At 38.8% G+C, this 69546-nt stretch overlaps 2 protein-coding genes across 2 annotated transcripts; both read left to right on the forward strand.

The window, feature by feature from the left end:
* Positions 1-238: 238 nt before the first annotated feature.
* On the forward strand, positions 239-30945 carry LOC106082613 (estradiol 17-beta-dehydrogenase 11). The gene is made up of 7 exons (XM_013245233.2): positions 239-843; positions 14069-14224; positions 21796-21972; positions 22162-22234; positions 22554-22731; positions 26788-26913; positions 30448-30945. The coding sequence occupies exons 1-7, from the start codon at positions 547-549 to the stop codon at positions 30533-30535; spliced, it is 1095 nt and encodes a 364-aa protein (XP_013100687.2). The 5' UTR covers positions 239-546; the 3' UTR covers positions 30536-30945.
* Positions 30946-35622: 4677 nt separating this feature from the next.
* LOC106082588 (peritrophin-44) lies at positions 35623-42107 on the forward strand. Its single transcript, XM_059362625.1, has 2 exons — positions 35623-36232; positions 41834-42107. The coding sequence occupies exons 1-2, from the start codon at positions 35627-35629 to the stop codon at positions 42083-42085; spliced, it is 858 nt and encodes a 285-aa protein (XP_059218608.1). The 5' UTR covers positions 35623-35626; the 3' UTR covers positions 42086-42107.
* The last annotated feature ends 27439 nt before the right edge of the window (positions 42108-69546 follow it).

A 69546-nucleotide genomic window follows, 5' to 3' on the forward strand; every position in this document is an offset into this window, starting at 1 on the left:
CAAATATTGGCTAGACGAGTTTTGTTGTTGTTGCCACTCATCATCTTTAACATCGTCGTCAAGTGTTCGAGTATCGAGTAATACGCCCGCGATGCGGTACCCAATGACGTATGAGTGTGTTTTTATGTTTCTGCTGTAAGTTTTGAGTTGAAAAAAAAAACATACCTCGCAAACACACACAACAATAGCCACAACAAATGAAAACTTGAAAATATTCGATGTCACGACGATGAAAACCACAACGAGTTGAGACGATGAGAGACACAGACGATGTTACCACGATCAATAGCAGAGAAACGGTGAAATAAACAACAAACGCGTTTAAAGCGTCGTTAAGAGTGGAAGTGCGGTGAAAAATAGCGCTTAAGTCAAGTTGGTAAAACAAAAACATACAAAACAACCAAAAAACAAGAGTAGCGCGCGCGTTTTTGGCCAGTGCATAGTGAATTTGAAAAAAAAACAAGATAAAAAAAGTGTTTTTTTCTTATATCAAATAAAGAAATTTTTTTGTGTTTACTTTAAAATTTATTGAGTATTAAAGCAAAAATGGTAGATCACTCTGTTACCATTATGACCCGTTCCAACACGGATGTGCCTGGTGCAACGAGCACCACAGCCACAGTGACTCCACCCGTACGCAGCAGCACTACCACCACCACGGTGACCACATCATCTTCGCCTCGTCAAAATGATGAGGTTACCCGAGGCATTTACAATCTGAAAATGGTGCTTTTCCTGTTGCTGCTGCCATTGATTCTATTTGCGGTCTTTCTGAAGCACCTTTTGGATTATCTGTTCGGTTTGGGCTCCAAGGAGAAAGATGTCAGGGGCAAAGTGGCAGTGGTAAGTGGAGATGACAGCAATATTTCACTTCAATAATAGGCCTTTGGTGGTCAAACCTAGATTCGAATATTTTTTGTTTAATTAAGCGATGACAATATCAACTAAATATGGCATCCCCTTGCTCACTTGGCCCCCGTTGTGGTTGTTTATGACACCCATGCCAACCGCCTACACTATACACTCAAATGCACAAATCACACTTAAAATCACCTCAAAAGGAGTAGGCCGTTAAATAAGAAAACATGATTTGCTCTTTTGGGCCTCATATACCCAAAACAAGCATCTCGCAAAGAAATCTTGGCTTAAAGAATGTTTTGTTTTCTTCTTCTTCCGCGCTCTCTCTCTCTCCTCCTTTGTTATCAATAACGTCATCGTTGATCACTAACAAGTTTTCTGTGGTGTCTGCCTTAAAATATCCACCACACACACAGTGGTGTTTTCAAAAATAGCACAGTTTGCTATTGAGTTGTTACTGAGTAACTCAAGAGTTGTGAATCATTTGCTTTGTTTTGACTTTATCGAATGAGTCGAGTAGTTTAATTAAAATTCTATCCATGCTGATTAAAATTCATACGTGAAAGCATCTCAGCTTTGTTTAGCGATTAATTATTGGAAAATGCAAATAATACTTTTTTCTATTAATGTTATGCATTTGGGTTTATTTGGTGAGGCATTTTTATTGGAGAATGTTTTAAAAATGGATTTTGAAACAAATATTTGATCTAGATATGAAATTTCGATATCAACACTGAAAGTTTGCATATTTTGCAATAATTTATTGGTAGAAAAGGCCCCCGTCCCGCACAACAGCATATAGCATTATGGTATGGTATGATCACTAGAGTAAACATCCAATGCAAGACATGTGGTTTAAGTAGGTGTAGGTGTATAAGGCAAGAGTTGCATTTCTTGCCTATTCAAAAAAGTTTGGATTCCAAAAGTTAATTTTGGTCATAAAATTATTTTATTTTGTTGCTGAAAATGCGTCCATAAAAAATCAAAACTCTAAAAACCCTTTAAAAAGTTTAGGCAGTATGTGGTGTGCAAAATGCATTGGACAAGTTACAGTGATCGCGATTTTGGCCTTACCAGGGGCTTCTTTAGACTTCTTAGCCACTTAAAGACTACCTGCTTCCACATTGAAAAAAAAAAATGGATAAGATGGATTAAACAAATACTTAGCAACAAATTACTGCTGACCCATATTTACAAGACTTCCTGCTGTTACAGCAAACCTATCTGCTGTTTTTACCAACAAATTTTTAAAATCAAATTTTGGTTAATTATACCCACCACCGAAGGATGGGGGTATATTTATTTTGCCATTCCGTTTGCATCACATCGAAATATCCATTTCCGACCCTATAATGTATATATATTCTTGATCAGCGTAAACATCTAAGACGATATAGACATGTCTGTCCGTCTGTCTGTTGAAATCACTCTACTGACTTTAGAAATAGAGACATTGAGCTGAAACTTTGCACAGATTATTTTTTTGTTCATAAGCAGTTTAAGTTCGAAGATGGGATATATCGGAATATATCTAGATAAAGCCCCCATATAGACCGATCTGCCGATTTAGGGTCTTAGGCCCATAAAAGCCACATTTATTATCCGATTTTACTGAAATTTGGGACAGTGCGTTGTGTTATGCCCTTCGATCTCCTTTAATTTGGCCCAGATTGGTCCAGATTTGGATATAGATGTCATATAGACCGATCCTCCGATTTAGGGTTTTAGGCTCATAAAAGCCACACTTATTTTCCGATTTTGCTGAAATTTAAGACAGTGAGTTGTGTTAAGCCCTTCGACATCCTTCCTCAATTTTGCCCAGATCGGTCCAGATTTGCATATAGCTGCCATATAGACCGATCCTCCGATTTAGGGTGTTAGGCCCATAAAAGGCGCATTTATTATCCGCTTTTGCTGAAATTTGGGATAGAGAGTTGTGTTAGGCCCCTCGACATCTCTCTTCAATTTGGCCCTTATCGGTTTGGATTTAGATATAGCTGTCACATAGACCGATCTCTCGATTAAGGTTTTGGGGCCATAAAAGGCGCATTTATTGTCCTTTCTGCAATATGGTCCATAAAAGGCGCATTTATTGTCCGATATAGCCGAAATTTGCGACAGTGAGTAGTGTTAGGCTCTTCGAAATTTTTCCGCAACTTGGACCATATTGGTTCAGATTTGAATATAGCTGCCATATAAACCGATCTCTCGATTAAGGTCTTGGGCCCCTAAAAGACGCACTTATTTTCCAATTTTGACGATATTTGAAACAAAGAGGTATGTTAGGCCCACCGACATCCTTGTTCAATTTTGTCCAGATCGTTTCAGATTTAGATATAGCTGACCTTTAGACCGATCTCTGGACTTAAGGTTTTGGGCCCCTAAAAGAAGCATTTATTGTCCAATTTCGCCGAAATTTGGGATAGTGAGTTGTGTTAGGGTCTTCGACATCCTTCTTCAATTTGACCCAGATCGGTTCAGATTTGGGTATAGCTGCCGTATAGACCCATCTCTCGATTTAAAGTCGTGGCCCCATAAAAGGCGCATTTATAAACCGATTTCACTGAAATTTGACACAGTGACTTATGTTGGGCTTTTCGACATCCGTGTCGTATATAGTTCAGATCGGTTTATTTTTCGATATAGCTACTTAAAATACCAATATTTTGTTATACACAATTGAACAATGACTTGCACTTATTAGTATTTGGTCCAAGTAGGAACATATTTCGATAAAGCCGCTATGGGACATAAGGTATGGATTTTTCATCAGATTTTGACGAATGGTGGTTTACATATATACCTGAGGTGGTGGGTATCCAAAGTTCGGCCCGGCCGAACTTAATGCCTCTTTACATGTTCTTTTTCTGATGTGGACAAAGGCTGTTTTGCTTCCCTTTATGTACACTGTGCAAGGTAAACTAAAACTTCAACTTCAGGTTCTTCTAGCAAGATTGGAAAAAAAAGATTGAGGCAATCGCTTTATTAGCGTGTAGCATCCGATTTTAATTAGGTTATATGGCAATCCGTCGGCACCTGCTGCCCTATAATATTTTAGCTGGTTTAATGTATTTATAAATAATTATATTTAAAATGCAGCCAAAATGGCTAAATAAGGATTTTTGCTTGGCAGAGCGTAAATAATTCAAATCGTTAGCCAAATGGGGTAACCAGGTTTCATCAAACAAATCTGCCAATTTGTTTAAAAAACTGCTATTTTTCACACCAAACTGTTTCCTTGTCTCCCCTGAATGTTTATCTTGGTATAACATTTCAAATATTTACCCAAATCTTCATACGCTGCGATATGATCCGATCATATCTTATACATATGCATGTATGTGCATATACATATGTATGTAGATATGTTTTGTTATTGTTTTACTTAATTTGTTGAGATATTCCAAACCAAACTTAAATACGGATATCATTGTAAATATGTATGTACGGACAAAGTTCTATTGCGTGATCTTAAAGCGATGTAGTGTGGAGAAACCTCGCTTAGGCAAAGTTTGCAGTTTCAAGGCTTCATTCATGTTGGGTGTGGTTTGAATGTAAAAATTCCCCCACCCCATTTATGGAATTCTCATTATTTTCGGTTTATTTTGTTTGTCGCTTAATCTTAAACAAATATTATATCGTATTTTGCCTCAAGACGAAGTGTTTGTTTGCTCTGAAAAAAAAAAACAAAATATTTGTTTAACATTTCTCTGCCAAGAGTTTGCTACTCTGTATGTTCGCACGAGTCATTGAAGTGAAAAATTTCAATTTTTGTTTGCCCCTTCATTAGCATCTAATGGCCTAACAACTATGAAGACATTTATTTTCACCCTCGTGATTTTTTGTTTTAGTTTTTTTGTTTTGATATTCTTAATTTGTCTCATTTAATTGTCTTTTTTTTTGTTATTTTCTATCATGTTATCTATTTTTTCTAATCTTTTATTGTAATTTATTTAAAAAAAATGGAAAAAAACAAGAGGCTGTTAAAATCGCAAGCTTTTATTTTTTCATGCTTAACTGATTTTCTTTGCCAAGCTTCATTAAAATTGAAAATTCGCATAGACGGCAAGATGTTGAGGTTTTTTTTTTGAGTCTTGTAGGGCGGTCAGTCTGGGAAGTGTGGGTAAATTTTCAAAATTATGAAAATCGGGCGATATAAATAGGGACGCTACAAATGAAGAACGATAGGGATCGCTCTTTTGACATTTCTCTTCAGTTAGGTTTGCCATGTCATGATGGAAAGATACAAGAGCCAACAATCAGTCGAAATTATTAAAATTTACTAGCGAAATTCGGAGTCAGTGGCCTCAACGTTACGAGCGCTACGATGAGGCTCATTTCTGACCGAATGGCTTCGTCAATAAGCAAAATAAGAGTTACTGGTCATACACGTACTCCATGAGTCATCATTGCATCCCGCAAAAATTACGGTTTGGTGCGGTTTATGGGCCGGCGGCGTCATTGGGCCGTACTTCTTCCTTGATGATTGAGACCGGCACGGCACTGTATATGGGAATCTCTACCGTTACTGATAACAGTTTATTTTGACCCCAATTGGATTATATGGAGTTGGAGGACACGTGGTTTCAACAGGACGGCATCACAATCATTTTTTTTGAAATCAAGTTTCGAGAACGTGATATCTCACGAAATGGTTCAGTCGATTGGCCGCCTTGGTAGTGGGAATTGACGTCGTTAGACTATTTCCTGTGGGGCCATGTCCAGTTTATGGTATATGCCAACAAGCCACCACGATTGATGAACTTCGTACGAATATCGAACGTGAAATTGCAGCAGTATAGGCCGATTTATGCTTGATATTCGTCGAAAATTGGATTCACTGTCTGGACTTTTGCAAACGTGCTCGTGGTGGCCATGCAAAAGAAATGAGTTCCATACATAATTGCATCGAAAGTACTTTCGCAAGATTAAAGAATTTCATTGATATTCAAAACCGTTTTTGTTATATTAAAACAAGTAAAAGCGTGCTAAGTTCGGCCGGGCCGAATCTTATATACCCTCCACCATGGAGCGCATTTGTCAGTTCTTTTCCCGGCATCTCTTCTTAGGCAAAAAATGAGAATTGCGATCTCTAGAGGCCCAAGAAGTCAAGACCCAAGATCGGTTTATATGGCAGCTACTTCAGGTTATGGACCGATTTGACCCATACTTGGCACAGTTGTTGGATATCATAAAAAAACACGTGGTGCAAAATTTCATTCTAATCGGATAAGAATTGCTCACTCTAGAGCCTCAAGAAGTCAAGACCCAAGATCGGTTTATATGGCAGCTATACCAGATTATTAACCGAATTGAACCATACTTAGCACAGTCATTAGAAGTGATACTAAAACACTATGTGCAAAATTTCAGCCTAGTCGGATAAGAATTGCGCACTCTAGAGGCTCAAGAAGTCAAGACCCAAGATCGGTTTATATGGCAGCTATATCAGGTTATGGACCGATTTGAACCATACTTGGCACAGTTGTTGGATATCGTAACAAAACACGTCGTGCAAAATTTCATTCCAATCGGATAAGAATTGCGCACTCTAGAGGCTCAAGAAGTCAAGACCCAAGATCGGTTTATATGGCAGCTGTATCAGGTTATGGACCGATTTGAACCATACTTGCCACAGTTATTGGATATCACAGCAAAACACGTCGTGCAAAATTTCATTCAAATCGGATAAGAATTGCGCACTCTAGAGGCTCAAGAAGTCAAGACCCAAGATCGGTTTATATGGCAGCTATATCAAAACATGGACCGATATGGCCCATTTACAATACCAACCGACCTACACTAATAAGAAGTATTTGTGCAAAATTTCAAGCGGCTAGCTTTACTCCTTCGGAAGTTAGCGTGCTTTCGACAGACAGACGGACGGACGGACGGACGGACGGACGGACGGACGGACAGACGGACGGACATGGCTAGATCGACATAAAATTTCACGACGATCAAGAATATATATACTTTATGGGGTCTCAGACGAATATTTCGAGTAGTTACAAACAGAATGACGAAATTAGTATACCCCCCATCTTATGGTGGAGGGTATAAAAAAAAACTTTTGTAGCTCTCTTAGCCGAAATTCACCAGTAATGATAAAATCCTCAAGGTCTCAAAGCCATCTGGGTTGCAAAATTTACATGGACATGGCTAAATCTTATTAGCCAATCGGATCGGATAATATTTGCGCCCTCTGGAGGCTCAAAAATCAAGATCCCAGATCGGTTTATATGACAGCTATATCAGGTTATGAACCGATTTGGCACAGTTGTTGAAAGTCACATCGAAACAAGTCATGCAAAATTTCAGCCAAAACGGGTAGGAATTGCGCCCTCTTGAGGCTCAAGAAGTCAAGACCCCAGATCGGTTTATACATAGCTACATAAAATTTGAACCGATATGGCCCATTTACAATCCCAACCAACCTACACTATTAAGAAGTATTTGTGCAAAATTTCAAGCGGCCAGCTTTAGTCCTTCGAAATTTACCGTGGTTTCGCCAAACAGACGGACGGAGTAGTAAAAAGTCTGGGCCGAACTTTGGATACCCGCCACCTCGGGTATATATGTAAACCACTTTTCGTCATAATCCGGTGAAAAATGCATAATTTATGCCCCCATAGCAGCTATATCGAAATATGGTCCAACTTGGACCAAATTCGGCATGGACATTGAATGGTGTAATAAGTACAAGGTCATAGTTCAATTTTGTAGAACATAATATTGGATATAGCTACCATCCAATATAGACCGATCTGAAGCATATACGATGTCGATAAGCCTAACATAAGTCACTGTGTCAAATTTGAGCGAAATCGAGAGATGGGTCTATATGGCATCTATACCCAAATCTGAACCGTTCTGGGTCAAATTGAAGAATGATGTCGAAGACCCTAACATAACTCACTGTTCAAAATGTCGACAACATCGGACAATAAATGAGCCTTTTATGGGCCCAAAACCTTAAATCAAGAGATCGGTCTATATGACAGCTATAACCAAATCTGAACCGATCTGGGCCAAATTGAAGAAGAATGTCGGTGGGTCTAACATAACTCTTTGTTTCAAATATCGGCGAAATCGGAAAACAAGTGCCTCTTTTAGGGGCCCAAGACTTTACAAACGGAATGACTAGATTAGTATACCCCCATTCTACGGTGGTGGGTATAACAATGTCAAATATTTTAAATAATTTATTCAATTTACCTCTCAGTAACAAATGTTGCCACTATTTGATCATTACCACACTTCCATGACTCAGGTTAAGAGTTTTTCAATAACTTACATAACCGATTTTCACGGGTATTATTTTTTTTTTAATCTTTGTATTACAAAAGGAAATGGGCTTCCCAAGACTGGTGATTTTTATTTCAGTCTTATAATAAATTCAAGTTCAATATGCATTAAGAAATAAGGGTGCAATAACTGATAAAGGATAGAATACAAAATACATGTCCAACATGTATGTTGTTGTTGTTATAACAGTGTGTTGCGTTGTTCTAACTTTCGACAGCATGGTTCAGTTGAATAACCAGATCCAGGAACTCTGCGGCACTCTTTTGTTAAGAAATTTTTATAGTAAAAATTTCGTCAAGAAATTTTTAATAGTAAAAATTTCGTCAAGGAAATTTCTTGACGAAATTTTTAATAGTAAAAATTTCGTCAAGAAATTTTTATAGTAAAAATTTCGTCAAGAAATTTTTAATAGTAAAAATTTCGTCAAGAAATTTTTATAGTAAAAATTCCGTCAAGAAATTTTTATAGTAAAAATTCCGTCAAGAAATTTTTAATAGTAAAAATTTCGTCAAGAAATTTTTAATAGTAAAAATTTCGTCAAGAAATTTTTATAGTAAAAATTTCGTCAAGAAATTTTTAATAGTAAAAATTTCGTCAAGAAATTTTTATAGTAAAAATTTCGTCAAGAAATTTTTAATAGTAAAAATTTCGTCAAGAAATTTTTATAGTAAAAATTTCCTCAAGAAATTTTTATAGTAAAAATTTCCTCAAGAAATTTTTATAGTAAAAATTTCCTCAAGAAATTTTTATAGTAAAAATTTCGTCAAGAAATTTTTATAGTAAAATTTTCCTCAAGAAATTTTTATAGTAAAAATTTGCTCAAGAAATTTTTATAGTAAAAATTTCGTCAAGAAATTTTTATAGTAAAAATTTCCTCAAGAAATTTTTATAGTAAAAATTTCCTCAAGAAATTTTTATAGTAAAAATTTCCTCAAGAAATTTTTATAGTAAAAATTTCCTCAAGAAATTTTTATAGTAAAAATTTCCTCAAGAAATTTTTATAGTAAAAATTTCCTCAAGAAATTTTTATAGTAAAAATTTCCTCAAGAAATGTTTATAGTAAAAATCAAAAATTTCTTCCTCAAGAAGAAAATTTTTATTGTATAACTTCCTCAAATTCCTTTAAGAAATTTCCTCAATCGCTCGAAATGTTTTTGAACTCTTGCCTGTAAAAACGATGTTAGACAGTTTTGTTGCATTTGGGGAAATAGCAAACATAGTCGTTGCATCTCTTTCCACATGCTTGTAATCACTTGAATGAAAAGATTGACTTGGAATTGTTAATTCTCTGTTAATGTCCAATAAATGTTGTAATTAATTTATAATGGCGCAGTGGGTCAGCGTTTCGCTGATGCATGATTCAAAGGGAGAATAATTTTCGAATAAAAACTTAGAAGCGCCACAGATGACGGTGATCTCGCCGCTGGCTTGGTTCGTTGACTGCCTGAATGTTTAGTTGGCTGGCTCGCTTTCACTTGCTGCGGCCCATGCCCAATGAAATTATGACGAGACGATGGGGTTACTAATGTCGTTAACATTTAATTAAGATTTTTGTTATTGTTTAATAGTTTAACAAATGAATGAGGCTGTAGGGTCAGTCAATAAGGCAGCCACTTAGGCAGTCAGTCAGTTAGTCTCTTGCAAGAGAGGGAGTTTCCATTGGGAATGCATTGGCGTTCATTCATAGCCTGATAGAAAAAGCTTTTCGATAGACTGTCAGTTGTAGCCAATGGTCATGTAGGGGAGACAGGGGAACTTGAATTGATTGGGAAGTAAGCGTTTTTTTTTTGTTTCTAGTGACTCTTTCCGTTTGGAATGTTGGCAGACGTGTTGTTGTACTAACCTGTTGATGTCGATGCTGTGATGTAATCCCTGAGCCTGTACAGAAGCGCAGATATTCACATCGTTATGCGAAAAGTAATTTTGAGTTTTTGGCACTTAGATTTTTTTCGCTGTTGTTGCCATTATTTATTAGATATTTATTTAAATTTTTGTTGTTTCACTTGCTGTTGTTGCTGCTAATGTGTGTGTGTGAATGAATTATGAAATGAATGAATGAATGACAGGTGTGCGGTATGTTAACGAAATAATAATAAGGTAAAACTCAAGAGAATTTCTGTCAATTATTTAGAAATTGGTAGATATCCCTGTAAATGGGGACTAATAATAAGAAAAGAGCTACATACGTAAACTCCTGCCTACCTTAAATATTAATGAAGTAAAAGGGCCTTAAGTTCGGCTGGGTCGATCCTTGGATACCCACCACCTCGGTATATATGTAAACCACCTTTTGTCATAATCCGGTGAAAAATGCATAATTTATGCCCCCATAGCAGCTTTATCGAAATATGGTCCCATTTGGACCAAATTCGACACGGATATTGAGTGGTGTTATAAGTACAAGTCATTGTTCAATTTTGTAGAGCAAAAATTTGGTCTTTTTGGTAGCTATATCCATATAGTCCGATCTGAAGCATATACAACACGGATTTCGAAAAGCCTAACATAAGTCACTGTGTTAAGTTTCAGCGAAATCGGATTATAAATGAGCCTTTTGTGCGGCCAAGACTTCAAATCGAGAGATGGGTCTATATGGCAGCTATATCCAAATCTGAACCGATCTAGGCCAAATTGAAGAGGCTGTTGAAGGGTGTAACACAACTCACTGTCCCAAATTTCGGTGAAATCGGGCAATAATTGTGCCTTTAATGGTGCCAAAACCTTATATCGAGAGATAGGTCTATATGGCAGCTATATCCAAATCTAGACCGATCTGGGCCAAATTAAAGAAGGTTCTCGAAGGCCTTAACAGAACTCCCTGTCCCAAGTTTCGGCGACATCGGACAATAAATGCGCCTTTTATGTTCTCAAAACCTTAAATAGAGATATCGGTTTATATGGCAGCTATATAGAAATCTAGACCGATTTGGGGCAAGTTTCAGAAAAATGTCGAAGAGCCTAACACAACTCACTGTCCCAAATTTCGGCGATATCGGACAGTAAATGCCCCTTTTATGGACCAAAAATCTTAAATCTAGAGATCGGTTTATATGGCAGCTATATCCAAATTTAGACTGATCTGGGCCAAATTAAAAAGGTTCAGTAAATGCCCCTTTTATGAACCAAAAATCTTAAATCGAGAGATCGGTCTATATGGCAGCTATATTCAAATCTAGACCGATCTGGGTCAAATTAAAAAAGGTTCTCGAAGGCCTTAACAGAACTCCCTCTCCCAAATTTCGGTGAAATCGGACAATGAGTGCGCCTTTTATGGGCCAAAAACCTTAAATCGAGAGATGGGTCTATATGGCAGCTATATCCAAATGTAGACCGATCTGTGCCATATTGTAGAAAGATATCGAGGGGCCTAACATAACCCACTGTCCCATATTTCGGCGACATCGGACAATAAATGCGCCTTTTATGGGCCCAAAACCTTAAATCGAGAGATCGGTCTATATGGCAGCTATATTCAAGTCTAGACCGATCTGGGTCAAATTAAAACAGGTTCTCGAAGGCCTTAACAGAACTCCCTGTCCCAAATTTCGGCGATTTCGGACAATAAATACGCCTTTTATGAACCAAAAACCTTAAATCGAGAGATCGGTCTTTATGGCAGCTATATCCAAATCTGGACCGATCTGTGTCATATTGCAGAAAGATGTCGAGGAACCTAACACAACTGACTGTCCCAAATTTCGGTGAAATCGGACAATAAATTCGCCTTTTATGGGCCCAAAAACTTAAATCGAGAGATCGGTCTATATGGCAGCTATATCCAAATGTAGACCGATCTGTGCCATATTGCAGAAAGATCTCGAGGGGCCTATCTTACCTCACTGTCCCAAATTTCGGCGACATCGGACAATAAATGCGCCTTTTATGGGCCAAAAACCTTAAATCGAGAGATCGGTCTATATGCCAGCCAAATTGAAGAAGGATGTCGATAGCCTTAACAGAACTCCCTGTCCCAAATTTCAGCGACATCGGACAATAAATGCGCCTTTTATGGAGTAAAAATCTTAAATCGAGAGATCGGTCTTTATGGCAGCTATATCCAAATCTGGACCGATCTATGTAATATTGCAGAAAGATGTCGAGGAACCTAACACATCTGACTGTCCCAAATTTTAGCAAAATCGGACAATATATGTGGCTTTTATGGGCTAAGACCCTAAATCGGCGGATCGGTCTATATGGCAGCTATATCCAAATCTGGACCAATCTGGGCCAAATGAAAGAAAGATTTCGAAGGGCTTAACACAACTCACTGTCTTGAATTTCAGCAAAATCGGATAAGAAATGTGGCTTTTATGGGCCTAAGACCCTAAATCGGCGGATCGGTCTATATGGGGGCCATATAAAGATATAGTCCGATATAGCCCACCTTCGAACTTAACCTGCTTATGGACAAAAAAAGAATCTGTGCAAAGTTTCAGCTCAAAATCACTATTTTTAGTGATATCACCATAGCGCAGAGGTTACCATATTCGTCTATGAACGCCTGGGTTCGAATCCTGGCGAGACCATCAAAAAAAAATTTCAGTAGTGGTTTTTTCCTCCTAATGCTGGCAACATTTGTGAGGTACTATGCCATGAAAAACTTCTCTCCAAAGAGGTGTCGCACTGTGGCACGCCGTTCGGACTCGGCTATTACAAAGAGGCCCCTTATCATTGAGCTTAAAATTTGAATCGGACTGCACTCATTGATATGTGAGAAGTTTGCCCCTGTTCCTTAGTGGAATGTTAATGGGCGAAATTTGCAATTTGCAATCGCTATTTTTAAAGACTGTATCGTGATTTCAATTGACAGACGGACGGACATGGCTAGGTCGTCTTAGATTTTTACGCTGATCAAGAATATATATACTTTATAGGGTCGGAAATGGATATTTGGATGTGTTGCAAACGGAATGACAAAATTAATTTATCCCCATCCTGCGGTGGTGGGTAAAAAAAATGTAATCATATCTTGTCATTAGGTAGTTTAGGTAAGCGCGACAGTCCTTTTTGGACTCACTGAGACAATTTAAAATCAATTGTGATACAACAGGGGTGACAGACCAAGGCCGAGCTTGCAAAATGCAAAATTTTGTAAATTTTGCCCATGAACATTCCACTAAGGAACAGGGGCAAACGAGGCCGAGCTTGCTTACATACAAAAGCTTGAATAGGATCGCCACTTCCACATGAAAATGTGGTTACAGTAACAACACGAAGGCCTCTGATAATCGAATCCACGACCGCCTCACTGGTAATCCGAGCATGGTACCAACTCGGCTACCGGGGCGCCTGTCATTAGGTAGGTCTCTTTAAACTGCTGAGAAAAGCCTGTCATTAGGTAAGTCCCTTAAAAAAAAGAGACTACCCATAGTTATCTGCTGAGCAAAGCCTCATTTGGCTGATTATCTGAATCTCTCTGTATCTCTATTGATGTTCATCATTTGAGTGCTCAACAAGAGAGCCCTACAAAATATCTTGTCTTCGTTTGTCTCATTTAGAGCTACTGTTCAACTGTTGTTTTTATACGAGGGGCACATGTTTTCCAGAGAGGCACATGCTGAACTGCAATTGTTTTCAAATTTGTGACAAATTGAATGACAAAAGCATAGCCCAAGCGAGCATTTGCATAAATTTAGCTTTAAGCGTGTGAAAGGGGTCAGCACGAGGTCGCTTTGTATGTAGCCTTTATTTTATAAACAATGGGGAAGTTTTTGTTTTGTTAAAAACAAAAAAACATAAAATAATAAAAATTATGATTATGCAACCTTTAGGAGAAATGTGGAGATTTCAAAGGGGGAACAACAAATTAAAATATTAACTCATGCTATCAATCTTGTGATTGACCAAGTTGTTTTAACTTTTTTATGTTTGAAGCATTCATGAACTCTTTTTTTTGCAGGTAACTGGTGGTGGCAGTGGTTTGGGACGAGAAATTGCTCTGGAGCTGGCGCGGAAGGGTTGCAAAGTAGCTGTTGTCGATGCCAACTCCAAAGGATGCTACGAAACTGTGGATATGATATCCAAAATCCCTTCAAGTATTGTCAAAGCTTATAAGGTAGGTAAACATTAAAAACAATAATCACAAAACAAAACAATCATCATAAATAAACGAAACACGAGTTAAAACTAGTTTATTAGGGCGGGCTGAAAAAATCTTACATAAAATTCAATTTGTATTGTTTGCTGGTTTGTTCCATATAGATTCAAAAACGGCTGAACCGATTACCTTCCCTAATTTTTTTCAGGTTGTGATTGGTTGGTCTGGAAGGAAACATAGGCTATATACTTTTTTGATATCGGGAGGGGAGCGGACCCTCCCCCTTACTCCAAAAGTACTTCCCAAAAATAAAAGTGGACCGATCGGGACAATATGGGATTCAAATGAAAGTTACCCCAGAGTAGATTACAAATTTCATAACAAAAGTTGGGTTCTTGTACCTGAGGGGCCGCCCCAGCCCCAAAACCCGTAAAAATTGGTTTATTTGACGATCATGACAATATGGGTCTCAAATGAAAGGTACTCAAGAGTAGAGCACGAATTTCATAATAAAAGTCGGGTTCATGTACCTGGAGGGCTGCTCCAGCCCCAAAAACCCGTTAAAATAGGTTTATTTGACGATCATGACAATATGGGTCTCAAATGAAAGGTATTCGGGAGTAGATTACGAATATGGTCAGGAAGTAGGAATAGGCTTTATAATTTGTTGATAACGGAAGGGGGTGTTTTTGGGGTAACGGTGGAGGCTCCCGTTACCCCAAAAACACCACCCAAAATCAAAAGTGGACCGATAAAGACAATATGGTAATCAAATGAAAAATTATCGGGAGTATATAACATATCTGGCATACAAATTAATGTCGAAGTATAGGGAGTCTCCCCACCTCCACAAAAAGACCCAAAATGGGCACATTAGCCAATCACGGATATATGGGACTCGGTTTGTTTGTTCCGTATAGACTGAAAAACTGCAAAACCGATTTTCTCGAAATATTGTGTAGGTTGGTCTGCAAGGAAACATAGGTTATATAATTTTTCGGTATCGGAAGGGGACGGACCCTCCCCCTTATGCCAAAAACACAATCCAAAATCAAAAGTGGACCGATCGCTACAATATAGGTATCAAATGAAAGGTATTGGAGAGTAGAATACGAATATGGCATTAAAATTTGAGTATAAGTACCCATCGGGCCGCCCCAAACCCCAAAATTCCCCCAAACAGACATATTGGACTTTCATTTCAATATGGGGCTCAAATGAAAGGTATTTGGGGGTAGATTTCGAATCTGGCATACAAAATCAGATCGAAGTATTGGGAGTCACGACACCCCTCAAAAACGCCTATAGACCCATTATGACTATGTGATACTTGGCTGAACCGATTTTCTTAAATTTTTCATAGATTGTGTAAGTATGTCTGGGAGGAAACATAGGCAATATAATTTTTAGATATCGGTAGGAGGCTGACCCTCCCGCCACCCTTATCCGAAAGTGGTCCGATAGGCACACTAAGGGTATCAAATGAAAGGTATTGGAGACCAGAAAACGAATATGGTATTAAAATTGGGGCCAAGTACCCAGCCGGCCCCCCAACCCCAAAACTCCTCTAAACAGATATATTCGAAGTTCATGTCAAGATGGGACTCAAATGAAAAGTATTAGGCAGTAGATTACAAATATGGCATAAAACATTAGGTCCAAGTAATGGGAGATCGCCCAGGCACAAAACCCCCAAATGGGCATATTAGCCGACCGTGGCTATATGGGACTCAAATGAAAGGTATTTGGGAGTAGATTACGAATATGACATTAATATTTGCATTCAAGTCTAGATGGCGCTTTTCATCCTAAAGATATATCAAATGCGTTATTTGACCTATTATGACAATATGGGACTCAAATGAAAGGTATTTGAGAATAGAAAACGAATTTGATATCCAATTGGGAGCCAAGTGTTTTGGGGTGCCGCTTAAAGTGAACTTCGTTTCCGATGGGAATAAAGAAGGAATTTGATAACTGTTTTCAGTGCCGCCCAGCCCTAAAACACCCTCCAAACGGTTCATATTTACCATGGCCATGGCAATATGGGGCTCAAATTAAAGGAATTGGGAAGTGCAACACGAATTTGATATCCATATTTGTCATAGGCTATAATGGCACGAATTCGATATCCGCATTCAGGGCGCAGTGTCCCCACCCAAAAAAAAAAAAAATATAAGAGAATTAAAGAAGGCGCAGCGGAGCGGGACCGGTTCGGCGAATCTAAAAAAAAAACAAGTAAGAAGGCGTTAAGTTCGGCCGGGCCGAACTTTGGATACCCACCACCTCGGGTATATATGTGAACCACATTTCGTCAAAATCCAGTGAAAAATGCATACCTTATGCCCCATAGCAGCTCTATAGATATCATCCGATTTAGACCAAATGCTTATAAGTACAAGTCATTGTTCAACCGAGAGATCGGTTTATATGGCAGCTATATCCAAATCTGGGCCGATCTGAGCCAAATTGAAGACAAATATCGAAGGGCCCAACACAAGTCATTGTCCCAAATTTCGGCGACATCGGACAATAAATGCGCTTTTTATGGGCCAAAAACCTTAAATCGAGAGATCGGTCTATATGGCAGCTATATCCAAATCTGAACCGATCAGGGCCAAATAGAAGAAAGATGTCGAAGGGCCTAAGGCAAATCACTGTCCCAAATTTCAGCAAAATCGGATAATAAATGTGGCTTATATGGGCCTAAGACCCTAAATCGGAGGATCGGTCTATATGGCAGCTATATCCAAATTTGGACCGATCTGGGCCAAATTGAAGAAGGATGTCGAAGGGCTCAACGCAACTCACTGTCTCAAATTTCAGCAAAATCGGATAATAAATGTGGCTTTTATGGGCCTAAGACCATAAATCGGAGGATCGGTCTATATGGCAGCTATATCCAAATCTGAACCGATCTAGGCCAAATTGACAAATGATGTCGAAGTGCCTAACACAACTCACTGTCCCGAATTTCAGCGGAATCAGAAAAAAAATTTGGCTTTTATGGCCCTTAGACCCTAAATCGGAGGGTCGGTCTATATGGCAGCTATATCCAAATCTGAACCGATCTGGGCTAAATTGACGAAGGTTGTCGAAGGGTCCAACGCAACTCACTGTGCCAAATTTCAGCAAAATCGGATAATAAATGTGGCTTTTATGGGCCTAAGACCCTAAATCGGCGGATCGGTCTATATGGCAGCTATATCCAAATTTAAACCGATCTGGGCCAAATTGACGAAGGTTGTCAAAGGGTCCAACGCAACTCACTGTGCCAAATTTCAGCAAAATCGGATAATAAATGTGGCTTTTATGGGCCTTAGACCCTAAATTGGCGGATCGGTATATATGGCAGCTATATCCAAATTTGGACCGATCTGGGCCAAATTGACGAAGGATGTCGAAGGGTCCAACGCAACTCACTGTCCGAAATTTCAGCAAAATCGGTTAATAAATGTGGCTTTTATGGGCCTAAGACCCTAAATCGGCGGATCGGTCTATATGGGGGCTATATCAAGATATAGTCCGATATAGCCCATCTTCGAACTTAACCTGCTTATGGATAAAAAAAGAATCTGTGCAAAATTTCAGCTCAATATCTCAATTTTTAAAGACTGTAGCGTGATTTCAACAGACAGACGAACAGACGGACAGACGGACGGACATGTCTAGATCGTCTTAGATTTTTACGCTGATCAAGAATATATATACTTTATAGGGTCGGAAATGGATATTTCGATGTGTTGCAAACGGAATGACAAAATGAATATACCCCCATCCTTCGGTGGTGGGTATAATATATAAAACAAGTAAAAGCGTGCTAAGTTCGGCCGGGCCGAATCTTATATACCCTCCACCATGGATCGCATTTGTCGAGTTCTTTTCCCGGCATCTCTTCTTAGGCAAAAAAGGATATAAGAAAAGAGTTGCTCTGCTATTAAAACGATATCTAGATATGGTCCGGTTCGGACCACAATTAAATTATATGTTGGAGACCTGTGTAAAATGTCATCCAATTCGTATAAGAATTGCGCCCATTGGGGCTCACGAAGTAAAATAGAGAGAACGATTAATATGGGATCTGTATAGGGCTATAGACCGATTCAGACCATAATAAACACGTTTGTTGATGGTCATGAGAGGATCCGTCGTACAAAATTTCAGGCAAATTGGATAATAATAGTCAAGAACCCAGATCGGTTTATATGACAGCTATATCAGGTTATGAACCGATTTGAACCTTATTTGACACAGTTGTTGAAAGTAAAAATAAAATACGTCATGCAAAATTTCAACCAAATCGGATAGGAATTGCGCCCTCTAAAAGCCCAAGAAGTCAAATCCCCAGATCGGTTTATATGACAGCTATATCAGGTTATGAACCGATTTCAACCATACTTGGCACAGTTGTTGGATATCATAACGAAATACTTCGTGCAAAAATTCATTCAAATCGGATAAGAATTGTGCCCTCTAGAGGCTCAAGAAGTCAAGACCCATGATCGGTTTATATGGCAGCTATATCAGGTTATAAACCGATTTAAACCATACTTGGCACAGTTGTTGGGTATCATAACAAAACACGTCGTGCGAAATTTCATTCCAATCGGATAAGAATTGCGCCCTCTAGAGGCTCAAGAAGTCAAGACCCAAGATCGGTTTATATGGCAGCTATATCAGGTTATGGACCGATTTGAACCATACTTGGCACTGTTGTTGTATATCATAACAAAACACGTCGTGCAAAATTTCATTTCAATCGGATAAGAATTGCGCACTCTAGAGGCTCAAGAAGTCAAGACCCAAGATCGGTTTATATGGCAGCTATATCAGGTTATGGACCGATTTGAACCATACTTAGCACAGTTGTTGGATATCGTAACAAAACACGTCGTGCAAAATTTCATTCTGATCGGATAAGAATTGCGCACGCTAGAGGCTCAAGAAGTCAAGACCCAAGATCGGTTTATATGGCAGCTATATCAAGTTATGGACCGATTTGAACTATACTTGGCACAGTTGTTGGATATCATAGCAAAACACGTCGTGCAAAATTTCATTCCAATCGGATAAGAATTGCGCACTCTAGAGGCTCAAGAAGTCAAGACCCAAGATCGGTTTATATGGCAGCTATATCAAAACATGGACCGATATGGCCCGTTTACAATACCAACCGACCTACACCAATAAGAAGTATTTGTGCAAAATTACAAGCGGCTAGCTTTACTCCTTCGGAAGTTAGCGTGCTTTCGACAGACAGACGGACGGACGGACGGACGGACGGACAGACGGACGGACGGACGGACAGACGGACGGACATGGCTAGATCGACATAAAATTTCACGACGATCAATAATATATATACTTTATGGGGTCTCAGACGAATATTTCGAGTAATTACAAACAGAATGACGAAATTAGTATACCCCCCATCTTATGGTGGAGGGTATAAAAATAGTAACGCACTAATTTGAGATAAAAATACTAAAAATACCAGGGGCAATGAAATTAGTGTACATTTTATTTTTAAATTTCTGTTTTAAATCTTTAGCATAATTTTTTATACCCTCCACCATAGGATGGGGGTATACTAATTTCGTCATTTTGTTTGTAACACCTCGAAATATGCGTCTAAGACCCCAAAAAGTATTCTTGATCGTCGTGACATTTTAAGTCGAACTAGCCATGTCTGTCCGTCCGTCCGTCTGTCTGTCGAAATCACGCAAACTTTTGAAGGAGTAGAGCTGGCCGCTTGAAATTTTGCACTTCTTATTAGTGTAGGTCGGTTGAGATTGCAAATGGGCCAAATCGGTCCGAGTTTTGATATAGCTGCCATACAAACCGATCTTGGGTCTTGACTTCTTGAGCGTCTAGAGGGCACAATTCTCGTCCGATTTTACTGAAATTGCGCACATAGTGTTTTGGTATCACTTCCAAACTGTGCGAGGTATGGTTCTAATCGGTCGATGTTTTGATATAGCTGGGGTCTTGACTTCTTGAGCCTCTAGAGGGCACAATTCTCGTCCGATTTTACTGGAATTGCGCACATAGTGTTTTGGTATCACTTCCAAACTGTGCGAGGTATGGTTCTAATCGTTCAATGTTTTGATATAGATGCCATACAAACCGATCTTGGGTCTTGACTTCTTGAGCCTCTAGAGGGCGTAATTCTCATCCGATTTGAATGAAATTGCGCACATAGTGTTTTAATATCACTTCCAACAACTGTGATAAGTATGGTTTACATCGGTCTATAACCCGATATAGCTGCCATATAAACCGATCTTGGGTCTTAACTTCTTGAGCCTCTAGTGGGCGCAATTCTCGTCCGATTTGACTAAAATTTTGCATGAGGTGTTTTGGTATCATTTCCAAACACTGTGCTAAGTATGGTTTACATCGGTCTATAAACTGATATAGCTGCCATATGAACCGATTTTGGATCTTGACTTCTTAAGCCTCTAGAGGGCGCAATTCTCATCCGATTTGGCACAAATTTTGTACAACGGCTCCTACCACGGACTTCAACATACGTGTGCAATATGGTCAGAATCGATCTATAGCTTGATACAGCTCCCATATAAACCGATCTCCCGATTTCGCTTCTTGATGATCCTAATCGGTCCATGTTTTGATATAGCTGCCATACAAACCGATCTTGGGTCTTGAATTCTTGAGCCTCTAGAGGGCGCAATTCTCGTCCGATTTGAATGAAATTGCGCACATAGTGTTTTAATATCCCTTCCAACAACTGTGCTAAGTATGGTTTATATCGGTCTATAACCTGATATAGCTGCCATACAAACCGATCTTGGGTCTTGAATTCTTGAGCCTCTAGAGAGCGCAATTCTCGTATGATTTGAATGAAATTGCGCACATAGTGTTTTAATATCCCTTCCAACAACTGTGCTAAGTATGGTTCACATCGGTCTATAACCTGATATAGCTGCCATATGAAGCGATTTTGGGTCTTGACTTCTTTAGCCTCTAGAGGGCGCAATTCTCGTCCGATTTGACTAAAATTTTGCATGAGGTGTTTTGGTATCACTTCCAACAACTGTGCGAAGTATGGTCCTAATCGGTCCATAACCTGATATAGCTGCCATATAAACCGCCTCTAGAGAGCGCAATTCTCATCCGATTTGGCACAAATTTTGTACAACGGCTCCTCCCATAGCCTTCAACATACGTGTGCAATATGGTCAGAATCGATCTATAGCTTGATACAGCTCCCATATAAACCGATCTCCCGATTTCGCTTCTTGAGCCCCGAATCGGACTATAACTTGATATAGCTGCTCCTCCGTCCTCAATTGATTATACTTTGTTTGCCTAAAAACAGATACTGCGCAAAGAAACCGACAGATGCGACCATGGTGGAGGGTATATAAGATTCGGCCCGGCCGAACTTAGCACGCTCTTACTTGTTTAATTTTTTTAATTGCCACTCTCAAATGTCGTTTTTATACAATTCCAAATATTTTTCATACCTTAAAACTCATCCCAACCCATGCATCCCCCTTATACCTCATTATAGATGTCGCTAATTGGTTTTTGTCTTGTTTTCATTTCCCACCGCCTACCCTTAGACTGATGTTTCATCGCACCGTGAACTGCAATTAATGGCCGTTAAAATTGAAAAAGAATTGGGACCTGTGGACATTCTAGTTAACAATGCCTCATTGATGCCAATGACATCGACACCTCAATTGAAAAGTGACGAGATCGAAAAAATCATCACCGTTAATTTGGGCTCTTACATTATGGTACGTGATTTTTATGATATTTTTGTGCTCCACACAATTTGCGGCATATTGAAATGCGTGCGCGCCACCCAAGCGCAAGCAGGGTGGGGGTTTGGAGAACAGCCCAAAGGATGTCATTCCATATAATGAGATATTCCTTTTCGTTTTTCTGTTTCATATTTAATTGATGGCCATCTTCGACGAATGTAGACAACCAAGGAATTTCTACCAAAAATGGTTCAGCGCCAATCTGGTCATGTTGTTGCTGTGGCAGCACTGTCTGGTAAGTAAAAAGTTCAAATAAGTTACTGTTTTGGTAAGGCTGAAATAAATGGGAGGAGAACATCTTCAGGTAGACCGCACTGTATGCATTTGAAATTTTTAAATAACCAAAAAATCCTCAGAAATGATTCATCTTGTATTGAATCAATAAAATTGAAGGGGATTTTTTTTGAAACAAGCTGAAGAATGACTAAGTCTTTATGTTTTTTTCCAGTTTAAAAATCTCCTCTCAACTTTGAAGTTGCTTCATTAAAGCCATCCCTTTTTAAATATTTGTTTTTATTTAAACTTTACTGATTTTTTACATTTTTCCCCTACAGGTCTGGTGCCCTTACCCGGTGCTGGCATTTATACAGCCACAAAATATGGCATTATTGGATTTATGGAAGCTTTAAGATGTGAATTACGTGAATCGAATTGTGATTTTATACGGACCACGGTGGCCAATACGTATTTCATGAAAACCAGTGGTGATTTACATTTACTCAGCGATGCAGGGTAAGTCAGCAACGAAAACTCACAACTCAACAAACTGACCAACTTACGTAGTAAATGATTGACTCTATGGTTGCGTTCGAAACCGGGAATTTATGCCACAAGTACATACATATATGTACATACTATATGTGCATGGAGACCAAAAGATTTTGCTGGTCGCCAGGATAGGGCAGCATATATTATTTATTATGCTGAATCATAACCATGTTTTGTGAATAGGATGACCAGATTCATATTTTTGTTATTGTGATTCAACAACGACATTGGCATTATAGGTGATTTAGATCAGTCAGAATCGAGGAAGCTTGTCAAGACTGGCCGCTAACCAGTCGATAATAAATACAAGTCACTGTTCAATTCTGGTTCAAAGTTTGTCTTTTTGGCAGCTATATCCAAATATTAACCGATTTGAACCATCCTTGTCATATGGATGTCAAATATCAACGAAATCGGTTAATAAATACGCCTTTTATGGGGAGAAGACCTTAAATCGACAGATTGGTCTATATGACAGCTGTAACCAAATCAGGACCCATCAGAGCCGTCTTCAAGAAGAATATCGAGGGACCTAACACAACTCACTCTCCCAAATTTCAGCGAAATGGGACAATAAATGCGGCTTTTATGGGCCCAAGACCTTAAATTGAGAGATCGGTCTATATGGCAGCTACATCTAAATCAGGACCGATCTGGGCCAAATTGAAAAAAGGTGTCGAAAGGCTTTGCTCAATTCATTGTCCCAAATTTCAACGAAATCGGACAATAAATGCGGCTTTTATGGACCCTAGATCTTAAATCGAGAGATCGGTCTATATGGCAGCTATTTCCAAATTTAGACCTATCTGGACCAAATTGAAAAAAAATTTAGAACGACTTACGACAACCCACTGTTCCAAATTTCAACGAAATTGGACAATAAATGCGGTTTTTAATGGGCCCAAGACGTTCTATAAGGCAGCTATATCCAAATCTGAGCCGATCTGAGCCAAATTGGAGAAAGATGTCGAAGGGCTTTACTCAACTCACTGTCTCAAATTTCAACGAAATCGAACAATTAATTCGGCTTTAATGGGCCCAAGACCCTTAATCAAGAGATCGGTCTATACGGCAGCTATTTCCAAATCTGGAGCGATCTAGGCAAAATTGAAAAAGGATGTAAAAGGGCCTATGACAACCCACTGTTCTAAATTTCAGCGAAATCGGACAATAAATGCTCCTTTTTTGACCCAAGACCTGAAAGCGAGAGATCCGTCTATATGGCAGCTACATCCAAATCTGGACCGATCTGGGTAAAATTAAAAAATGATGTAGAAGGGCCTATGACAACCCACTGTCCCAAATTTCAGCGAAATCGGACAATAATTGCGCCTTTTATGGGCCTAAGGCCTTAAATCGGCGGATCGGTCTATATGGCAGCTAAATACAAATCTGGACCGATCTGAGCCAGATTGAAGAAGAATACCGAGTGGCCTAACACAACTCACTGTTCCAAATTTAGCAAAAAAGGATAATAAATATAGCTTTTATGAGCCCAAGAAATTAAATCGGCAGATAGGTCTATATGGGGGCAATTTCAAGATATAGTCCGATATAGCCCATCTTTAAACTTAACATGGACAAAAAAAGAAACTGTTCAAAGTTTCATCACAATATCTCTATTTTCAAATACTGTAGCGTGATTTCAACAGACAGACGGACGGACATGGCTATATGGCCTTAGATTTTTACGACGATCGAGAATATATATATTTTATATAATCGGAAATGGATATTTCGATGTGTTGCAAATGGAATGACAAAATGAATTTACCCCCAATCTCCGGTGCTGGGTATAAAAATAGGTGATCCTACGCTGAATGTACCCTTTACGATACAATGCGCCTATACAGTGCGTAATTTTCATCCGATTGGGCTACAATTTTATATCCACCACTATAGGATAGGGGTATACTAATCTAGTCATTCCGATTGTAACACCTCGAAGTTCTGAGTGGGTGTTCTTCTACGATTTCTAACAGCCATGACAAGTACGGTTCATATCGGTCAATAGCTTGATGTTGCTCATATGTATATTGAAAAAGTCATTCAAAGAACTTGACAAATGCAATCCATGGCAGAGGTTATATAAGATACATAAGATTGTTATTATCGACTATAAAACAATGTTATAGACCTTACAGACGGTTTTGTCGATTTTAGGTAGCTTTAACTTTAAGTCGATGTTTGCTGTGTGTTATTTTAGTACTGTACAGGGTAATTCACAATTAATAGGTTATTATTATCGGTTATCGTATGATATCGAACTCTTTCCCGTACTACTTGTCACTGCAATTCCATCCAGAACATCTGACTTGCACTGGATAGGACCAAAATAAAAAATATCTACGACATCGACTAGCAGTCAATGATAACAGTCGTTGATATCGACTTAACAGTCGATAAGATCGACTTAACAGTCGATAAGATCGACTTAACAGTCGATAAGATCGACTTAACAGTAGATGATATCGACTTAAAAGTCGATAAGATCGACTTAACAGTCCACGATACCGACTTAATAGTCGATGATATCGACTTAACAGTCGATAAGATCGACTTAACAGTAGATGATATCGACTTAACAGTCGATAAGATCGACTTAACAGTAGATGATATCGACTTAACAGTCGATAAGATCGACTTAACAGTCGATGATACCGACTTAAAAGTCGATGATATCGAAAATACGGTTGATTGTAGTGATTTAACAGTTGATGAGATCGAATTAACAACCGTTTGATATTCGACGACATCGACTAAACAGTTGATGATATTGATTTAACAGTAGATCATATTGACTTAGTAGTCGATGACATATGTTTCTTTTTTGCGAGATATGATGGGAAAATGCTTTGCGAATCTAAAGATTACGTCCATCGTCGAATGCTGAACTTCGTCGAATCGGCGTTACCGGCCAAAAACCGGTAACGCCGATAACCTAATGATTGACCATCTCCTCCACATAGCGTCTGCGTCCAGACCACCGCTGTGTCCCCAACGCAGTCGATATATCGACTTAACAGTTGATCTTATCGACCGAACAAGTGGTAACACCGATTGAACAATCAATGATCACAACTGAAAAGTCCACGATACCGACTTAATAGTCTATTGTATAAGGGCACCGTTTTCATCGGTGGTTTTCCCCTCTTAATGCTGGCATCGTTTGTGAGGTACTATGCCATGTAAAACTTCTCTTCTGGTATCGATTAAGCAATCGATAATATCGACTTAAATTCATCTTATCACTATTAAGTCGATATCATCGACTGTAAAGTCGATATCATCGAATGCGAAGTCGACATCATCGACTGTAAAGTCGATATCATCGAAGGTTATGTCGATATTATCGAAGGTTAAGTCGATTTTATCGACTGAAAAGTCGGTATAATGGACTGTTAAATCCATATTATAGACGGTTAAGTCGATTCTATCAACTTTACAGTCGATTATATCGCTTTAACTGTCAATGGTTTCGACTTAACAGTTGGTAATATGGATTTATATCGACTTACCAGTCGATGACATCGACTTACCAGTCGATGATATCGACTTAACAGTCGATGATATCCACTTAACAGTCGATGATATCCACTTAACAGTCGATGATATCGTCTTTACAGTAGATTATATCGACCATATATTACTTGGTATGTCTTTAGTTATCTAGGAGAAGATTTTTCACTATTATGCATTCCCCTTAAGCCTTAGATTGTAGCAATAACCATATTGTAAACTGGTCACCTTTCATTTAATATCCTCTCAGCCATTACATATATGACCAATGTTTTCTGTTGTTGTTTTTGTAGACAAAATGTTTTTCCATCGACTTACAGGATAGGGGAAAAACATTAAAGATCCCCATAAGCTTTGGTGTAATTGATATGTTAATGATTTTTTATAACTTTGATATGCTTTACACTATTACACATTGTTTGTTTTCTCACGCTTGCTTTTTTTTCTGTGTTGTTGCTTTTCTTTTTAAATTTTTTGTTGTTTTGTCATCCTCTACGACAGCATCTCGAGTAGCTATCCTGGTTTACCAACAGCATATGTGGCAGAGAAAATTGTCCGTGGAATGCTGCTGAACGAGCGTATGGTGTACGTGCCAAAAATATTTGCATTAAGTGTCTGGTTGCTCAGGTAAATATAAAAACAAATACATGCAAACAATATAATGAGTGTGAAAGGGAGACTGAGTGTGTATGTGTGTGTGTGTCTATGCATTAAATGTGGTCCTTCGACCCTGCACCTGGCAGTGCAAGTATAGGAGAGCGAGCAGTATGAAGAGAACACTTGTTCCGGCTGCACTGAAAATGGTGCCAAAAGTAATTATTTGAAAATGAACATTAGACTGTATAGAATGAATGATTTTTGTATGTTATATATCTCTAGACAATCTCAAGGCTGGTACTATGTTTCTTTTTCGCGAACATTTTTCATTTTTTTAGATAATAGATTTTGAAGCAAAAAAAAAAAAAATTGCCGATTTCTCTCATAACTTATGAAATAATTTTAATAAATGTATTATGCTATCATAGAGATTTTTGTAGGGTTTCACAAAACTAATAGCGAATAACATGTGTTATCAACTTTGAAAAACGAATAAAGTACCAGACATTGTATAAAAATCCAAAGACCATTTAAGTGAAAACTTTGTTGCACCCTTATGGTGCCATATTGACTGAGTACTTAAAATATGCATATGATGATAATGAGATTAAATTTAAAACACATTTTATCATATATCCCCTCACTATGGTCTAGACCAGACCTTATTTCTATAAGGCTACATGGTAGAAGGATTTCCCGGTTTAAGGTCTTAAAATTTTGAATAATAAGTGATTTTTGGCTCTTCGTGTTTAAAGATCGATCTACGGAATAACCTTATGGGATCCCCAATAGGTGATTTTCTGATTTCGACGATATTTTGATAGTATATATATGCGCTTTTACTATACCCACCACCGAAGGATGGGGATATATTCATTTCGTTATTCCATTTGCAACACATCGAAATATTAATTTCCGACCCTATAATATATATATATTCTTGATCAGCATAAAAATCTAAGGCGATCTAGCCATGCCCGTCTGTCTGTCCGTCTGTCTGTTGAAATCACGCTACAGTCTTTAAAAATAGAGATATTGAGCTGAATCTTTGCACAGATTTTTTTTTTCCATAAGCAGGTTAAGTTCGAAGATGGGCTATATCGAACTAAATTTTGAAATAGCCATCGTATAGACCGATCCGCCGATTTAGGGTCTTAGGTCTATAAAAGCCACATTTATCATCCGATTTTGTTGAAATTTGTGACAGTGAGTTGTGTTAGGCCCTTCGACATCCTTCTTCAATTTGGTCCCGATGGGCCTAGATTTGGATATAGCTGCCATATAGACCGATTTCTCGATTTAAGGTCTTGAGCGCATAAAAGGCGTATTTAAAGTCCGATTTTGCCGAAATTTGGGACTGTGAGTTGTGTTAGGCCCTTCAACATCCTTTGTCAATTTGACCCAGATCGGTCCAGATTTGGATATAGCTGCCATATTGACCGATCTCTAGGACCGATGTCGCCGAAATTTGGGACAGTGAGTTGTGTTGGGCCCTTTGACATTTTTCTGCAACTTGCCTTAAATCGGTCCAGATTTGGATATAGCTCCCGAATATACCGGTCTCTCGATTTAAGGACGTGCGCCAATAAAAGTCGCATTTATTGTCCAATGTCGCCGAAATTTGGGACAGTCAGTTGTGTTAGTCCCATCGACATCCTTCTCCCATTTGGCCCAGATCGGTCCAGATTTGGATATAGCTGCCGTGTAGAACGATCACTTGATTTAAGGTTTTGGGGCCATAAAAGGCGCATTTATTGTCCAATATCGCCGAAATTTGGGACGGTGAGTTGTATTAGGCCCTTAGCCATTCTTCTTCAATTTGGCTCAGATCGGTCGAGATTTAGATATAGGTGCCATATAGACCGATCTCTCGATTTAAGGGTTTGGGGCCATAAAAGGCGCATTTATTGTCCGATTTCGCCGAAGTGTTTGTTAGGTTCTTGGTCATATATCTGCAATTTGGCCCAAATCGATCCAGATTTGGATATAGCTGCCATATAGAATGATATCTCGATTTAAAGTCTTGGCCCCATAAAAGGCGCATTTATAATCTAATTTCACTGAAATTTGACACACTGAATTCGACATCCGTGTGGTTTTTGATTCAGATTGGTTTATTTTTATACCCTCCATCATAGGATGGGGGTATACTAATTTCGTCATTCTGTTTGTAACACCTCGAAATATGCGTCTAAGACCCCATAAAGTATATATATTCTTGATCGTCGTAACGTTTTAAGTCGAACTAGCCATGTCAGTCCGATTGTCTGTCAAAAGCACGCTAACTTTTGAAGGAGTAGAGCTAGCCGCTTGAAATTTTGCACAAATACTTTTTATTAGTGTAGGTCGGTTGGGTTTGTAAATGGGCAAAATCGGTCCATGTTTTGATATAGCTGCCATACAAACCGATCTTGGGTCTTGACTTCTTGAGCCTCTAGAGGGCGAAATTCTCATCCGATTTGACTGAAATTTCGCACATAGTGTTTTGATATCATTTGCAACAATTGTGCTATGTATGATTCACATCGGTCTATAACCTGATATAGCTGCCATATAAACCGATCTTGGGTCTTGACTTCTTGAGCCTCTAGAGAGCGCAATTCTTATCCGATTTGACTGAAATTTTGCACATAGTATTTTGATATCACTTCCAACAACTGTGCGTAATATGGTCCTAATCGGTTCATAACCTGATATAGCTGCCTTATAAACCGATCTTGGGTCTTGACTTCTTGAGCCTCTAGAGATCGCAATTCTCATCCGATTTGGCACAAATTTTGTACAACGTCTCCTCCCATGGCTTTCAACATAAGTGTGCAATATGATCAGAATCGATCTATAGCTTGATACGGCTCCCATATAAACCGATCCCCCGATTTCGCTTCTTGAGACCCAAATCGGACTATAACTTGATATAGCTGCTCTTCCGTCCTTAATGATTATACTTTGATTGCCTAAAAACAGATACTACGCAAAGAACTCGACAGATGCGACCATGGTGGAGGGTATATAAGATTCGGCCCGGCCGAACTAAGCACGCTCTTACTTGTTAGATATAGCTGCTATGGGGCATGAGGTATGCATTTTTCACCGGATTTTGACGAAAGGTGGTTTAAATATACACCCGAGGTGGTGGGTATCCACAGTTCGGCTCGGCCGAACTTAACGCCTTTTTACTTGTTTTTCATTGTTTTTACAAAATTAGCACACAAATTTTTTCGATACAGTCTAATGTTGGATATCCCCTCAATAAAACGTTTCCCAAGTTCATGTGCCAACATGTATGTATGTATTTACACATGTATGTTAAGTTAATGTTCATGCATATTCATTTTGTAAGCTTTCAACTACAGTCTGCTCTGTGACTGTTGCACAAACGTTGCTTAAAACTTAATTAAATTATAACAAAAGGGGAGAAAACTCCATTTTCCTTTATGGCCGTCCACAACATCTTTAGTAAAGTTCATGCAATTACACACGTTGTTGCTTTTGTTGAAAAGTAATAACTTTTGTTATCACTTGGTTTCTCATTTTTTGTTGTTTCCATTTTTTAAAATATTTCAGATTGTTACCCACCAAGTGGCAGGATTATATGCTGTTGCGTTTCTACAAGTTCGATGCTCGCAGTACCCATTTGTTCCTTTGGAAATGATGAACTCACGTTAAGGATTCGTGTGGGAAAAAAGGGGTTACTCTCTTAACGTTGTGCCAAAATGTTCTAAAACTCTAAGCTCTGTGTTCGTGGTTTGCCCAGTATCTCTCTTTAAGGCCCAAACAGATGGATGTTAACAAACAACTCAAGTCCAGGGTCAAATGGCCCCATGAGCTATATTAAGAAGGCCTTGCATTTTATTTTCAAAAGTCCCATAAAATAGGTTTTTAAGTAATTGTCTCTTATCTCTATTTTTTTTTTCTATACAGTATACCTATACATACATACAAATATAATATACTCGAGTATGCCATTGTGCATGTGTTGTATTTTAGTATTTATTTAAATAATTGTTAAATGTTTAAGTTTTTTTTTTTAATAAATAAAATTCTAACACTTTAGTTTTAAAGTAGTTGTAAGGGGCATTCTTTATAATACTTCTCTTCGGACTATTAATCTGTTCGAATGTACAGTGATTGAATTTAGAAAGGTAAGTTGCGATTAGGTACTTGCAAACCGGAAAACCAAAAGCCCAAAGGAAAGATCTAGTGGTGGGAGGCACCTTGAAACATGGTGTCAGATATTTAAGAATGAGCGCAGAAGCTCAAGGCGCTATTCTGCGTTCGGTTAGTGGAACCAATGATCTGTCACAGCCAATTAAACTAAAGTTAGTAGCAATTAGGAGATGTAATGGGGAAGCTTCCGTTTTACATGCTGGTCAACCAAAATCAATTCTTACAATTCAGGGCGTGCTAAGTTCGGCCAGGCCGAATCTTATATACCCTCCACCATTGATCGCATTTGTCGAGTTCTATGCGCGGTATTTCTTCTAAGGCAAACAAATAATATTAAATAAGAACTGTTATGCTATTGGAGCTATATCAAGTTATAGTCCGATTAGGACCATAACTGATTGCTGAACATTGTAGAAGTCATTGTGTAATATTTCAGTTCATTCGGATAAGAATTGAGCCTTGTAGGGGCTCAAGAAGCAAAATCGGACGATAGGATTATATGGGAGCTGTATCAAGCTTTTGATCGATTCAGACCACATTAGACACGTATGTTGAAGGTCATGAGAGGAGCCGTTGCACAAAATTTCAGCCAAATCGGATGGGAATTGCGCCCTCTAGAGGCTCAAGAATTCAAGATCCCAGATCGGTTTATATGGCAACTATATCACGTTCTATACCGATTTGCGCCATACTCAGCACAATTATTGGAAGTCATAACAAAACTCCTCATGCAAAATTTCAGACAAATCGGATGAGAATTGCGCGCTCTATTGGCTCAAGAAGTCAAGATCCAAGATCGGTTTATATGACAGCTATACCAGATTATGAACCGATTTAAATCATACTTAACACAGTTATTGGAAGTGATACCAAAACACTACGTGCAAAATTTTAGTCAAATCGGACGAGAATTGCGCCCTCTAGGGGCTTAGGAAGTCAAGACCCAAGATCCGTTTATATGGCAGCTATATCAAAACATGGACCGATTCAAACCATACTTAGCGCAGTTGTTGGAAATAAAACCAAAACACCACGTGCAGCACAGTTATTGGAAGTCATAACAAAATACCTTGTGCAAAATTTCAGTCAAATCGGATAAGAATTGCGCCCTCTAGAGGCTCAAGAAGTCAAGATCCCAGATCGGTTTATATGACAGCTATATCACGTTATATACCGATTTGCGTCATACTTAGCACAAAACATCTTGTGCTAAATTTCAGCCAAATCGGAAGAGAATTGCGCCCTCTAGAGGCTCAGGAAGTCAAGACCGAAGATCGGTTTATATGGCAGCTATATCAAAACATGGACCGATTTGGCTTATTAACAATCCCAACCATCCTACACTGATAAGAAGTATATGTACAAAATTTCAAGCGGCTAGCTTTACTCCTTCGAAAGTTAGCGTGCTTTCGACAGAGAGACAGACAGACGGACGGGCATAGCTACTTCGACTTAAAATGTCATGACGATCAGGAATATATGTACATTATGTGGTCTTAGACGAATCCTACCATAACTTGATATACAGTCTTATCTTGCCTTCGTGATTTGTTCGTATCTTTCTCTTATCGTCGATGAAGAGGAATCTATATTTGGAAGAAAAATTTGCACACTTCTACTGAGTATAGACGACTCGTTACTCTATGACAGGTCATTCTGCGTTGCACAGTGGCACGGTTGAGTTTTTTCGTTGCGAAAATTATACCTTTTGAACCAAATACGATAATTGAATGATTTAAACGGCATATGATAGGCTTATAAAAGTAAAAATTTATTGAAAAGTGGTAACCAAGTGGCGTATTTTTATACCCTCCACCATAGGATGGGGGGTATACTAATTTCGCCATTCTGTTTGTAACTACTCGAAATATTCGTCTGAGACCCCATAAAGTATATATATTCTTGATCGTCGCGACATTTTATGTCGATCTAGCCATGTCCGTCCGTCCGTCTGTCTGTCGAAAGCATGCTAATTTCCGAAGGAGTAAAGCTAGCCGCTTGAAATTTTGCACAAATACTTATTATTAGTGTAGGTTGGTTGGTATGGTAAATGGGCCATATCGGGTCATGTTTTGATATAGCTGCCATATAAACCGATCTTGGGCCTTGACTTCTTGAGCCTCTAGAGGGCGCAATTCTAATCCGATTTTACTGAAATTTTGCACGACATGTTTTGTTATAATATCCAACAACTGTGCTAAATAAGGTTCAAATCGGTCCATAACCTGATATAGCTGCCATAGAAACCGATCTTGGGTCTTGACTTCTTGAGCCTCTAGAGGGCGCAATTCTAATTCGATTTCGCTGAGATTTTGCAAGACGTGTTTTGCTATGACTTCCAACAACTGTGCTAAATAAGGTTGAAATCGGTCAATAACCTGATATAGCTGCCATATAAACCGATCTTGGGTCTGGACATCTTGAGCCTCTAGTGGGAGCAATTCTTATCCGATCAGAATGAAATTTAGCACGAAGTGTTTTGTTATGATATCCAACTACTGTTCTAAGTATGGTTCAAATCGGTCCATAACCTGATATAGCTGCCATATAAACCGATCTTGGGTCTTGACTTCTTGAGCTTCTAAAGAGCGCAATTCTTATGCGATTGGAATGAAATTTTGCACGAAGTGTTTTGTTATGATATCCAACTACTGTCCCAAGTATGGTTCAAATCGGCCCATAACCTTATATAGCTGCCATATAAACCGATCTTGGGTCTGGACTTCTTGAGCCTCTAGAAGTCGCAATTACTATCCGATTTGGCAAAAATTTTGTATGACGTATTTTATTCTTACTTTCAACAATTATGTCAAATAAGGTTAATAACCTGATATAGCTGCCATATAAACCGATCTGGGATCTTGACTTCTTGGGCCTCCAAAGGTCGCAATTATTATCCGATTTGCCTGAAATTTTCTACGACGTATTCTCTCATGACCATCACCATACCTGTTTATTAAGGTCTGAATCGATCTATAGCCTGATACAGCTCCCATATAAATCGATCTCTCCATTTACTTCTTGAGCACCCAAAGGGCCGATTCTTATTCGAATTGGCTGACATTTTACACAGGTTTCCAACATATAATTTAAGTGTGGTCCGAACCGGACCATATCTTGATATCGCTCTAACAGCAGGGCAAATATCTTCTTTTATCCGTTTATTGCCTAAGAAGAGATGCCGGAAAAAGAACTCGACAAATGCGATCCATGGTGGAGGGTATATAAGATTCGTCCCGGCCGAACTTAGCACGCTTTTACTTGTTTTCATTTGATTTAGCTGAAATTTAGAAAAGTAATTCCTCAGTCGAGGCTCCATGCTCTTTTCTTAAAATTTGTCCTAAGCAGAGGTTAGAATGTCTGCCTATGACGCTGAACGCTTGGGTTCGAATCCTGGCAAGAACATCAGAAAAAAATTTCAGTGGTGGTTATCCCCTCCTAATGCTGGCGACATTTGTGAAGTTCTTTGCCGTGTAAAAACTTCTCCCCAAAGAGGTGTCGCCCTGCATGAGACCATTCGGACTCGGCTATAAAAGAAGGCATCTTCCCATTGAGCTTAAACTTAACTCATTGATATGTGAGAAGTTTGTCCCTGTTCTCTAACCTCTACTTCTTTTGGTCAATTTCCTCAAAATCGTTTTTTTGAAGTCACCGTGGGGTAACAGCCGTTCAAAGAGCGACATCTACGGCGTGTCAAAATGGGTAAAAATGCAAAATTTTGCCCATGAACATTCCACTAAGGAACTAGGGCAAACTTCTCATATATCAATGAGTGCAGTCCGATTCAAGTTTTAAGCTCAATGTTAAGGGGCCTCCTTTTTATAGCCGACTCCGATCGGCGTGCCGCAGTGCGACACCTCTTAAGAGAGAAGTTTTTCATGGCATAGTACCTCACAAATGTTGCCAGCATTAGGAGGGGAAAAGCACCGCTGAAAATTTTTTTCTAATGGTCTCGCCAGGATTCGAACCCCAGGCGTTCAGCATCATAGGAGGACATGTTAACCTCTGCGCTACGGTGGCCTTCGTAAAAGTCAGGTTAATTGGCACTGACGTTGATTTAAATTCCACTCTTTGTGCAAATAGCTGTGCAATGTTCCAACGATAGTATAAAACAGGGGATCTCTTATCATGGAATGGAATTCGGAGGCAAAAAAAGTCAATTAACCAGTAAACTATTAAAGTGAATCTCTTTCCTTTTCCTTTTTCTTTTTTTTAATGTTTTATGTGACTCTACTACCACTGTACTATAAAACATTGTTTATAACTACACAAGTATAACACATTTCTCAAGCGAAATTGGTTGATAAGATTTGATCACAAAAGAGGCATGGACGGACAAACCAACTGATTGAACATGGCTTCTTGATTAATTCTATTTTGAGGCAGAAATAGCATGAGGTTGATGAATAAATTAACACGGGTGGAAGTTTGCTGCGAACCGTGCATCTATTTAGGCCATTGTCAACTCATTACGCATATTTTTGTGAAAATTTAAACAAAAGACTTATTGCAACAAAACAGGAAACTAAGCAAAAAAAAAAAAAAAATAGAAAGTGGAAAAGACAAAAAAAAAAAAATGTGTTACCATTTACCCAAAATATTTAAGGCTATTATCATTATAGCCATTATTGCGCCGCCAAGTTCTTCGAAAACTCTGGAATACTCCGAATGTCTTGGCATCACAGAGCTCGATACATTTGTGTCCAGCAAACGTAGTTGCTCCAAATATATTTATTGCAATGGCGAATCTTCATTTGAAGGTGAATGCTTGGGTGGCAATTTTTTCAATGAGGCTCAAGGTATTTGTGATGATCCCGAAAATGTGCAGTGCGACATTGTGGAGGGCGACGGAGTTGTCAGTATTTTCGACGAGACATTCCAAAAATCCGAGGGTGATAAAAATGTCGAATCTTTGGAGGGGGATTCAATTGAAGGAGATGATACTGGCTTCGGGGGCACGGTGGAAGTGTCAAGTGAATTGGAAGAGAACATAATTCACTTATCAAATGCCCCCAAATGTGACAAGGCTAATCGAGGTATACGTCATATTCCTCATCAGGATTCATGTGCTGCCTTCTTTACATGCTACAATGGCATAGCCATACCTATGCTGTGTCCCAAAAATTCATATTTTAATTCGGAAACGGAAATATGTGATCATAAAATGCCAAACAAGTGTAAGGTAAGTATTAGTCAAATAAAAAATTATAACAAGTACGAGCGTGCTAAGTTCGGGCGGGCCGAATCTTATATACCCTCCACCATTGATCGCATTTGTCGAGTTCTATGCGCGCTATCTCTTTTTAGACAAACATAGAATATTGAATAAGAGCTGTTATGCTATTGGAGCTATATCAAGTTATAGTCCGAATCGGACCATAAATGAATGCTGAACATTGTAGAAGTCATTGTGTAATATTTCAGTTTATTGGGACAAGAATTGCGCCTTGTAGGGGCTCAAGAAGCAAAATCGGGAGATAGGATTATATGGGAGCTGTATCAAGCTATTGACCATATTAGACACGTATGTTGAAGGTCATGCGGGAAGCAGCCATTGTACAAAATTTCAGCCAAATCGGATGAGAATTGCGCCCTCTAGAGGTTCAAGAAGTCAAGATCCCAGATCGGTTTATATGGCAGCTATATCAGGTTCTATACCGATTCACGCCATACTTAGCACAGTTATTGGCAGTCATAACAAAACACCTCATGCTAAATTTCAGCCAAATCGGATGAGAATTGCGCGCTCTATGGGCTCAAGAAATCAAGATCCAAGATCGGTTTATATGACAGCTGATCGAGATTATGAACGGATTTGAATCATACTTAACACAGTTGTTGAAAGTGATACCAAAACACTACGTGCAAAATTTCTGTTAAATCGAACGAGAATTGCGCCCTCTAGAGGCTGAAGAAGTCAAGACCCAAGATTGGTTTATATGGCAGCTATATCAAAATATGGACCGATTAAAACCATACTTAGCGTAGTTGTTGGAAGTGCCACCAAAACACTACCTGCAAAATTTCAGTTAAATTGAACGAGAATTGCGCCCTCTAGAGGCTGAAGAAGTCAAGACCCAAGATTGGTATATATGGCAGCTATATCAAAATATGGACCGATTAAAACCATACTTAGCGTAGTTGTTGGAAGTGCCACAAAAACACTACCTGCAAAATTTCAGTTATATCGAACGAGAATTGCGCCCTCTAGAGGCTGAAGAAGTCAAAACCCAAGAATGGTTTATATGGCAGCTATATCAAAATATGGATGGTGTTACACACAGAATGACGAAATTAGTATACCCCCATCCTATGGTGGAGGGTATAACAAATTTGAGACGCATGGGAGATATTTTTTGGACAGTTTCAAGGTCACATTATTTTCCAATTTTATAGCCACTAACAAAGGATTGGGGTATACTAATCTAGTCATTCCGTTTGTAACACCTCGAAATATTGAACTGCGACCCCAAAATAAGTATAAATTTTCTGGATCGTCTTGACATTCTGAGTCGATCTAGCCATGTCCGTCCGTCCGTCTATCGAAATCAAGATAGCGGTCGAAAGCGTAAAGCTTGCCGCTTTCAATTTTGCACAGATACTTGCTATTGATGTAGGTCATTGGGGATTGTAAATGGATCATATCGGTTCAGATTTGGATATGAGCCCCATGAAAACCGATCCCTCGATTTGACTTCTTGAGCCCATAGGAGTCTCAATTTTCGTACGATTTGGCTGAACTTTGAAATAAAGACTTGTGTTATGACTTTTAGAATCTTTGCCATGTATGATCCGAATCGGTCCATAAACAGATAAAGCCCCCCCTATAAATCGATCCCCGGATTTGACTTCTTGAGCTGCTGGAAGCCTCAATTTTCTTCAGATTTGTCTGAAATTTGAAACAAAGACTTGCGTTATGACTACCTACATCCATGCCAAGTACGAACCTATAAACTGATATAGCTCCCATATAAACCGATCCCCGGAATGCAAATAGATAATATTATTTCAGATTTGGATATAGCCCTCATGTAAACCGATCCCTCGATTTGACTTCTTGAGCCAATAGGAGTCTTTATTTTCGTCTGATTTGGCTGATCTTTGGAACAAAGACTTGTGTTATGACTTCTAGAATCTTTGCCATGTATGATCCGAATCGGTCCATAAACAGATAAAGCCCCCCTATAAACCGATCCCCGGATTTGACTTCTTGAGCTCCTGGAAGCCTCAATTTTCTTCAGATTTGTCTGAAATTTGAAATAAAGACTTGTGTTATGACTTCCAACACCCATGCCAAGTATGATCCTAGTCGGTCTATAAACTGATATAGCCCCCCATATAAACCGACTCCGGATAGCAAATGGATCATATTGGTTCAGATTTGGATATAGCCGCCATGTAAACCGATCACCCGATTTGACTTTTATGAGCCCCTACGTGGCTCAATTTTCATTCGATTTGGCTGAACTTTTGAAGAAAGACTTACGTTATGACTTCCAGTATTAATGTCAAGTATGGTCCGAATCGGTCCATAAACTAATATAGCCCCCATATAAACCGATCCCCCGATTTGACGTCTTGAGCCCCTAGAAGCCTAAATTGTCATCCGATTTGGCTGAGATTTGGAATTTGTATAATGATTGACCAACATCCATGCCCTAATTGATCCGAATCTGTCTATAAGCAGATATAGCCCCCGTATAAACCTGTCTCCGGTTTTGACTTCTTGATCCCCTAGAAGCCTAAATTTGCACATGATTTGGTTGAAGTTTGATTCTAAATCATATCTCACGACTTACAACATCAGTGCCAAGTTTTGTCCTAATCGGTCAATAATAGGCCTCCCTAAGTTCCTCTATCCCGATAGGCGATAGGTAGAGGTTAAACAGTGCCGCAGTTATCATCCTGGCTTGGGGAACTCCCTGTTTCACTCCAGGGGATTTTGCCTTCTTATCCATAAATTCCACAAATGATTGGCGACCACACATGCAGGCGTTGGCGATGTCCTCAAATAGTTTGGCATGGCTGACCTCTGGTATCAAATGGTTTCGATAGGGCCAGTGCCACGAGGACCATTCTATCACATGACCTGGGCTGATTGAAGCCACTGCTAATGAGTGCGGTGATGGTATGCAAAGCAGTTGTTGTGCTATGCAGTCTTCGGAATCCATGCTGGTGCTTGGCGAATGAAAACTCTTCAACGGGGCTCGGGGGGAGTAGTCCCTCAAATCTCCGTTTGCAAAACATCGAAATATCCCTTTCCGACCCTATAAAGTATATATTCTTGATCAGCGTAAAAATCAAAGACGATCTAGCCATGACCGTCCGTCTGTCTGTTGAAATCACGCTATAGTATTTAAAAATCGAGATATTAAGCTGAAACTTTGCACAGATTCTTTTTTTGTCCATAAGCAGGTTAAGTTCTATACTATATACCGATCCTATATTATATACCGATCCGCCGATTTAGGGTCTTATGTCCATAAAAACCACATTTATCATCCGATTTTGCTGAAATTTGGGACAGTGAGTAATGTCAGGACCTTCAACATCCTTCTTAAATTTGGCTTAGATCGGTCCAGATTTGGATATAGCTGCCATATAGACCGATCCGCCGATTTAGGGTCTTAGGCCCATAAAAGTCACATTTATTATCCGATTTTGCTGAAAGTTGGGATAGTGAGTTGTGTTAAGCCCTTTAATATCATTCGTCAATTTGGCTCAGATCGGTCCAGATTTGGGTCTTAGGTCGATCCGCCGATTTAGGGTCTTAGGCCCATAAAAGCCACATTTATTGTCCGATTTTGCTGAAATTTGTGACAGTGAGTTATGTTAGGCCCTTCGACATTTTTCTTCAATTTGGCTCCGATCAGTCCAGATTTGGATATAGCTTCCATATAGACCGATCTCTCGATTTAAGGTTTGGGGCCCATAATGGCGCATTTATAGTCCGATGGCGGGACAGTGAGTTGTGTTAGGACCTTCGACATACTTCTGTAATATGGCACAGATCGGTCCAGATTTGGATGTAGCTGCCATATAGACCGATCCTCCGATTTAGGGTATTAGGCCCATAAAAGCCACATTTATTATCCAATTTTGCTGAAATTTGAGACAATGAGTTGTGTTAGGCCCTTCGATATCCTTCGTCAACTTGGCTCAGATCAGTTTAAATTTGGATATAGCTGCCATATATACTGATCCGCCGATTTAGGGTCTTAGGCCCATAAAAGCCACATTTATTGTCCGATTTTACTGAAATTTGGGACAGTGAGTTAAGTCAAGCCCCTCGACATACTTCTGTAATATGGCACAGATCGGTCCAGATTTGGATATAGCTGCCATATAGACCGATTTCTCGAATTAAGGTTTTGGGGCCATAAAAGGCACATTTATTGTCCGATTTCGCCGAAATTTGGTACAGTGAGTTATGTTAGGCCGTACCATAACCTTCTTCAATTTGGCTCAGATCGGTCCAGATTTGGATATAGCTGCCATATAAACCGATCCGCCGATTTAGGGTCTTATGCGCATAAAAGCCACATTTAATGTCCGATTTTCCTGAAATTTGAGACAGAGTGTTATATTAGGCCCTTTAATATCTTTCTTCAATTTGGCTCAGATCGGTCCAGATTTGGATATAGCTGCCATATAAACCGATCCGCCGATTTAGGGTCTTATGCGCATAAAAGCCACATTTAATGTCCGATTTTGCTGAAATTTGAGACAGAGTGTTATATTAGGCCCTTCAAAATCCTTCTTCAATTTGGCTCAGATCGGTTCAAATTTGGATATAGCTGCCATATGGACCGATCCGCCGATTTAGGGACTTAGGTCCATTAAAGCCGCATTTATTATCCGATTTTGCTGAAATTTAAGACAGTGAGTTGTGATAGGTCCTTCAATAAGCTTCCTGAATTTGGCTTAGATTGGTTCAGATTTGGATATAGCTGCCATATAGACCGATCCGCCGATTTGGGGTCTTAGTCCCATAAAAGCCACATTTATTATCCGATTTTGCTGAAATTTGAGACAGTGAGTTGTAATAGTTCCTTCAATATGCTTCTTGAATTTGGCTTCGATTGGTTCAGATTTGGATATAGCTGCCATATAGACCGATCCGCCGATTTGGGGTCTTAGTCCCATAAAAGCCACATTTATTATCCGATTTTGATGAAATTTGAGACAGTGAGTTGTGTTTGGCCATTCGACATCCTTCTCCAATTTGGCTCAGATCAGTCCAGATTTGGATATAGCTGCCATATAGACCGATATCTCGATTTAAAGTCTTGGCCCCATAAAAGGCGCATTTATAATCCGATTTCACTGAAATTTGACACAGTGACTGATGTTAGGCTTTTCGATATCCGAGTCGTATATGGTTCGGATCGGTTTATGTTTAGATATAGTTACTTAAAAGACCAATATTTTGTTATACACAATTGAACAATGACTTGTACTTATTAGTATTCGGTCCGAATCGGAACATATTTCGATATAGCTGCTATGGAGCATAAGGTATGCATTTTTCACCTGACTTTGACGAAAGGTGGTTTACATATATACCCCAGGTGGTGGGTATACAAAGTTCGGCCCGGCCGAACTTAACGCCTTTTTACTTGTTTGTCTATAGACAGGTTAAGTTCGAAGATGGCCTTTATCGGACTATATCTTAACACATCCCTCATATAAAACGATCCCGGTAGTTCCACCGGAACGAATGAGTTTTTACTTGCTTTTATTTATTTATTATTTCTATTTTTTTTTTTTTTAATTCTTTTAGTTGCCATATTCGATACGTTTGAATTGCCGCAAAGGTGTCTACGATTACATGCCCCATCCGCAGCGCTGCGAGTACTATCATTACTGTTTGAATGGTTTCCTCATGATAATGCGCTGTCCCTACGAATTCACATGGAACTACGAACGACGCACGTGTGTCCATAAAACTCTATCGAAATGCTATACGGAATCATCTGCCTTATCCCAGCAACCCATCATCTATCGCAGTCATATCGAAAGTGACAAGAGTTGAACTGGCGGTGTTTGTGACCATATGGCCATAGACCAGTAGTTTATGGGGACATTGCCATTGATTAGCAGATGTTTCGTCAATGTTTTATTTAAAAAATATATTTAATTGTTTTATTATAATAAAAGCATAACAATTATAAAATAATGGAAATATGCAATAAATCCTTTTGTTGAAATGATAAGACATGTGTTTAGATGGAAAATGTTATAAATTCTGCCTTTATTGTTTGGACGCTATATATGTAAACTAGCTGGAGCGGGCCCACTACGCTGCGCCTTCTTTTACTTTATATGAAACAAAATTTTTCTTGGAATATTTATTTTCGACAATTAAAGAGCTTTTAGTGAAATACCATGCTACGAAAATATTGGGTGGCCCAAAAAGTAATTGCGGATTTTTTAAAAGAAAGTAAATGTATTTTTAATAGAACTTAGAATGAACTTTAATCAAATATACTTTTTTTACACTTTTTTTCTAAAGCAAGCTAAAAGTAACAGCTGATAGCTGACGGAAGAAAGAATGCAATTACAGAGTCAACGCCGACTATATGAAAAATCCGCAATTACTTTTTGGGCAACCCAATAGTATATCGCTTGACTAACAGTTTAACAATATAGGTGCCTTTATCTGAATCCCATATGATCTTTATAGGTCTACGAGTTTAAGTTTGAATGTAAGTTGTACTCCATTCTTAAAATACTTTATTTCAGCCCGATATTCTCATGATGTCTGATTTAGGGGTGTTTTCGGAGGGGAAGTGGTCCCCCAGACACTTGGCCCTGAAAAAATATCAGCATTGTGCTCTTTTCTCAAATAGCATTTTTTAAATCTCCACTGTCTTGAAGACCAAAATTGTCTTGGTGAGCAAATACGTCCTACTTGGGGGTTGTTATAGTACCGGGACGAGACAGTTGGTCCCGAATGTTGATGTCAGATTCATGGTCTACTCCCAAATATCCTTCATTTGAGCTCCATTTTTCCATAGTCGGCAAACATGACCGGTTTGGGGGATGGGGCGGCCTCTCAGTGACTTGGCTTTGAAAATATAATGGGTTGCCCAAAAAGTAATTGCGGATTTTTCATATAGTCGGCGTTGACAAATTTTTTCACAGCTTGTGACTCTGTAATTGCATTCTTTTCAGTTATCAGCTGTTACTTTTAGCTTGCTTTAGAAAAAAGTGTAAAAAAGTATATTTGATTAAAGGTCATTCTAAGTTTTATTAAAAATGCATTTACTTTCTTTTAAAATATCCGCAATTACTTTTTGGGCAACTCAATATATCAGGATCGTGTTCTACTCTAAAATACCTCTTATTTGAGCCTCATATTGCAATTGTCGGCAAATACTTCCTATTTGGGTGGTGTTATGGGGGGGTGGGTGGCCCCATAAACACTTTTCCCGAATATTGATATCAGATTCGTGCTTTACTTCCAAAGACCTTTCATTTGAGTCCCACATTACTATAGTCGTAAATTTGTCTTCTTTGGGGTATGTTCTCGGGCATGGGCGGCCCCCTAAACACTTGCTCCCACATCTGGATATCAGATTCGTATTCTACACTCAAATACCTTTAATTTAAGCTCCACATAGCCATGGTCAATAAACAAGTCCTGTTTGGGGGTTGTTTGTTTTGTTACCCTAACTTTGTCCCAAATTAGGGTAAGGGGGAGGGTCCGCTCCCCCTTCAGATATCAAAAAATGTAGTACGCTATTTTCACCACGGGATCATTATGAAAATCGGTTCAGCCATTTCTGAGTCTTTAAGGAACACACAAGCAAACAAACACAAATTGATTTTAATATCCTACACCACCACTGTGGTACAGGGTAATATAGATTTGTTTGCAACTCTAAGAAGGAGAAATGCTGGAACCATTGATAAGTATACCGATCGACTCAAAATAACTTTCTGATTCGATTCCATGTATTCTTGTAATCAAATTGCAGGTAGTATTTGTTGTCCGATTGTCACGAAATTTTGCACATGTCACTTTTTTGGCCCAAGGACAAACGCTATTGATTTTGATCGGTTAAAATTTAGATATAGCTCCCATATATATCTTTCATCCGATATGTCTTTTAAAGGCTGTAGAAGCCACAGTTTTCGTCCGATCTTTACAAAATTTGGCATTGGGTAGTTTATTTGAGGTCTACATATGCGTGCAAAATTTCATTAAAATCGGCCCAGATTTAGATATAGCTCCCATATACATCTTTCATCCGATATGGTCTTTTAAGGCTGTAGAAGCCACAATTTTTTACCGATCTTTACAAAATTTGGCATGGGGTGTTTTCTTTGACGTCTCCATATTTGTGCAAAATTTCATAAAACTCTACATATAAAAAGTACAACATACACTAGGTGGTATAGGGAATTATATAGTCGGCACCGGCTACTCTTGCCTTTCCTTACTGGTATTATTTTGCGTTATTTTGTTATTTTTGTGTAAAGATATTGGGGATACGAAAGACACTACACCAGCCCAGAAGTCTAGTACCTCTCTAAACCCTAGGAATTCAATAAAAACCTCTGCCCCAGTGCCCTCATTCAACTTGGGCCAATTCGCGAATATAGAAGGACCAGTGAAGTTCAGGACGGCCCCAGCCCCCCTGCTACCTCTCCGAGAAGATAAATTCCAAGTTACCATCTAAGAAAGATCCATCCGGCGTTGTTAATGCCATGTAGTCGTCCCATGCCATCGGCCTACCCCAGAGCAAACGAATGTCCGAAATCCGAAGAGCGCGAGTTCCTGACACTTAGTCAGAAGACTGTTTTCAACGCAACGCCCTCCACATACAAGTCCAAAGGGCTTAGATCAAGTTTCGCATTCAGTGATGTTCTTGCAGCACTCCTCGTCGCTCCCGATATCAGTACCCGCACAATACCCTGTTCCTTCTCCATCATCAACACTATCGTAAGAAAGTTTATTAATAACTTACTTACAAGGCTTGGTATCTGTAGATCTAATAAGTAAACCACCTTTCGCCAAAATCCGGATGCAGAAAAATGTCGAAGAGCCTAACACAACTCACTGTCCCAAATTTCGGCGAAATCCGACAATAAATGCGCCTTTTATGGATCCAAAACTTTATATGGCAGCTATATGCAAATCTTGATCGATTTAGACCAAATTGCAGAAAATTTTCGATGGGCTTAACTTAACTCACTATCCCAAATTTCGGCGACATTGGACAATAAATGCTCCTTTTATGGGCCCAAAACCTTAAATCGAGAAATCGGTCCATATGACAGCTATATGCAAATCTGGAGCGATCTGAGCTAAATTGAAGAAAGATATCGAAGGGTCAAATCAAATCACAAATCACCGTTCCAAATTTCGGCGACATCGGACAATAAATGCGTTTTTTATGGGCCCAAAACCTTAAATCGAGAGATCGGTCTACATGGCAGTTATATCCAAATCTGGACCGATATGGGCCAAATTTAAGAATGATGTCAAATGGCCTAACACAACTCATTGTCCCAAATTTCGGCGAAATCCGGCAATAAATGCGCCTTTTATGGACCCAAAACTTGAAATCGAGACATCGGTTTATATAGCAGCTATATCCAAATCTGAACTGATCTGAGCCAACTGGAAGAAGAATGTCGAAGGGCCCAACACAACTCACTGTCCCAAATTTGGGCGACATCGGACAATAAATGCGCCTTTTATGAGTCCAAAGCCTTAAATCGAGGGATCGGTCTATATGGCAGCTATATCCAAATCTGGACCGATATGTGCCATATTGTGGAAGTATGTCGAGGGGCTTAACTTAACTCACTGTCCCAAATTTCGGCGACATTGGACAATTAATGCGCCTTTTATGAGCCCAAAGCCTTAAATCGAGGGATCGGTCTATATGGCAGCTATATCCAAATCTGTACCGATATGTGCCATATTGCGGAAGTATGTCGAGGGGCTTAACTTAACTCACTGTCCCAAATTTCGGCGACATCCGACAATAAATGCGCCTTTTATGAGTCCAAAGCCTTAAATCGAGGGATCGGTCTATATGGCAGCTATATCCAAATCTGTACCGATATGTGCCATATTGCGGAAGTATGTCGAGGGGCTTACCTTAACTCACTGTCCCAAATTTCTGCGACATCGGACAATAAATGCGCCTTTTATGAGTCCAAAGCCTTAAATCGAGGGATCGGTCTATATGGCAGCTATATCCAAATCTGGACCGATATGTGCCATATTGCGGAAGTATGTCGAGGGGCTTACCATAACTCACTGTCCCAAATTTCGACGACATTGGCCAATAAATGCGCCTTTTATGGGCCCAAAATCTTAAATCGAGAGATCGGTCTATATGGCAGCTATATCCAAATCTAGACCGATCTGTGTTATATTGCAGAAAGATGTCGAGGAGCCTAACTTAACTCACAGTCCCAAGTTTCGGCGACATCGGACAATTAATACGCCTTTTAAGAGTCCAAAGCCTTAAATCGAGGGATCGGTCTATATGGCAGCTATATTCAAATCTGGACCGATATGAGCCGTATTGAAGAAAGATATCGAGTGGCTTAACACAACTCACTGTCTCAAATGTCAATAAAATCAGATAATAAATGTGGCTTTTGTGGGCCCAAAGCCTTAAATCGAGAGATCGGTCTATATGGCAGCTATATCCCATTCTAGACCGATCTGTGCCGTATTGAAGGAGGATGTCAAGTGGCCTAACACAATAAAATCGGATTATAAATATGGCTTTTTTGGGCCTAACACCTTAAATCGGCGGATCGGTCTATATGGGGGCTATATCAAAATATGGTTCAATATGGGCCACCTTCGAACTTAACCTGCATATGGACAAAACAAGAGTCTGTGCAAAGTTTCAGCTCAAAATCTCTATTTTTAAAGACCGAAGCGTGATTTCAACAGACAGGCGGACGGACGGACATGGCTAGATCGTCTTAGACTTTTACGCTGATCAAGAATATATATACTTTATAGTGTCGGAAATGGATATTTCGATGTGTTGCAAACGGAATGACAAAATTAATATGCCCCCATCCTTCGGTGGTGGGTATAACAAATGATGTGAGATGTTCCTCATTAGCCTGCACAAGTAATTTATCCAGAACTTTGTTGTCGTGTATAGATATCATTTTCATACAAATTTCATTGCACTGCACTATAATAAAACACAGCTAATATATTGGGTTGCCCAAAAAGTAATTGCGGATTTTTTAAAAGAAAGTAAATGCATTTTTAATAGAACTTAGAATGAACTTTAATCAAATATACTTTTTTTACACTGATAACTGACAGAAGAAGGAATGCAATTACAGAGTCACAAGCTGTTAAAAAATTTGTCAACGCCGACTATATGAAAAATCCGCAATTACTTTTTGGGCAACCCAATATAACAGTGTTTGTTAAATTAATTTCGTATAACTTCTAACATCTGTTATAACATCAAATGCCTAAAAGTATGCTTTAGTTTATTTAATATGAATACTATTTGTAGGCTGTTGATATCAAAAACAAGTCAAACAGCGAAATGATCATATTCATTAAATCTCGATTTTTACTCAGAAACCAATGTAAATCTTATTTGCTAGCAGCAAAGGTAGACAATCCATTAAAAAAACACACACACACACAAAATTAACTTTTAATTAACATAAATGTATTTTTTAAAGTTGTTGTTGCTGGTGTTGTTTAAACTTATTTCTGTTAAATGCTTGCCCTGCCATTTGTGGCATGGCTTCCATATTCAATGTGGCGCTACAGCATCGTTGTATGCTGATTATCCTTCAATGTATTTTTATAGGACACACATTATGTGTGTGGCGGCGATGACTGTGGCAAAGAAAAAAAACAAAGTTTCAACTTAATTTGTATTTATTGATGGTAGTCATTTGTTGTGCAATATACATAGGTATCACAGTACAATGTCAATAATTGTTGTCAGTATGCAACATATTAACCCTTGATGGGGCGGTGAGTATAAAAAATGTGAAATTTTTAATATATATACCAAAAATATAAAAAAATCCCAGGTCCGCCCTTCCTTTTGCCGAAATTACGATGGCATTGAACGAATGAATGCTGGTTGAAATTGTAAATGTTTCAAATTGGTCCTCAAACGAAAGGTATATGGAAGTTATATACAGAGCTGACATATAAATGTGGATCTAGGTGTCGCTCTTCAAAAATGCCTCAAGCCAATGTGTTGAGAAGAGCAGGGACATGACATGAGACTACAAATCGGCAACCCAAAACTCCTCAGCAAATATCACTCGATTTTTTTAAGAAATAAAATTTTTTCCAAGTTTTCTTTTATTATGTGTCCTTATTTTCTGCACTTTTAATTCGGTCCCCATAGGGTTAATATAATTTTTTTTCCTGTCTTAATTTGATTAATTTATGTTTATATATGGCGAAGCATGAAACTATTTGCCATTCCAAATGATATTAATACACTTTAATTATACATTTCAATATAATGTCCATGTGTGTGAGTGTATTCGGTTTTTGAATTCTTTGGAAATGAAAGTAAATCATGATGCACTGGGCTCAGGTTGTCATCGCTTTCATAATAGCAATTATTGATATTAACAATAATTGAAATCATATATTTATTGATTCATGACAGTTTTATTTTTTTAAAGTGTTGTTGGTTGTTTTTTTTTGTTTTATGGAAAAGTAAAAATATTTGCCACACAAATGGTGCATGGAATAAAGGTTGCACTTTTCAACTTTACATGGTAATTTGTAACAGATGGGACAAGACAATAATGAAATTCGTATTAAAAATGGCAACATGCCTTCAACAAGAATTATATTTAAATTTGGTTTAATGTTGCGATTGAGTGATGGAGTATGATGATAACTGGGATTTGAAGTTTTGCAACACATCGAAATATCCATTTCCGACCCCATAAAGTATCTACCCATGTCCGTCCGTCTGTCTGTTGTAATCAAGCTACAGTCTTTAAAAATAGAGATATTGAGTTGAAACTTTGCACAGATTCTTTTTTGGTCTATAAGCAGGTTAAGCTCGAAGATGGGCTACATCGGACTATATCTTGATATAGCCCCCATATAGACCGATCCGCCGATTTATGGTCTTAGGCCCATAAAAGCCACATTTATCATCCGATTTTGCTGAAATTTGGGACAGTGAGTTGTGTTAGGCCCTTAGACATCCTTCTTCAATTTGGCCCAGATCGGTTTAGATCTCTCTTTGAAGGTTTTGAACCCAAACAAGTAAAATCGTGCTAAGTTTGGCCGAACCGAATCCTATATATACCCTCCACCATGGATCGCATTTGTCGAGTTCTTTTGCCGGTATCTCTTTTTAGGCAAACAAAGAATAAACGAAAGAAATTTCTTGATATTGAGCTGTATGAAGTTGTTGGAAATCATAAAGAAACACCTCATACAAAATTTCATCCAAATCGGATAGGAATTGTGTCCTCTAGAGGCACAAGGAGTCAAAACCCCATATTAGTTTATATGACAGCTATATCAGGTTATAGACCGATTGGGACCATACTTAGGACATTTGTTGGAAATAATAAAGAAACACCTCATGCAAAATTTCAGCTAAATTGGATAAGAATTGCGCCCTCTAGAGGCTCAAGAATTCAAGATTCAAGATCGGTTTATATGGCAGCTATATCAGGTTATGGACTGATTTGATCCATACTTAGCACAGTTGTTGGAAGTCATAACAAAAGACGCCTTGCAAAATTTCAGCCAAATTGGATAAGTATTGCGCCCTCTAGAGGCTCAAGAAGTCAAGATCCCTGATCGGTTTATATGGCAGCTATATCAGGTTATGCTCCTATTTGAAATATTCTTGGCGCAGTTGTTGAAAGTCATAAAAAAACACCTCATGCAAAATTTCAGCCAAATCGGATATGAATTGCGCCCCCTAGAGGCTCAAGAAGTCAACACCCAAGATCGGTTTATATGGCAGCTATATCAGGTTATGAACCGATTTGAACCATAGTTAGCACAGTTGTTGAATATCATAACAAAACAAGTCGTGCAAAATTTCATTTCAATCGGATAAGTATTGGCACTCTAGAGGCTCAAGAAGTCAAGACCCAAGATCGGTTTAAATGGCAGCTATATCAAAACATTTACCGATTTAAACCATACTTAATGCAGTTGTTGTGATACCAAAACACCACGTGCAAAATTTCAGGCAAATCGGACCAGAATTGCGCCCTCTAGAGGCTCAAGAAGTCAAGACCCAAGATCGGTTTAAATGGCAGCTATATCAAAACATGGACCGATTTTGCCCATTTACAATCCCAACCGGCGTACACTAATAAGAAGTATTTGTGCAAAATTTCAAGCGGCTAGCTTTACTCCTTCGAAAGTTAGCGTGCTTTTGACAGACAGACGGACGGACGAGCGGTCGGACGGACGGACAGACATGGTAAGATCGACTTAATATGTCATGACTATCAAAAATATATATACTTTAGGGGGTCTTAGACGCATATTTCGAGGTTTTACAAACAGGATGACGAAATTAGTATACCCCCATCCTATGGTGGAGGGTAAAAAAAAACATTGAACACCAAAAACAACAAGAGGAGGATCTTCAAACCCCCATCGAATTGAAATTTATTTTCAAATCCATTTATTAAAGCCTTGGGCAAAGGGAATATATATGGGGCTTTACATAGAATATTGAGTAAAATTTTCTCTTAAGACAAAATATAGAATATGTATGAAAATTGACAAACAGAATTAAGTTGAAATTCTTAAAGACAATTATTTAGAAAAAAATTTCTACATAAAGAATGTCAGTGACATTTTTTTTGAGACAAAACTTTTGTGAAATTTTCTCAAAAGAGACACAATTTTAAAGAAAAATTTTTCTAGAGACAAAATCGAAGTGACATTTTCTTTTAAGAAAAATTTCAGCAAAATTTTCTTTAAGAACAAAATTTTAGTGAAAAAATGGCAAAATTTTGTCTTCGGAAAAATTTCGTTAAAATTTAATCTTTGGGGAAAATTTTACTAAAATTTTGTTTTTAGAGAAAATTTTACTAGGGTTTGTTCTTTAAAGAATATTTCTTTGAAATTTTGTCTTTAGAGAAAGTTTTAATGAAATTTTGTCTTTAGAGAAAATTTTAATTAAACTTGGTCTTTAGAGAAAATTTCACTACAATTTTGTCTTAAGAGAAAATTTCACTAAAATTTTGTCTTAAGAGAAAATTTCAGTAAAATTTTGTCTAAAGAGAAAATTTCACAAAAATTTTGTCTTAAGAGAAAATTCCACTAAAATTTTGTCTATAGAAAAAATTTAACTAAAATTTTGTCTAAAGAAAAAATTTCACTGAAATTTTGTCCTAAGATACAATTTCACTGATATGTTGTCCTTAGATAAAATTTCACTGAAATTTTGTCCTTAGATAAAATTTCACTGAAATTTTGTCCTTAGATAAAATTTACCTTTTTAGCCTTAGATAAAATTTCACTTCAATTTTATCTTTAGAGAAAATTTTAATGAAATTTTGCATTTAGAGAAAATTTCACAGAAATTTTGTCTTAAGAGAAATTTTCAATGAAATTTTGTCTTAAGAAAACATTTCACTGAAATTTTGTCTTAAGAAAAAATTTTACTGAAATTTTGTTTTTAGAGAAAATTTCACTGAAATTTTGTTTTTAGAGAAAATTTCACTAGAATTTTGTGTTAAGAGAAAATTTCACTACAATTTTGTGTTAAGAGAAAATCTCACTAAAATATTCTCTTTAAGAAAAATTTTACTGAAATTTTGTCTTAAGGAAAAAATTCATCGAAATTTTGTCTTAAGAGAAAAATTTATTGACATTTTGTTTTTAAAGAAAATTTCAATTAAATTTCGTCTAAAGAAAAAATTTCACTGAAATTTGTCTTAAGAAAAAATTTCACTGAAATTTCGTCTTAAGAAAAAATGTCACTGCAGTATAGTCTTAAGAGAAAATTTCACTAAAATTTTGTCTTTAGAAGAAATGTTATTGTCTTTAAAGAAAATTTCACTGAAATTTTGTCTTAAAAAAATTTCCCCTGAAATTTTGTCTTTAAAAAAAATTTCACTGGAATTTTGTTTTTAGAGACAATGTCTGCAATGTGAATTTTTTTTTTTTTTAGAAAATTTCAATGAAATTTTGTCTTTAGAGAAAATTTCACTGAAATTTTGTCTTTATAGCAAATTTCACTGAAATTTTTTCTTTAGAGAAAATTTCATAGAATTTTTTTGTTAGAGAAAATTTCACTACAATTTTGTCCTAAGAGAAAGTTTCAATAAAATTTTGTTTTAGAGAAAATTTCACAAAAATTTTGTCTTTTCGGGAATTTTGTCCTTAGAGAAAATTTCACAGAAACTTTGTCTTAAGGAAAAAAATCATCTAAATTTTGTCTTTAGATAAAATTTTACTGACATTTTGTTTTTAAAGAAAATTTCAATGAAATTTCGTCCTAAGAAAAAATTTCACTGAAATTTCGTCTTTAGAAAAAATTTCACTGAAACTTCGTCTTAAGAAAAAATTTAAAATTTATTTATTTGAGAAAATTTCACTGAAATTTTGTCTTTGAGAAAATTTTACTAATATTTTGTTTTTAGGGAAAATTTCACTAAGGTTTTGTCTCAAAAGAAAATTTCACTGAAATTTTTTCTTTAGGACAAAATTCATCGAAATTTTGTCTTTAGGAAAAACTCATCGAAATTTTGTCTTAGAGAAAATTTTGCTGAAATTTAGTTTTTAAAGAAAATTTCAATGAAATTGCGTCTTAAAAAAAATCACTGAAATTTCGTCTTAAGAAAAAATATTAGAGAAAATTTCACTAAAATTTTGTATATAGAGAAAATTTCACTGAAATTTTGTCCTAAGAAAAAATTTCACTAAAATGTTGTTTTCTTTTTGAGAAAATTTCACTGAAATTTTGTCTGAGAAAATTTTGCTAATATTTTGTTTTTAGAGAAAATTTCACTAAGGTTTTGTCTTAAAAGAAAATTTCACTGAAATTTTGCCTTTAAAAAAATTTTCTGACATTTTGTCTTTAGAAAACATTTTGCTAACATATTTTCTTTGAAGAAAATTTCCCGAAAATCTTGTATTCAGAGAAAATTTCACTAAAATGTTTGGTAGAAATTTTCAAGACAAAACTCCAGTGTAATTTTCTCTATAGTGCCCCATATGAGTTGCTTTCACACTTGAGTATTAATTCAATTGACATGCAAGATTTTTTATGATTTTGCTGTTGAGGTTACATTTTCGGCTGTCGACTAGCCGTAGAAGACGCGACACTAGGCAAAGAGAGCCATTCAACGCCTCCCAAAAAAATAATAAACTTCGTTTGCGGTCTTATTAATTGAGAAAATCTAGTAGTATGTGTGTGTGTATGTGTGCTAAGGAAAGACAATCCCTTATGAATGCAATACTACAGATGAGTGTGTGAGAGAGAAAGGGAGAAGGAGAGAGTTAAAAAAGAATTGTTGAGCTGCAATAAATGCCTCACTACTAAATTCTAATTACAATTATGACAATTGGGAGTTGGGGACGACAACATAGTCAACGGCAGCAGCACCAACAACAACAACAAGACATTCTAAATTGTAAATAAATAATCATGGAAAAGAGACCCCCAGCACCTGATGACGCTTAAACAGCATCATTCTATGGATTGTTGATATTGCAGTCCGTATGTCTTAAGGCTTCATCCACACTTCAATGAAAACACCAAATGAAAAAACCATGCACATGTGTGCGTTTGCCTTATTTGAAGTTGTTCTTGCGCCTTGCGCATGTGCAACCGTTTCTTTTATTGGGTTCACTTAAAATAGTTTCTAATTATAAAGGGGGCACACACGCATCCAACGATTTGTTGTAGATTTCAGTTTTTGTTGGTTTGTTATTTTAGGGCAGTAATGACGGTGTATGGGGAGACAAGAAGCAACAGAGCATTATTTGTAAGGATTGATGAGGCTCTGTTGTTGTTGTTGGTAAAAAAAGTTGGTGCTTATAGCTGCCAAAGAGAAGCACAGTGGGTTGGAAGAAATTGAATTGCATATATTTGGTTGCCCAAAAAATAATTGCGGATTTTTTAAAAGAAAGTAAATGCATTTTTAATAAAACTTAGAATGAACTTTAATCAAATATACTTTTTTACACTTTTTTTCTAAAGCAAGCTAAAAGTAACAGCTGATAAGTGACAGAAGAAAGAATGCAATTACAGAGTCACAAGCTGTGAAAAAATTTGTCAACGCCGACTATATGAAAAATCCGCAATTACTTTTTGGGCAACCCAATATGTAGTCAGGGATCTTTGGCTAGTTATTGCCATGAATACTGTTAAACATTACTATGAATATATGGGGAGGTCCATTTAACGAATGCGCAGCTTTTCCCAAGCCACGCCACATATATCTCGACGAAGTTTCCGTTTAGTGAGGTCTATTGGGGCTAAGCTGGCAACAAATTCGAGTTAGTAATCATTGTGGGCTGGTTTTAATTCCCATCAAATGCCTATATCTGCCGCTCTGCCACTATTCCTTAGCACTGTCACTAAATAAAATTTTTTGGTGATTACTTCTTTTAGATAACAGATTTTGAAGCAAAAAAATCGCTGATTTTGTTTAGTAGGACATTTCCCCATAACTTATGCAACATTTTTAAAACAAGTAAAAATGTGCTAAGTTTGCCCGGGCCGAATCTTATACAATATATCCTCCACCATGGATAGCATTTGTCGAGTTCTTTGCGGGGTATCTCTTTTTAGGCAAACAAAGAATAATGAAAAAGAACGATTCGGACCATAAATTGATTGAATGCTGAATATTGTAGAATTATTTCAGTCCATTCGGAAAAGACTTGCGCTTTGTAGGGGCTCAAGAAGCAAAATCGGTACATCGGTTTATATAGGAGCTGTATCAAGCTATAGATCGTTTCAGTCCATATTGGACACGTAAGTTGAAGGCCGTGGGAGAAGCCGTTGTACAAAATATCTGTCAAATCGGATGAGAATTGCGCCCTCTACAGGTTCAAGAAGTCAAGAGCCCAGACTGGTTTATATGGCAGCTATATCTGTTTATGCACCGATTTGCGCCATACTGAGCACATTTGTTGGAAGTCATAACATCAAAATTTCAGCCAAATCGGAGGAGAATTGCGCTCACTAGAGGCTCATGAATTCGAGATCCCAGATCGGTTTATATTGCAGCTATATCAGGTTTTGAACCGATTTGAACCATACTTAGCACAGGTATTGGAAGTAACAGCAGAACAGCACGTGCAAAGTTTGAGTCAAATCGGATAAGAAGTGCGCCCTCTAGAGGCTCAAGAAGTCAAGACGTTAGATCGATTTATATGACAGCTATATCATAACATGGACCGATTTGGCCCATTTACTATCTCAACCGACCTACACTAATAAAAAGTATTTGTGTAAAATTTCAAGCGCCCAGCTTAACTCTTTCGAAAGTTAGCGTGCTTTCGACAGACTAGAATGACTTAAAACAAGTAAAAAGGCGTTAAGTTCGGCCTGGCCGAACTTTGGATACCCAACACCTCGGGTATGTATGTAAACCACCTTTCATCAAAATTCGGTGAAAATTTCATACCTTATGTCCCATATCAGTTATATCAAAATATGTTCCGATTTGGACCAAATACTAAAAGTACACTAGCTATATTTAAAAATAAACCGATCTGCACAATATACGACACGGATGTCGAAAAGCCTAACATAAGTCACTGTGTTAAATTTCAGTAAAATCGGATTATAAATGCGCCTTTTATGGGGCCAAGACCTTAAATCGCGATATCGGTCTATATGGCAGCTCTATTCAAATGTGAACCGATCAAGGCAAAATTGAAGAAGGACTTCGAAGAGCCTAACCAAACTCACTGTCTCAAATTTCAGCGACATCGGACAATAAATGCGTCTTTTATGACCCCAAAACCTAAAACCTAGATATCGGTCTATATGGCAGCTATATCCAAATCTGAACCGATCTGTGCGATATTGCAGAAGTATGTCAAGGGGCTTAAACAAACTCACTGCCCCAAATTTCGGCGACATCGGACAATAAATAAGCATTTTATGGGCCCAAAACCATAAAGGGCCTAACGCAACTCACTGTCCCAAATTTCAGCGAAATCGGATAATAAATGTAGCTTTTATGGGCCTTAGACCCTAAATCGGAGGATCGGTCTATATGGCAGCTATATCCAAATCTGGACCGATCTGAGCCAAATTGACGGAGGATGTCGAAGGGCATAACGCAACTCACTGTCCCAAATTTCAAAATCGGATGATAAATGTGGGTTTTATTGGCCTAAGAGCCTAAATCGGCGGATCGGTCTATATGGGGGCTACATCAAGATATAATCCGATTTAGCCTATCTTCGAACTTAACCTGCTTATGGACAAAAAAAGAGTCTGTGCAAAGTTTCAGCTCAATATCTCTATTTTTGAAGACTGTAGCGTGATTTCAACAGACAGACGGACGGACATGTCTAGATCGTCTTAGATTTTCACGCTGATCAAGAATATATATACTTTATAGGGTCGGAAATGGATATTTCGATGTGTTGCAAACGGAATGACAAAATGAATATACCCCCATCCGTCGGTGGTGGGTATAAAAATCAAGAATATATGTACTTTATGGGGTCTTAGACGCATTTTTCGAGGTGTTACAAACAGAATGACGAATTTAGTGGAGGGTATACAAAGTTTACACTAGAAGTGCTTCAAAAAAGTAGTCGCGAAAAATATGCGTTATCAACTGTGTGCGCCACTATGATAAGTTTATTATAAAGTACTAGCCGTACCGCGCCCGCTCAGCTGCGCCTTTTTTAACTCTCTAATATCTTTTTGGGTGGGGACACTTCGCCCTGAATTCGGATATCGAATTCGTGCCATTGTAGCCTATGATGCTGAAAGCGTTCGAATCCTGCCGAGAACATCGGACAAAGCAGTGTTTAACCCCCCTTAGTGTTGTCGACATTTGCGAGGTACAATGCCATGCATGGTCATTTAAAAAATTTTCCCCTAAGGGGGTGTCGCGCTGCGCGACGCCGTTCGGACTTGGCTATAGAAAAACGTTCCTTATCATTGAGTTTAAACCTGAAACCGAAATCTACTCCCGAAAACATTTCATTTGAGCCCCATATTGAAATGAAAGTCCTATATGTCTGTTTGGGGGAGTTTTGGGGTTGGGGCGGCCCGATGGGTACTTAGACACAAATTTTAATACTATATTCGTATTCTACTCGCCAATACCTTGCATTTGAGACCTATATTGTCCCGATCAGTCCACTTTTGATTTTGGGTTGTGTTTTTGGCATAAGGGGGAGGGTCCGTCCCCCATCCGATGCCGAAAAATTATATAACCTTTGTTTCCTTCCAGACTAACCTACACAATATGCGAAAATTTCAAGAAAATCGGTTTTCAGTCTATACGGAACAAACAAACCGAGTCCCATGCCAGATTCGAAATCTACTCCCGAATACCTTTCAGTTTGGGTTGTGTGTTTGGAATAAGGGGGAAGTTCCGTCCCCCTTCCGATACCGAAAAATTTTCCTTCCAGACCACCCAACACAATATGCGAAAATTTTGAGAAAATCGGTTTTGCCGTTTTTCAGCCTATGCGGAACAAACAAGTCCCACATATCCGTGAATGGCTAAGGTGGCCATTTTGGGCGTTTTTGTGGGGTGGGGTGACCCTCTGTAATTCGACATGAATTTGTATGCCAGATTTGTTATCTACTCCCTCATACTTTTCTTTTGATACCCATATTGTCCCTATCGATCCACTTTTGATTTTGGGTGGTATTTTTGGGGTAACGGTGGAGGGTCCGCCCCCTTCTGTTATCAGGTGCGTTTTCACAATTAATACGATTGAAATACAACATACCAACGCACGGTCCTTGAAGCCATCACACCTAATATGGTTGAAAAGTCTTCTAACCAAAGACGAAACGCGTCCCATAGTGGTTGGTCTGTGTTGTTACCTTTGGCTTTCCTTTTCCATTTGCATCTACGATCATTTAGCTCGTCTCGAAAGAGAAACAAACAAAAATTGTAAAAATTTAATGATCTCGCCCTAACAGGCAAAAAAACTTGAAAAAATAAATTAAAAAGCCTATTCCTACTTCCTGACCATATTCGTAATCTACTCCCGAATACCTTTCATTTGAGTCCCATATTGTCATGATCGTCAAATAAACCTATTTTAAGGGGTTTTTGGGCTGGGGCGGCCCCCCAGGTACTTGGGTAACTTTCATTTGAATCCCATATCGTAACGATCGGTCCACTTTTATTTTTGGGAAGTACTCTTGGGGTAAGGGGGAGGGTCCGCCCCACCCCCGATATCAAAAAACCTACACAATCTATGAAAATTTCAAGGTAATCGGTTCATTCGTTTTTGAGTCTATACGGAACAAACAAACAAACCGTTAAACAAACAAACGCAAATTAAATTTTATATATAAGATAAAATTATCCTTAGATGCTAGGAGTTCAAAACTAAATTTTGAACCAACAATTCAGTTAATATCAGATGTTTATCTTTCATACCACTGTTTCCCTCTTCCTTTGATGTTGAATATTTGACCCCAAATTGTAGATATGTTTTTGTGTAAACAACAGCAGCCCATGTAATGCAACTGCCTGTTCTAGCGCTACTTTCAAACTCGTCTCATTTGCCCATCCTGGATCCCTTAGCGCAATCGTTCGTTACCATTTGCATCACATCATAAAAAAGACAAAGTAAGCAGCGTTGTTTTTTTTTCTTTCTTGGGTATTTTTTTTTATATGACATCAGTTCAAATTTTATTGTGATGGCTTGGCATTATGTTACCCCTTAGGTGGGGTAACAAACTCTTCTTTGCAACTTGGCGTTTTTTCTTTTAATGGGTATCCGTCTGTCTCTCCATCGACAGAAAAATTGTCTTTAATGGTATGCAATTGCTTGAGATTTTGGGAATTTTGTTTATAATTTAAAAGTTTAGCCATAAAATTCGATTTTTGAGATGGAAAAAGAAAGCAAAAATTTTGTTTGCCGCAACAGGTGTTGGCTACGAAAAGTGGAGCTATGATGTTTTCTTTGAAATTGTTAATTGTGAAGTTTTTTTCCCCTCTGTGGGGGGCACATAGGGGGCATGTTCAACAGGTGATTTGGGTAAGTATAGCGCCAAAAGGATTGAGAGATTTTATTATTTGTACTTGAAGTTTTAAGTCGGCTTGTCTTATCTTTGCTGGGGAGAGGTAGATAGTTTTCCTAGATTCGATTATCTACACTACTTTATTATTATCCTGGTGAAATCACAAAACAATAACAAGACTAAATAAAAAGAAGCACAACATAAAACAAGTAAAAGCGTGCAAAGTTCGGCTGAGTCGAATCTTATATACCCTCCACCATGGATCGCATTTGTCGAGTTCTTTTCCCGGCATCTCTTCTTAGGCAAAAAATATATAAGAAAAGATTTCCTCTGCTATTAGAGCAATATCAAGATATGGTCCGGTTTGGACCACAATTAAATTATATGTTGGAGACCTGTGTAAAATGTCAGCCAATTCGAATAAGAATTGCGCCCTCTGGGGGCTCAAGAAGTAGAATAGAGAGATCGATTTATATGGGAGCTGTATTGGGCTATAGACCGATTCAGACCATATTAAACACGTATGTTGATGGTCATGAGAGGATCCGTCGTACAAAATTTCAGGCAAATCGGATAATAATTGCGACCTCTAGAGGCTCAAGAAGTCAAGATCCCAGTTCGGTTTATATGGCAGCTATATAAGGTTATTAACCGATTTGAACCATACTCGGCACAGTTGTTGAATGTCATAACAAAACACGTCATGCAAAATTTCATTCCAATCGGATAAGAATTGCGCACTGTAGAGGCTCAAGAAGTCAAGACCCAAGATCGGTTTATATGGCAGCTATATCAGGTTATGGACCGATATAGCCCATTTACAATACCAACCGACCTACACTAATAGGAAGTATTTGTGCAAAATTTCAAGCGGCTAGCTTTACTCCTTCGGAAGTTAGCGTGCTTTCGACAGACAGACGGGCGGACGGACATGGCTAGATCGACATAAAATGTCGCGACGATCAAGAATATATATACTTTATGGGGTCTCAGACGAATATTTGGAGTAGTTACAAACAGAATGACGAAATTAGTATACCCCCCATCCTATGGTGGAGGGTATAAAAATGGTCGAAAAAGCAGGTTGATGTCTTGGCTACAGTATGGACACATTGAAAAAATTACTCTAACTTTAAGCGAAATTCGATAAACATTTGCATTTTATCGGGCCTAGACCATAACTCGGGAAATGGGTCTATATGGCAGCTATATGTAAATTGGGTTCCATCTGGACAAAACTCGGCATGTATTTGAAAGGTTCCAATCAAACTCACCATAACAAATTTCATAGAAATAGGTTGATAAATTCAGGAGATCGTTCCATATGGCTGCTATATGAAAATTTCGTCCAATCTGGACCATATTCGGCAAGGATTTGTAAGGGTCTAATATAACTAAGTGCTGTTGTTCTAGCTGTGTGTTGTGTTCTATCTTTCGTCTGCTTGATTCTGTTGAGTATTCAGATCCAAAAACACTGCTATTAAGATGCGGAGCGTCCAGAGGAATCTGGGTCTGAGTCGAGTGGGTCTAGCTGGGCACTTAAACAACAGGTGACGTGTGTCGTGTGATCACTGGTCACAATTAGAAAATACATCCGCACGTTGGCATCAATTCTTGCGCTGTAGGAATTGAGGCGGCTGCATCTACCGGAACGAAATTGAGCCAAAACTACTCTGGTTTACCGGGGGAGGTAAATTTCTTCAGGTGCAATGGGAGGCAGTCATCCTTCAAGGACGACATTCACCCGATAGCTATTCACCGCATCTGCTGCCGTAACTGCATGAATGTTGTCCGCTTGATATGCCACTTGATCTAGAGGACCTCAAGCTTCAGATACCTTAAGGCTTCTGGGCGGTGGATACATATCCACAAGATGATGATTAGGATGGTCTCTGCGATAACAACCCATAAGGTATTGCTTGGACAGCATGAAGTTATGTCTTCACAGGGTAGAAGGTGGTCCAACGGAGAACTGGGCAGATAGCCCGTCGCTGCTCAAAGAACGGCACTCTGACAGATCTGAATATTATTCAACTGCGTATTATATAGCTGACGAGACCACACCGGCGCTGCATAACTTGCCACAAACCGTAGTCAACAATGTTTCTTTGCCAGCAACCCAAGTGCTGCCGGCAAGTGACTTGAGGACCTTGTTTCTACTTTTGACTTTATCGGAACTTGCTGAGGCACGGGAGGAGATTGTGTAAGAGCTGTCACATATGACATCCAGTATTTTGGGTCACTTGATGATCGGAATTAATTCTCCATCTACTATCACATTTAGTAGAGGTTGAAGGGGTCACATAGTCTGACGGCGAGAACGCCGAAGGAGATGACGATGCTTGTGACCCACTGCTGTCTATGTTCGCACAGCTTCTTGTAACATATTCAGGGTGAATATGCTCCCGCAGGGAGGCCACCGTAGTGCAGAGGTTAGCATGTCCGCCTATGACGCTGAACGCCTGGGTTCGAAACCTGGGAGACCATCAGAAAAAAATCTTTAGCGGTGGTTTTCCCCTCCTAATGCTGGCAACATTTGTGAGATACTATGCCATGTAAAACTTCAAAGAGGTGTCGCACTACGGCACGCCGTTCGGACTCGGCTATAAAAGGGAGGCCCCTTATCACTGAGCTTAAAAACTTGAATCGGACTGCACTCATTGATATGTGAGAAGTTTGCCCCTGTTCCTTAGTGGAATGTTCATGGGCAAAATTTGCATTTGCATACTTCCGTAGGGACCGCACCGGACGGACCACTGTCTGAATTTGAATTAAAGCTACCCAGGCATAATGTTTTTTGGGGATTCTTTAGCAATTGAATTCCTGGGTACGACACAAAGTTGTATAAAAAGCTGTGTACTCTTAGTGTATGGGGAGTTTGATGCTGATGGTAGGAAGGACGGAAGAAGTAGATGTGGCGATGACGGGTGAAGTGATGGCACTATAAATGGGTAAGCAGTTAGTAGGCTGCACCGAAAAGGTCGGTGAGCTGAAGGCGGCTGGACCATGAAGTTTCGAAGCTTGTCGGAAGGCAGTGGATGTGGTGATGGACGGGTGAACCGATATGACGATGAATGGAGAAGTGGTTGGTAGGTTGCATCGACAAGGACGATGAGCTGAAGACGGCTGGACCATTAAGTCTTGGAGCTGGTCAAGTGGGTGTGTGTGGAGTTCTGATGTTTTGACAGTTTTAACACGGTGTCGCTGTTATTCCTTGTGACTAACATACTGCATACCGTGTGTGTGAATGTTTCGGTGGCACTCCTGTTTTGGCTCAGACTTGTGCTGAGTTATTTTGGGTTATGCCACCTAATTTCGGACTGTTTCTGAATGATGTGTTGTTACGGGATGGTGCTTGCATCATACCATGAGGTGACCAATTCGGAACTGTCTGGAGTTCAACTATGTGGTCGAACCAGAATCCTTAATCTGTTACCAAGGAAGTCAGGAGGAGGGACTTCGGTTCCGGCGTGACTTTTGGTCAGGCGCGAGTTGGGAGCAACGTGGTGGCTGTGGTTTAACACTTAAAATCGCAGGAAGGGCATTTCGATGCTCGATGTGGAGTTGCATGTACTCAACCGGGAGCCTTGACCCATAGAACGGGAAGAGTTGGGATAGTGCTCTGCTCCTAACCAAGGGGTCCAGACGACTTAAACTCGATTTGGTACTTATGCTAGCTTGGGTTAGGTATGGGGGCGTTTGTAGACGCATCGTTTTCACCCGGGGTCAAGAGCCCTGCAGGATTAAGCCATCGTGGCAGGTACCAGCATAAAACACTGTTTGGACTCCCGTAGGGACATAAGGCGAGAGTAAGATCGGAAATGCACCAACTTCGTGCACGGGTAACACCTCATCGACACCGACAGATGATGGAGGCGGTTGTAGGTACTCTGGGATGTGTCTCTCCCATGATGAAAAAAGACGAATACTTACACTGACGCGGCAGCCTATGCCGATGAAGGACTCCAGCGGGTCAATCCGGAGTGTACAACCAGCTGCTATGGGATTGATGCGTAATATAGACTGCCTGTTGTCGGACATGGCTAGGTTGTATTAGGATTTTACGAAGATCATTAGACCGCCCATGCTGTTCGAGGGTTGCATTTTGTATTTCGGGATTGAACAACTCTTGTGTTGCAATCTGCCAAATGACAGCCCTATCGTAAAGCTTGATTTTTTTTGAGGTTATACGTACTCAAGATTCATCTCGCCCAAAAAAATCGAATTTAATCGTAAATATTTTCGAGCGATTATTTTTACAACGTACGACATGGATTAACTCAACAACTGTGAGTCGATGAACTTAATTCAATTTTTGGCAATGAAGCTCCATCAAGGACCAGTGGTATGCGATGGTATGGTGAATTGGACCGAGGTCGTACTTCACTCCAAGACGAATTTCGTGACAGTCGTCCAAAATCAGTTGTTATTACTAAAACCATTGATGCTGTGCGCCAACTGATATTGCAAGATCGTCATGTGACCTATCGTGAGATTGAAACAACCTTAGGCATTAGTGGGATCAGCATACATTTAATATTGCATGAACATTTGACTGTCAAAAAAATTTGTTCGTGTTGGATCCCACAATATTTGTCAATCGCTCAAAAAAAGGCCTATGTCAATTGATCGAAAGACATGCTCAAAATATACTATCGCGGTGCTTCGAAACACGTCTATGACATCGTGACAGGCAATGAATTGTGAATTCATGCGTTTAAGCCCTAAAGTAAACAGCAGGCGACTAAATGGGTGTTTCAAGGTGAGCCTAATCCAACTAAAGTTGCTCGCGCACGAAGCACTGTTTTCGGAAAAACTGGACATGTCGCAATCGTACCACTAGAACAACGCAGAATAGTCAATTCTGAGTGGTACACAACCATTTGTTTGGCATTTGTCTTCCAAGAAATCAGGAAACCCAACGGCCGAAGATGAATCACTGTTCACCACGGCAAAGCGAGCTCTCACACATAGGCTCAAACAACTGCATTTTGAGCACTCAAAACATCCATCCGCCATATAATCCTGACTTGGCACCGAATGACTTCTTTTTATTCCCGTACTTAAAAAATAAAATGAGAGGTCAACGTTTTTCTACACCCGAAGTGGCGGTTGATGCGTTCAGAATGCATGTTTTGGAGATACCTCAATCAGAGTGGCAAAAGTGCTTCGACAATTGGTTCAAACGCATGCAAAAGTTTATAGATCTTAATGGGGAATATTTTGAAAAACAAAAAAGCCATTTGGATGATTAATAATTGTTTTTGTTCTCTAAAATATAAAAGGCAACCCTCGTACAGCGTAGACATGCCATGGTGTAGGAAATGCAACATTTTTGCACCACCATTACAAGCGAAAACTCGTTGTTGTTTTTGTTTTCTAATCTAATTTAGAGGTGTTACAAAGTGAATGACTAGATGAGTATACCCTATGGTGATGGGCAGAAGTGTAGATCCCCTTCACAACGACCTTCCTTATGACCTTCAGTATACGTGCCAAATATGGTTTGAGTCGGTCCATAACCTGATATAGGTCCCATACTAACGGCTCTCCCGATTTTACACCTTTATGCACTATAGGGTGCAATTCTTATCCGATTTGGCCGAATTTTTGCACAATGAGTTTTATTTTGGTCTCCAATATTGGCTATTGGACACAAACATAGGAATTCTTATCCATTTTCTTTTGTTTGCCTATAAAGAGATATAGTGCAAAGAACTTGAAAAATGCGATCTATGATGGAGGGTATATAAGATTCGGCCCGGCCGAACTTAGCACACTTTAACTTGTTAGTTATCTTTGTTTATATTCTCTGAAAGTGAGAGTATATTTGATTAGCCCACGAATGAAGCGTGCCCTCTTTCCTATCTCAACGCTCAGCTGGTCATTACGAGAAAAATCAAATTATGCAAATCTTCTTGTTTAAATGCATATTTAATCTATCTGGTTTTTTTTTTGTACCTATATAAGATGTGTTTTTATGGAGCTGTGTTCAGCTCTTAACTGAAAAACACAAAATCATTAACAGTGGATGATAAAATCATACGAAATACAAGACAACTGGTTTTTCATTTAGCAGCAGCAGCATTTACGAAAGAATTTAAAAAGTATGTTTGGAGTAAAAATTGCTACCACCAGGGAAGAACGGGGGATTGTTCCATTTGTAACATATCGAAATTAGTGTTTGTCTATTTCTCTGTTCCGTATAGACTCAAAAACGATTTTCTAGAAATTTTCACAGATGGTGAATAATGGTCCCATGGTGAAAAAGGGGTAGTACATTTTCTAAAGGGGGGCGGACTCTCGAAATTTGTCTTTGTTTGTTTGTCTGTTCCGTATAGTCTCAAAAACTGCTAAAACGATTTTCTAGAAATTTTCACAGATGGTGAATAATGGTCCCGTGGTGAAAATAGGGTACTACCCTCGAAATTTGTCCTTGTTTGTTAGTCTGTTCCGTATAGACTATAAAACCTCGAAATTTGTCCTTGTTTGTTTGTCTGTTCGGTATGACTCTAAAACAGCTAAAACGATTTTCTAGAAATTTTCACAGATGGTGCATAATGGTCCCGTGGTGAAAATGGGGTACTACATTTTCTGAAAGAGGCGGACCCTTGAAATTTGTTTTTGTTTGTTTCGCATAGATGATTTTCTAGAAATTTTCACAGATGGTGCATAATGGTCCAGTGGTGAAAATGGGGTGTTACATTTTTTGATATCTGAAGGGGGGGTCGGACCCTCCCCCTTACCCTCATTTTCAGAAACGCCAGATCTCGATGATGGGTGGTGGGTTCGAATTAAGCGAAATTTTGTGTGTTTTTGGTAATCTAAAACCAAAAATTTGATATTCAAAAATCGGATGGGATACCTATGGGGGCCGCCCCACCCCTAAACCCACCAAATATATTTATAGACCAATCACGACAATATGGGACTTAAAGGAAAGGTATTTGAGAGTGGAAAACGAATCTGATATTCGAATATGGAGTCAAGTATTTGGGGGGCCGCCCCACCCCCAAAACACCCCTAAAAAATATAATAAAAAGTATTTGAGAGTAGAATACGAATCTGATATCCAAATGTATATTCAAGTCTATGGAGGGCACCCTTTTACCAAAACAACGCCTTAAGAGGACAAATTTACCCACCATAGCAATATGTGGCTCAAATGGAAGGTCTTTGGGAGTGGAGAGAGTGGAGGTATTTGGGAGTAGAGTACGAATCTGCTATCAGCATTCAGGACTTACTGTCTAGGGGACAAATTTACCCACCGTAGCAATATGTGGTTTAATTGAAAGGTATTTGGCAGTGGAGAACGAATCTGATATCAACATTCGGTAAAAAGTGCCTACTGGTCCGACCCTCAACTAAAGCACTCACCAAAGAGGATAAATTTACCGACCATAGCAATATGGGCCGCCACAAATAAAAGGTATTTTGGAGTAGAATTCGAATCTGAATAGGACCAATTCATCGAGTGGGCCTACCCAACCAGCAAAGCACTTCCCAAATCGGACATGTTTGCCGACTACGGAAATTTGGTACTCAAAGGTATTTGGGAGTAGAGTACGAATCTGATATCAGCATTCAGGACTTATTGTCTAGGGGACGTCGTACCCCCATAACAACCCCCCAATAGGACGTATTTGCTAACCATGACAATTTGGGTTTTAAAGAGAGTGGGCCCCGGTATTGATAGTTTTTAGAGCCCATACCCAAAACCAGATATATGTGCCATCTTTTGCAATAAAGGCTTTAAATGAAATGTATTTGAGATTAGAAAAGGAATTTGATATCCAATTTGAGGCCAATGGCAATATGGAGTTCAAATATATTATATTTGTGGGTAGAGCACGATGCTGATATAAATTCGAGGCTAAGTGTTTGGGGGACCATCCCACTCCCCAAAACACCCCTAAATCGGATATATTTACCGACAATCTCAATGTTGGGCTCAAATGAAAGTTAAAGGGGAAAAGAGCACAAAATTGATATCCACTTTCGGTGTCTATCCTTTTCCCAAGGCACCCCACAACCAGCAATTATTACTGACTATCGCAATATGGGGCACAAATAAGGGTATTTGGGAGTAGAATACGATACTGATGATATGGCAAAAGTGGGACCATGTATTTGGGGCACAGCCCCTTTCCCAATACACCACCCATGGGTGGAGTACATATTTGCTGACTATTGCAATATGTGGCTCAAATAAAAGGTATTTGAGATTAGAAAACGATTTTGATTTCATTTTTTTGGGGCCAAGTGTTTTGGGTGACGCCTCCTCCCATATACTCTCCTTAAACTGATGGCAATATGGGGTTCCGACTAATTATATTTGAGATTAGAATATGATCGGAAAAAATTTTCAGGGCTTAGTGATTGGGGGACCACCCCACTCCCCAAAACACCCCTAAATCTTTCACATGGCAATATGGGGCTTAAATAAAGGCATTGGGAAGTATAACTCGAATCTGATATCCAAAAGTGGGAACAAGTTTTTAGGGGACGCCTCATCCCATAAACCAAGGGCAATATGGGGTTTAAATAAGTGGTATTTGAGAGTAGATCACGATGCCGATAGTTTTTCAGGCCCCCCAAAACACCTCTAAATCGGACATACATATTTACCGACCATGGCAATATGGGGCTCAAATAAAAGGTATTTGGGAGAAGAGCACGAAATGGATACCCACTTTTGGGACCAAGTTTCTGGTGGTCAATACCACCCCCTATCCCACAAATCACCACTCTCATTCCCCAAACTCCTAATGAGAGTATCGCTAGCTAAAATAAAGTTTTTATACCCTCCACCATACGATGGGGGTGTACTAATTTCGTCATTATGTTTGTGACTCCTCGAAATATTCGTCTAAGCGCCCATAAAGTATATATATTCGTGATCATCATGATATTTTAAGTCGATCTAGCCATGTCCACCCGTCTGTCTATCAGTCCGTCTGTCTGACGAAAGCACGCTAACTTTCGAAGGAGTAGTATTAGTGTAGGAGGAGTATTAATGTAGGTTGGTTGGTGTTGTAAAAGGGCCAAATCTGTCCATGTTTTGATATAGCTGCCATATAAACCGATCTTGGGTCTTGACTTCCTGAGCCTCTAGAGGGCGCAATTGTCGTCCAATCCTACTGAAATTTTGCACGTAGTGTTTTGATATCACTTCCAACAACTACGCTAAGTATGGTTCAAATCGGTTCATGTTTTGATATAGCTGCCATATAAACCGATCTTGGGTCTTGAGTTCATGAGCCTCTAGAGGGCGCAATTTTTATCCGATTTTATTGAAATTTTGCACGTAGTGTTTTGGTAGCACTTTCAACAACTACGCTAAGTATGGTTCAAATCGGTTCATGTTTTGATATAGCTGCCATATAAATCGATCTCGGGTCTTGGCTTCTTGAGCCTCTAGAGTGCGCAATTCTTATCCGATTTTTTTGAAATTTTGCACGTAGTGTTTTGGTATCACTTCCAACAACTACGCTAAGTATGGTTTACATCAGTCCATGTTCTGATATAGCTGCCATATAAACCGATCTTGGGTCTTGACTTCTTGAGCCTCTAGAGGGCGCAATTGTCGTCCGATCTTATTGAAATTTTGCACGTAGTGTTTTGGTATCACTTCCAACAACTACGCTAAGTATGGTTTACATCAGTCCATGTTCTGATATAGCTGCCATATAAACCGATCTTGGGTCTTGACTTCTTGAGCCTCTAGAGGGCGCAATTGTCGTCCGATCTTATTGAAATTTTGCATGTAGTGTTTTGGTAGCACTTCCAACAACTACGCCAAGTATGGTTCAAATCGGTTCATGTTTTGATATAGCTGCCATATAAACCGATCTTGGGTCTTGACTTCTTGAGCCTCTAGAGGGCGCAATTCCTATCCGATTTAGCTGAAATTTTGCATGAGGTATTTTGTTATGACTTCCAACAACTTTCTTTAATATGGTTCAAATCGGTCCATAACCTGAAATAGCTGCCATTTAAACCGATCTGGCATCATGACTTCTTGGGCCTCAAGAGGGCGTAATTATTATCCGATTTGGCTGAAATTTTCTACTATGGCTTCTCCCATGACCTTCAATATACGTGTCAAATATGGTCTGAATCGGTCTTCAGCCTGATATAGCTCCCCTATAAACCGATCTCCCTATTTTACTTTTTGAGCCCCTAAAAGGCTCAATTCTTCGATCTCCCAGTAAGACTTCTTAAGATCATAAAAGGCAATTTTTTAAACCGACGTTGCTGAAATGTAGAATAGTGAGTTATATTAGATCCCTTGATACTCTTGAGATCGGACCATATCTACGCA

The sequence above is a fragment of the Stomoxys calcitrans genome, chromosome 2 (genome assembly GCF_963082655.1).
Source record: "Stomoxys calcitrans chromosome 2, idStoCalc2.1, whole genome shotgun sequence".
Lineage (NCBI taxonomy): Eukaryota > Metazoa > Arthropoda > Insecta > Diptera > Muscidae > Stomoxys > Stomoxys calcitrans.

Excerpts from the sequence above, each read along its gene's own strand:
- LOC106082613 (XM_013245233.2), top strand. The coding sequence starts at position 547 with ATGGTAGATCACTCTGTTACCATTATGACCCGTTCCAACACGGATGTG. Across the intron at positions 14,225-21,795 it reads GTATTGTCAAAGCTTATAAG|ACTGATGTTTCATCGCACCG; the intron begins GTAGGTAAACAT and ends GCCTACCCTTAG. Across the intron at positions 21,973-22,161 it reads ATTTGGGCTCTTACATTATG|ACAACCAAGGAATTTCTACC; the intron begins GTACGTGATTTT and ends CGACGAATGTAG.
- LOC106082588 (XM_059362625.1), top strand. The coding sequence starts at position 35,627 with ATGTGTTACCATTTACCCAAAATATTTAAGGCTATTATCATTATAGCC. Across the intron at positions 36,233-41,833 it reads AAATGCCAAACAAGTGTAAG|TTGCCATATTCGATACGTTT; the intron begins GTAAGTATTAGT and ends TAATTCTTTTAG.